The sequence below is a fragment of the Saccostrea cucullata genome, unplaced genomic scaffold, assembly GCF_032062105.1.
Source record: "Saccostrea cucullata isolate Sc308-1 unplaced genomic scaffold, CSIRO_AGI_Scuc_v1 ctg6985, whole genome shotgun sequence".
Taxonomy (NCBI): Eukaryota; Metazoa; Mollusca; class Bivalvia; order Ostreida; family Ostreidae; genus Saccostrea; species Saccostrea cuccullata.
Genome location: NW_026932765.1, coordinates 1 through 53,637, shown reverse-complemented (window position 1 = coordinate 53,637; position 53,637 = coordinate 1). Strand labels below are relative to the sequence as shown.

Sequence of the window (53,637 nt, the reverse complement as noted above, 5' to 3'; positions counted from 1 at the left end):
AAATTTCAGAAAAAATATATTTTCTTCAAAAATGAGCTTAACCTGGTTTCACAATTGATAAACTAGGCTTATCTACTGTAGACTATAGTTTACTAACCGTAAACTATAGTTAACGATTCGTTAAGTATAGTTTACATCTGTAAAACTATATTTAATGGTTGTTAACTATAGTTTTCATATGCTAATCTAAGTTTATCTGTCTGTAATAAACGTTAACAATAGATTTTGTTGATAAACATAGATTCACGTTTGTAAAATATAGTTTACAATCCCAAACTATAGTTAAGAGTTGTTAATCATTGTTTCACAAATTGTGAAACTATATTTATCAGATCGTTAACTATAGTTAACGGTTTGTAAACTATAGTTTACAAATCGGGAAACTGTATTTATCAGATAATCTATGATTTGCAATTACAAATATTTTATGGTGTTAAATATAGTTTCCGAATGCTAATCTAAGTTTATCTGTCTGTAATAAACGTTAACAATAGATTTTGTTGATAAACATAGATTCACGTTTGTAAAATATAGTTTACAATCGTAAACTATAGTTAAGAGTTGTTGATCATAGTTTCACAAATTGTGAAGCTATATTTATCAGATCGTTAACTATAGTTAACGGTTTGTAAACTATAGTTTACAAATCGGGAAACTGTATTTATCAGATAATCTATGATTTGCAATTACAAATATTTTATGGTGTTAATTATAGTTTACGGTTGTGAAACAAGGATTATCGCGTTAACTATGGTTTAAAGATGTAAAATATAGATTAACTTTGTTGACTAAAGTTTACAGTTCGTAAACTATAGTTACAACCGATAAACCTAGTTTATTGACTATGAAACTATGTTTATTAAACTCATTTTTGTGAATTTGGCGTGCCATACATATTTATGTGCAATATTGTCAAAACAAAAACAAAAAAAGTCAGAAAAAAAGAAAATTCTGTTCATTTTAGAAATCTATCTGTACTTATTTCTCTCCTTAGTATACACCTGGTGTACTAAACATTTTGTGATAAGAATTAAAGGTAGTTAAAATAATGCCCATAATACTTTGTATATAGTATTAAAAGAATTGACTTAGAATTTCAATCAAGCATTCTTTTCCAACACCAACTTAAAGCCTTCCTTTTTTTTAGAAAAACAATTGACATGTTGTAAATGTTGTAGATTATTGACAATACCTTGGTGAAACAAGAATATCAACAGTTAAGTTTAATGTCATCTTTTCGAAAGTTTTATGGTCAATACAGCGACCTTGTCAGCAAATTCAAATTATCATTAGGTCCAATGCTGACTGATGTTTTTATACTAGTTGTAAGACCATTATATTATTATACACACTGAATTGTCAACGATTTTTGTTTTCATAATTTCCTGATAATGACAAGGAGCACACGGCGAGTGTTGCAGGTCAGCAGGCAATGGCACCTGATCGTTAATTTGTTGTAGGTCCGTGTTTGTTCTGATCACATTTTGTATTATTTAATGGACTTTTGATCTTGAATACTATACAATTAGTGCTGTTTTTGAGGTCAATACGATGATTTAGTCCCATGAGGAGTACAATATTCGGCCCAAGTATATTGTACGTTTAAGTAGTTCCGGACATTGCGCATTTATTTGCAAATGTGATATAGATTTAGATAAATTTATATTAATAAGTAAAATTAATTGAATATTAATGATTGTAATTTACATAAATGTACCAGATATTCAAGGAATGAATTAGTATTAATGTAAAAAATGATTTTGGGGGCCCAAACTAATTGAATATTAATGATTGTAATTTACATAAATGTAAAAGATATTAAACTGTATAATATTTAATATAATATTTATATTATACTATAATATTGATAAGCAGGTAGACATGTCAGCAAGTCGACAGGTAAACAGGTCGACAGGTCAGCAGGTCGATAGGAAAACAAATAATCGTATATTATACTGTATAATATTAAATGTAATATTTATAGTATACTGTAATATCGATAAGCAGGTAGACATGTCAGCAGGTCGACAGGTCAGCAGGTCGACAGGTGAACAGGTCGACAGGTCAGCAGGTCGACAGGTAAACAGGTCGACATGTCAGCAGGTCGACAGGTCAGCAGGTCGACAGGTAAACAGGTCGACATGTCAGCGGGTCGACAGGTCAGCAGGTCGACAGGAAAACAGATAATTGTATATTAAACTGTATAATATTTAATATAATATTTATAGTATACTGTAATATCGATAAGCAGGTCGACATGTCAGCAGGTCGACAGGTAAACAGGTCGACAGGTCAGCAGGTCGACAGGAAATCAGCAAATGTTTGGTTCAATATTTATTATTTTCTGATTTGTATATATAAAAAAATAAAAGTTTCAATTGTTTTCATTTACAATGTCCTATGTCATTTATCAATTTTTGATAAACATCACCATTTGAATGTCCATAGCGATATCTGTATGAAAATTCATTTAACACATCGCTAATTCTTTCATGTAGAATACCCTTCATCTTTTTAATTTTATTTTTTGTTATTCCCCAAATGCCTTCAATTTCGTTTGTACAAGTTCCTTCAATTGATTTGAATTCTTTTGAATGATTCACTGTTTTATGCACAAATCCTTCGTCAACTAGAGAATTGTATGCTGACCAGCAATCGGAATGAATAGTAGATCCCTCACAGACTTGGTCTTTAATAATAGGTATTAATGTGTCCTTATTCCTCCTCTCTACAACATGAAAAATAACTTTTCTTGTCCCCTTCTCAACCATTCCAAAGACCCACGTATCTTGTCTGCCAGTTCCTCTGTTATATTTTCTTTTTTTACCATAAAGGCTCTCGTCTATTTCAATAGTACCCAAGCTTTCTCCTAAAATGATAGGATCTTTTTTCAGGAAATCCACTGTCATAGATCTTAATTTGTCAGACCATTCTATGGCTGTTTTGTGGTTGATGTCCATTAACTTTTCGACTTCATATATTTGAAAATCCATGCCAAAATAATAAATTAATTCTGTAAGTTTTTCCAGCGGCATCTTGGAATTCTGTTGAAATAATATAAAATATACACAAAAAATGTAATATGGATTTTTTTATTATTTGAATTCAATGAAATATTTTTTTTTTCATGTTTATCAGTGAAAATAATAATAATAAAATATTTACCTCAAATATAGAATTTTTCCGTATGGAGCATGTTGATAAGCAAATGATACATTTCCATTGATTCTTGTCCGATATATCTTTGCGGCATATTAAATTCATCTCTGAATCACAAATATCGCAAATCATTCGATTCATCAAAATGTTTTTAGACATCAAGTAGGAAATTAATTCATTTTTATCAGAAATAATTCTGTAAAAATCAATTGCTTTAAAAGATCTTGAAAAATTTTCGTTCATTTTTCCAGCCATTTTACCGTTTAGATGTAGTTAATGACGTCAGTCAAGTTAAAAAATAAACATTTAAATTTGGGAGGTATATTGAACAATTTTCCCTGAAACGGTTTTAAATTCATGACGTCATAAACGTTGACGGTGACAACAAACAAACATTGAAATCAATCATGGCAGGGGCAAGGAGGATAAAGTCTTGTACAAAAATTCTTATGGAATTGCCATTCCTTGGAAATTCGTATTCAGTGAAAAAGTGGACAACTGGCTAACACTATTTGAAAAAGCCACAAACTGTGCCAAAACTATGGTAACATCCAGTCTTATTTCTATGACTGCTGTGTTGTGTGGGCCTTTGACGAAAATAGAAGTACAAAGTTGCGAGTTTGCTACGGTCTTGAACCAATTCATTATCAATGTCTGTGCACCAGGAGGGGGAAAGTCGAACATTTTTATAGAATCATTGACCCGGTTTTTGAACAATTGAAAAGAAAACATGGTATGAATTTGCAATTGGAAACCTACACTACTGCTGGTTTGCAAAAACACCAGTCGGATAATTCGGGATATGGTTTGGTGACCGGAGATGAGGGACATAGATTTTTGACCTCCATAAATGTCAAACAATCTAAAGGTGAAGGCGAGAGAGCTTTACTATGCAAGATGTGGGGAGGAAAAGGTGATTCGTCCACTCTAGTGACGGGGCAGAGGGGGTTTGATAAAACATCGATTTCTTGATGTCTGTTTATTCAACCACAACCCATGATGCAGGAACTTGTGAGTCTAGGAGGGGATGACGGTTTCATTGACCGTTTCCTGTTTTTTGTGGCCAGGCCCGTATTTCATCCGTCATCGGTTACAAAGGAATTCCTTCCAAAACTTAGGGAAACAGGACTACTTGATGTGGTGGAAATTATGACTAACATATATGAGGAGCATGTGAAAGGGTGCCTATACACTTTATCAAGGGAGGCAGAGCAAACATTTGAGGCTCTTACGGATTCATACGCAGAATTTATTAATTCTAAATATGGATCTGATGAAGGTATATTCAATATTTATATAGCAAAACAGTATTAATTCAGAAAGCTTACTTATACACATATGTATGAAATGTAAAGTTAAAATTTATTATTTTTTTTTATTTAGTGAATTATTTGCTATTTGAAATGGTACATCATTATGATAACATGGACAAATATCATGGTTTTTCATGATGGTATACTAGTAGTTTCAATTTTAGTTCAATGCAATTAATGCAGTTTATTCAAATTTTTTTTTCTTCTAAATTTCGTTATATGAAATACGTCATAAAATACTGAGTTTTTGCGAAGTTTTATTATGACGTCACAATAGAAAGTTGTCATTCTCTTTAATAATTATTTAAAATTTTTATACAATTGCAAATATTTCTTTAAAATGAAAACAATAGATTTTTTATTTTAAACATTTTGTTTATATTTTATTTATTTGTTAGTATGTTATAAAAAGATAAGTTATTCAAAAATAATTGAAAAGTACACGTTGAATTTATGTGGAAAGAAGTATAAATGTAAATTCAAATGAAAAATATTTATTTTATTTATAGAAGAAGAAAAAGAAAATGAGATGGTTAGTCAAGACATAAACATGGAAAACACCTTAAAAATTTCTAGCAAAGACACAACTCACATTTTGCGTCTATCAGCAATACTGCATATTGTACAGCACAAAATTACGGGGGCACTAGAACACCGGAGGCCATCTCCAACGCCAACAAAAATACAAAGAGAAACACTGAAACAGGCCATGATGCTGTATAATGCTATTGCTCAACAGAAATCTCTATTCATGCAGGTAAATATTGAATAAAAAATAATTGAATTTGAGATTTTAAAAATGTGTACATTTAATTAAATTGACACTAGAACAAAATTAAACATTTAGGCTGTTGAATCTTGTGAAAAGGAGAATGCACAATCCAGGATTAGACCATCAATGACCTTCAGAGATCGGGTTTTTAGAGTTCTGTGTAGTGCGAAGTCGCCATGTGTTTCAGTCCGATGCTTGCAAAATCATCTCAAAGGTTCTCTGGCTCAGAATATTAAAAGTAAGTAATGATTTGAGTAATTTAGTTGAAATAATTGTTTTGATTTAAAAAAAATAGAATTAAAGTATAATTTAATTCTCAGTTAAGGTAATATAACGGTGTATTGATTTAATTTATATGCCTAATATATTTTATTTATTTTAAAAATGTTTTAATTAATTTTAGTTGAATTGAAAATAATTGTTTTAATTTATTTAAAAAAAAAAATAGAATTAAAGTATAAAGTAATTCTCAATTACAATGTAACGGTGTATTGATTTAATTTATAAGCCTTTTATCTTTTATCTATCTTAAAAATGTTTTATTTAATTTTAGTTGAATTGGAACTAATTGAAAGACAGGGGTTTGGTAAGTTGAAGACGGTTAAAACCAGACATGGAGTAAGAGATCTGTTCTACAAGCTGCACCCTTCATGCATTGATGAAGAAGTCGGGGATCACCAAAAAATGCTGAAATCGGTTTCTATTAGTTTAGAAAGCTATTCTGCCACGTTTGAGGACATGACTGGAGTCTCTGAGGACTTAAAAATGTTGATGATTCAGCATCACCCTCAAGCAGAACTTATTGAGTCTCTTTGGTGATCTAGTTTGTAACTTTTGTGATAGAGAAAAATCTATGAATTTAACAATTAACAATTAGTATACAGTTAATGTTTACGATATATAATGTATACATATATTATATATATGAATATGTTGCTTAAGAACGGGGAATGTGTTTTTGGAAATACCACGATTCTAGTAGTACTGGGTGAGGGAAAATGGAATCTTGATAACAACCCAATGACATAATTTAACTGTTTTATTGTGTGATTTAATTGGGTATTTAAATTGACATTCATGCCTATCACTGATGTGTAGACGTGCTTTTCTGTTAAATTGTCGGTCCGTTGCCCTGTTTACCTGTCGACCTGCTTAACTGTCGACCTGCTGACCATCAAATTTAGCTGACTTGTTTACTTGTCGACCTGCTAACCTGTCGACCTGTCGACCTGCCGACCTGTCGACCTGCTTACCAATATCTACTGTTAATTTTAAAACTTAATGAATATGTATATTATGTACATGTTATTAATGAATATGTAAATAAAATATAAATAATTTTATATACTTGGCCTATTTACTCATTCTGTTAAGAGTGAAAATCCGCAGGGACTACAATACCGTATATTACACTTGATCCCAATATTCATTGCGCCCGAAGGGCTTTAATTAGTACACTGCATAAGATTCTGTGTGTTAATTATTACACTGCATAAGATTCATTTTCGTTTAAACTGTCGTTTTTACATGTATATACTGGCATATGTCATACGTATTGAATCTATACTAAACAAAACAAGTGTTCATTTGACAATTTTGAAGCTATAAAGAACAAATGTTTACAAATGGAAATTAATAAAATTTTAATCCAGAGTTAATCATGCAAAATATTAGTTTAAAGGCTATGTTACTTTCATGTAAAAATCTTATCAAATTTCAAAGCATTGCACCAAAGTGCACCATGTTGTAACCTTCAAGTGAAATTTGAAAAAATAATAATCAGTATGGAGTTAGACTACCTCTCATTAAAAGTACTGCAAGACATTGTTTCCTTGTGATATATTTTTTTTTCTGAAAACAAGGCTGACATATCTGCTGCCGCAGTAGCTCTGTTGAAGGAGAGGCCTAGACAGTATTTTCTTTGGACATTTGTTAAGGAGACATATAAGTTAAAATAATTTGAAATATACAATCCATAACGAAGGAATACAACAGTAAACTATAGTAAACAATAATTTACCATAGTGCCTAGTAAGTAAAAACTTTGAAACTTTGATTACTATGGTAAAAGCTTTAAAAAATTGATTTACAATTATAAAAACTTTGGAACTTTAATTTACTATAGATAATGAAGTCTTTGAAACTTTTTTTTTACTTAATTTAAGAATCACATGACTTGATTTACTATTAATTTTGACAACTTGGAACTTTGATTTTATATAGTGAACACTTTTGAACTTTGATTAACTATAGTGAAATCTTCCAAACTTTGAATTACTATCAAAGTTTACTATAGTATTTCTAGTTAGATGTTCTTTCAAGTGATTGAAAACTTAAAACATTTACTTGAGTGAACACTTAAGTGTTTTTAAGTGATTGTTACAATATCATATTGACAATATTTATTTTCTTTAAAGGCATTTCCGCAAAAACGCTTAAGAATAGGCGGTTCTGAAATTTCAAATGTCTACAGTACAACTCCGTCTGTTTCATCAGATTTAGAAAGTGATTCCTGCATCGGTAAATTGGGTAACAATGCAATGCAGGAAGATAGTAACGACGAGGATTCATACATGGAGAAAACGGAGGACGATGAAAACCAGGAAAATAGTGATGACGAAGATGCTGGTAATTTTATCATTGCTTAAAATAAATTACATACATGTACCAACATAAATTTAGAGAAGTTTAATTCATTCATAAAATATTGAAATCAAACATAGTAATACATGTAGTTGTAAATATTTTTTCTAGAATAAATTGAATAGAAACATTCTACATCATAAACAGTATAATATTAAGTAAAGGTAAATGTTTGCTTTTTCATACTTTGTTTAGATCGTAGTCTCCTGTACTATATACTGTTATCGGAGGATGGAAGTATTGATCTAAACAGCACTGACTGGTATGAGAGACTTACAAACATCAGAAAGGCCTTTAAAATGAATCACAGATCAAGAGAGGAAGATGTTGTTGCCATTAAATCAAAGATAGGGACACGTAATATTGTAAGCAAGAGTGAAAATGTTGTGATGTGTTTAGTGGATACTTATGGATTCTATGAAAATGGCTGGGTTTATAAATGCCTGACGTGCAACAACGATTTTGACAAATTCTTGAAGGTGACACCCACAGAAGTTTTGAGAAAATGCGTTCCGTATATGACTAACATACAGGAAGCAATAATATGTAGCAGTGAGATTTCTGATATTGTTCTGAAATTTGGATTGGACTTTGTTCGCTTTAATCACACACGTTCGAAATATTCAAAAATATATGAGGATGGTTTAAAGATATGTAAGTATTTATTTTGTTTTACAGCGCATAACATTCATGTTAAAGATATACTTAATACCTATTATATCTAAGTCTTTTATTTGAATTTTAAAAACATAGTTCGCTAACTATTTCAAAATTTTCAATAGGATACAACTGTTTTCAGTGAATCTTCCTCATCATGTGGTTGATATGGTAGAGGACGATGACGACATTAATGAGTTCGGGTTCAGTGAATTCAAACAATATGTGGATGAGATCATGAAACGTGAACATAAATCCTTAGAGTCATTGAATCTGAATAGTCTGCTTGGCACATACCTTATTGGACGAGAGACAGGCAGAGAAAAAGGTGAGTTGACAAGGATATGTCTATCATTCTTTGAAGAATGAAGTTGTGCAACTGCAATGGTGAGAGCGAACTGTAAGTTATTTATTAACACATGAAACCCCATGATATATATATAATATATAAACCATAAACCCCTTTATTCCCTGTTTCTTAATTCTTACCTTTTTTCTAGGTTCTATCGAAGGGAATCGGGTAATGTACCATCACAGTAAATTTATCTTTCCCAAATTTTCCTTTTTAAATTATATTTAATCTAAAAGGTAAGCTTCTTCCCTTTGGTGACAATATTTAATTTAAACATGTATAATAGAGTGAGTATTTTTTGTAAAGACAAGTTTTTCAAATATCACGGGGTTCCACACTTTAATGCAGTACTCACTTTGTTTGCGCTCACCATTGCAGTTGTGAAAGGTCATTATTAAAGAATGAATAATCAATGCATAAATAAAGAAACTAATATTAATGATTTTATTCACCACACCTTACTAAGAATGTAAGAGAAACTGAATGATTTGTTTTACAGAGGAAATAAATACACTTTATCAAGGAATCTTAATACCTGGCTCTATAAAATCCTTTTTAAAATAAAATTTCCCACCCTAAAATCAAACTCTAGGTGACTCTTTGCTACCCAAAAGTAACATATTTCAATCGCACAAATAGAATTTATTCTTAGACTTCAATTCGTGTTTCTTTCCATCAGAATTATTATACTAATGCTAAATAAATATTTTTTTTTACTATGTGTTAATATTAATTTCATATTCTACTCGCTTTATATTTATATGATTCTGTACATAATCTTGTTGTTAAATAATGTGCCATCCTGTATGAATAAAGGATAATTCAATATTATTATTAAATAATTCCTAAAGTTGAAATTTATTCTGAAAAATCTTTGATCTTGAATAGATTAGTTTTTTATCTTGAAGTTTTTCATATATCAAATAGAGAACAATAGTTAATTGTCATTAATTCTCAAAATAATCTATTTGAAATAATTAATAATAATAATAATAATAATAATAATAATAAAACTTTATTTAAAGAAGGTAACCTGGTTAGTGCATGCACTATTCTTCCCTATACTAGGGCCCTCTATACATTGTTATGGGTCAGAATAACCCTGAATGCCAGCAAAGATCAATCACACAGTTTAAACTTAACAATAATTTATTTACAGTAATATACAAATCATTAAGTACAAACTTAGCAAAAATCTAAAAATACATACATCAGAGTGTCCGTTGCTGCACACAATGTCCCAGTGAAATTATATCCCAGTAATACCTCAATGATGCTTATACGACAATGTATCTATGAATCGAATTGACAGGGTATTTATACAGTATCATAAATCTAGAATATTCTAGAAATTGTAAATACATGATATTCCTGGAAAGTTCTGGACATGAATAAAGTTCAAGAATGTTCTAGAAAAAATGACCAAACATATTGACCACTCTGGAATGTTCAAGAAACTTTGTTACTAATAATATACAAGATGAAACAATACAAATACAACACATCTCACAACACCTCACTACTAAGTCAAAAACGTACTGACATTCCCATTTTTTACTGACAAACTTAGAAAATTACTGGCAATGTGCTGTCGTTACTGTAAAACTTAGACAATTACTGACCTTTTTACTGCCGGTGCTGATAAACTTAGAAAAGTGCTGACAATCTTAGTCGGTGCTGATAAACTTAGACAATTACTGACCCGATTACTGTCCCTGCTGAAAAACTTAGACAAGTACTGACATTTACTGATAATTACTGTCCTTATGTTCTCGCTCTCGGGGAGGCTGCAGAGGTATGAAATTGATTTTTTTTCTTTATTTCAACATAAATTATTATTTCATTTATTTGTTTTTTCATATAATTTTTAAATATGTCCAGAGGAAAAGATTGAAAAAAAAGCTCCTTTGATCGATTTATAGAAAATTTATTTGTAAAAAAAAATATTTTCAAGAGAAGGGATAAAATTTAAAAACCGTCAAAAAATAAGCAATTAAAAAAAAATAAAAATCTTCGTTTAGTAGTGAGATATGAAATTTTACAGAGGTTCTTTCCTTTTTGTAATAAAACATTGTTATTATATGACATGCAGTTTATAATATTTTCTTAATTAACATTAACTCCCTGACTTTCTTTTATATTAATTTAGAGAATTAAATTTGATTTAATTCAAAGAATAAACTGTTAGATTAAATGTGTTTTATTCAATTTTAATTTAATTTATTCAAATTAGTTTGAATAATTTTAATAAACCCATAGCGCGCGGTGAGGCTGTGTGTGCCCCCTTTTGAGGAAAACCGTTTGTTATAGATTTCATATCATGTAAAAATTTTAATATTGTGGAGGCCGCCTAAATTTGATTTTGTGCTGTCAAACTTACTCGAATCCAAGCATTTGCAAGAAGGTAAAGAATTAAAAGACAGAGCAGAGGTTTTAATTAAAAAAAAAAGACTTGTTATCTCATTTATTGGGCAGGTGGAGGGGGGGGGGGGGGGGGCTACGGGCCTACATCGATCATTGATCCTTTGACATTTTCATTGATTTAGTTACTGTCCGCATTATTCATCTGAAACAATGTTACAGTACATCTTTAAGCTGATTTTCGAATCTGGATTTTCTGGATCCCCACCCGAAAGTATTATTTTAATTCAAATGTATGTAAAACCATGACATTATATATTATCATCATTTGTCTAAGCATACTCCTGAAACAAAACGTTGATAGAATTTTCTTTTCAAATAGAGTGTCGGTAGACGTTCACATGGATCTAGTTTCTTTTCAAATTTAAATGGGGGGGGGGGGTTACGTGCGAACTAAATGTAGAACAATGAACATTTATTTATAAATTCTACTGAAGTAGAGCACACAATACTGTCGTGTTTAAGTTTGTACTCTTTTTTATCTGTTTAATTAAAAAAAAATTAATCAACGCAGCTAGGATAAGGCTGCCCGAAAAATATCAAACTGTTCAATCTGTAGTTACTTCTCTGAACTACCTAGAATGACGTCATAATAGAATATGACGTCAAGTCACTGCATACTTGAGCTGACATGACGGGGAAAGTGTTATAATTATTACACGGCATGTAGATTTATTTTGGGGACTTGTTGTTTAATTCAAGTTTAAGGATTGTTTTTAAGCTCGAGTGTGCTGTTATGATTTGAACATTTGAAATTTAAATATCCCTATTCATTTTGCTTGTCCGATATGCACATATTCAAACAATAGCAAAAATAATGTGTGATACGCTCCCCTTACACGTCCGTAGACGGAGTTAAAATTTATGAATCGTGTTTATATTGGACTGGCACAAGTGATAAACAAGGACAAATTGAAAATATTCTGTGTGAATCTAGAAGAGAAATATGTCCTCTAACTGAATTTTGCTGGGGGATTGTGTGCAGTTTAGCCATTTTTAAATAAATCGCGATAAAGAGTGGAAAATACCCCTTCTTATGTTGGTAAGTTGAATTTCTCATAAAATATTTTCTACACGAGTAAAAGTAAAACCTACCCCCAGCACTTTCTATGTACCAGAGATCACGATGAATTGATCGATGTAACAAACTTTGCACAATATTTTTGTTTTGCACTTGTGCCCAAGCGTTTGTTTTTTTAACAATAAAGAATAGCATTAATCTCCGTCACGTGATCAACACAGTCATGTGACATCACAAAAATGGGTTAAAATAAAACCTGATTAAACTATTATCTCAGGTTGACTACAATTTCAAACAAGGATTACATATTAAAATTTAAATCTAGCTCAAAGTATAATGTATATTTTCAAGGCATTTTAAGCCTTCGGACAGCCTTATCATAACTGCGAATTTAATTAACTTAATCAATCGACGTTTCATAGCTTTGCCAGTATCATGATTTTACAGTAACAGTGCGCTTTTTATTCGTCCAAAATTATTCAAGTCGTTTAGCTGGTATCCAGACGAATTACATAATCTTTCACGGAAACTCTGTGAAGCACCTGTGTGTAGAAGAAACCGCCTGAGGCGATCCGAGTGTGTACGGTAGCGGGTAAAGAAGACAATAGGTGTCACTGCAGCATTATACGGAAGACCACTCGCCGGATTTCACTAGAAGTTAGTTACGCAACATTACGGCGACAGGTAGACTCTTCAACACGGTTAGAATTTGAGAAATTCAACATCAACACATGTATACGTAATATAAAACTGCAATCTACAATCCTTCAACCTCTTCTTAGATTAAATAAATTATTTTTTTAACTATACCGATGTAAGATAAAATTAACGATTAATGAAAAAGAAGAATGATGTGAAAACCAACCGCGGAAAGGCACACACTTTTTAAAGATTTAAGCAAGGATAAATATATATAAGAAGGGGTACATTACATCTAGTTTTGTAAAAAAAAAAATTACTGGTTCCTAATATTTTTGTTAAGTCGTGTTAGTGTGGGTGTGGGACAGTGAAGTGAGGAATTTGTTTGATTATCAAATCAAATAAAAAATAGTTCATAGTATATTTTCTTAACTTTTTATCAGTAATTTAGAATAATTAAAAATAAAAAACAATTTATATGCAGCAATATGATGACAGTATAAAAATCAGCCGGAGTTTAACTATATTTTAAACTTTGCCTAGGTCGATATTGATTTTTTGGAGAGAGAGAGAGAGAGAGAGAGAGAGAGAGAGAGAGAGAGAGAGAGAGAGAGAGATGAAGGGCAACTCGACACGGAAGATTGTGGGCACCTACAGTTAGCGAATAATTTTAATCTTATGAAAAAGAAAGATGTTAATAAAACCTGAATAAAATATATCATGACGGGTATAAATTGATCAAATGGACAAAGAAATTTGCATCATTAAAAAAACTTACACATCTTTATAAATCCTTTTCAAGTATACTAGATATTTTTTTCAGGTAATGTGTGTAGGGGGGGGGGGTTATACATGTATACTAGAGGGTTCAAAATGAATATTTGTTAGCACTGGTTCGACGGGCTTATGACTTTCAATTTTCACTACTTCGTAAAATATTTTACTAGACAAGTCCGCATTCTGCCTTATTATTATGTTAACATCATAACATCCCCTACGCCTACTTACTTTAATGAGATGAAATTTAACTTCGGCACATAAAATTAAATTAATTCCAATTCACCGATAGCTACAGGGGGAAATGGTAAGTATGAAACATGAAATATTTTTGTTCAAATTGAATCATGATTAAAAAATACTTAATACTTAAAAAACTGAATCGTGATCTACACCCCCCCCCCCCCCCGGCAATGTGAATGAACAGAGTACTTTTCAAGTAATTTAAAGCGTCAGTACTGTTTGTATCTTTGAGAGAGAGAGAGAGAGAGAGAGAGAAGAAAAATATTGGAGAAAATGGTGCTACTGCTAATATTAGTCTTACCGCTGACCTAGTAAATATGAATATTTTCCGTAAGATTACTATAATTGCTACTATTACATGAATTTTTATTGCTAGTCTGATAAATATTTATTAGTCTCCGACATTGGGTACATATGAACCCTGTGTGAGCGACCAACCAACCATTCATTTAGATACCGGTAAAATGTTTTAAGTGACAAAATTAACAAGGCATAGTACAAGTTTATAAGTGGAATACTGTACTGTTCAATAGGGGAACTCCCGTATGAGCAAATGGAACCGGAAATCCGTTAACAGGGGTAAAAAAATTATTTGACTTGTACAGATGTCTGAGAACATTAGGAAACTGAATTACCTATGAGTAATTAATTATTCAATATTTAGAAGATTTCCTATTTTAACAATTTTAATAAGAGACATCTGTCCTGTTTGTGAAAAGAAAATTAATACAACTTAATACAAAGGGGCGGGGGGTCTCTAAAGTCAGATATCTGTGTGCAAAGAAATTGATAGATGAAAACTAACTTGATGAATAATTAATTTTAATTCTTTAATTGAACTGGGATAGATATATTCTACACATAAATTTAAACTTGATTTACACGTAGTTAATTTCAAATCATATTCCGAATTATTTAACAGATATCTATAATATTTTAAATTAGATTTTAAAAAAATAATAAACTATTTTTTTTCATCAAAAATTAAAATAAGACTGTTTTTAAACGCAAAGTATAACACACAGTCATTTTCACACCACTGCAGCCTCCCCGAGAGCGAGAACAATAGGGACAGTAATTATCAGTAAATGTCAGCACTTGTCTAAGTTTTTCAGCAGGGACAGTAATCGGGTCAGTAATTGTCTAAGTTTATCAGCACCGACTAAGATTGTCAGCACTTTTCTAAGTTTATCAGCACCGGAAGTAAAAAGGTCAGTAATTGTCTAAGTTTTACAGTAACGACAGCACATTGTCAGTAATTTTCTAAGTTTGTCAGTAAAAAATGGGAATGTCAGTACGTTTTTGACTTAGTAGTGCCTCCCCCCTTAAAAAGTTTGAATGTCAATGAAAACATAATATTAAAATAAAATTTATGTACATTAATACAAAATCTAATTTGTTCATGATACTCTGGACAAGGCATCTGCAATAATATTGTCTTTGCCTTTGATATGCTTAATTGTTATGTTGTATTCTTGTAACAACAAACTCCATCTAGTCAGTCTTTGATTCTTGTTTGACAATTTATGCAAAAATGTCAGGGGGTTGTGATCCGTATATACAAGAATTGGATGCAAAGTAACATTAAGATAAACATCAAAATGCTGTAAGGCTAACAACAAAGCAAGGCATTCCTTTTCAATGGTGGAATACTTTTGTTGACATTTTGTAAGTTTCTTTGAAAAATAAGAAACAACTCTATCTACCTTATCACTATGTTCTTGAAACAAAGCTGCCCCGATTCCAACATCACTAGCATCAACAGTTAGCTTATATTGCTTAGCAAAATCTGGAGTTGACAGAACTGGATTGCTCATAAGGACAGATTTGATTTTATGAAATGATTTTTCACAGTCCTTTGTCCATTCAAAGTTAACCCTCTTTTGTAAAAGATTTGTAAGTGGACTAACTACTGAGGAAAAATTTGGACAAAATTTTCTGTAAAACCCAGCCATGCCCAAAAACCTCATTAACTCTTTCTTGTTTGTAGGAATCGGGAACTTTGCAATAGCTTCCACTTTAGCCATAATGGGTGTAACATAACCTTGACCTACTTTATGACCTAAATACTCTACATAGGCATGACAAAATTCGCTCTTCTCAAGGTTCACAGTTAAGTTTGCTTTAGCTAAAATGTCAAACAAAGCACGCATGATTCGGAGATGTTCGTCCCATGTGTCGCTGTATATGACGACATCATCAATGTAGGCCTCGCATCCCTCGAGGTCTTGAAGGAGGGAGTGAATCATCCTTTGGAATGTAGCCGGTGCGTTTTTCATGCCAAAAGGCATTACTTTATACTGGTAAAGTCCATCTGGTGTAGCAAAAGCAGATATTTCTTTTGCTCTTTCTGTTAACGGCACTTGCCAGTAGCCTTTAAACAGGTCAAATTTACTGACAAAGGATGAGGTGACTTGCGGCCCCTCGTATATTGACAAAAAATAAATGTCTAAATTTTACTCAAATTTTTGTATGTAACTAATCACTGATATGTGTACCATCATAGAATACTATTTTTTTTACAAAAATAGAAACGTGATTTGAAAGATATAGATCTTAGATTGGGGTAGGGGTATCATGTTTACATTCAATTCCCATTGCATTTTAACCCCGCCCCACTCTTTGAAGCCCTTAAAATATACGAGCGCAGATAGGTACAATTTTCTCCTTTGGTTGGTCACTGTATTTCATTGAATTCTACCTATATGTGAAAGGAGAAAATTGTACCTAACTGCGCTCACATGCTATTTTTTAAAAAATTGTAAAATCTAATTGCCCTTTCCCATTATAAACAGATCGACGGAACTAGATTTTCTGACGTAAGAATGAATTCATATGCTAATCGAGGCACAGGCGATACTTTCTAACTGACCAATCAGCTAAATGAAATTCGTTACGAGTGAGTACCACAAAAATACAATGGAAACATGCTTGAAATTTTACTGCTTTCCGATATTTTTTTATGCATTTGAGTTACAGATTAGACACGGATCTACATATGTACCATTTCCGAGACCACAGTTAAATTTATATACAGTTACAAACAATTGATAGAATATACATGATATACATTAGTTTAAAGTTTTGTAGTGTGTTTGGTGAGCAATTCGCTAGGTCTACATGTATTCCCGAGTATCGGTGAATACAAGTTTCATGTGCATTTCTTGTCCTAAAAACCATAAATGCTGAAAATCCATGCGTATTATTTAAGTATAAACAGCATTGGCTGACCATTATAAAAGTTTGAAATGTAGAAAAAGGAAAACAGGTAAATTGACCTAAACCACGTGTCTGCGATAAAATGTAAACGTACTAAACAAGCATGTTTTGTTATTCTGTCATCGGATTGGACAATGACTAAGTGCGAAATAATAACAAAAGCCATAAAAGGTCTTCTCGAACACGCATATCCCTCTATTGTACTAAGACCCGCCCATTCTCTTGCCATAAAAGAAAATATTCACACAAACCTGGCCGAATTTAACTGTGATAGGGTCTAAAAAATCAAAGATAATGCAGTATTCCTTATAATTAAAATGTGTCTGAACTATTGAAACTCTTCAAATGGCATCGTATTTATTCACTCATGTTTGAAAACTACCAACATCGTTGTAGATTAAATATAATTCGTCGTGGAAAAAGGGGCCCCAGATAGCAGTTATGTCACATCATCCTTTCGCGTTTCCAATGTTGTCAATACAGTCATCGATTTTAGGTATTGGATATGAATCAGTTTTGGTAACAGAATTCACCTTTCTAAAGTCTGTACATAATCGGTAGGAACCGTCCTGTTTTGGTACAATAATACACGGTGAGCTCCAATCACTTTTACTAGGTTCAACAATGTCATTGTCCAACATGTGCTGCACTTCCCTTCTTAGGTACTGCAATTTTATTGGATTCAGACGGTACGGATGTTGTTTGATAGGCAGAGCGTCGCCAACTATAACATCATGACAAGCTGCATTAGTTTTCTTTGGAACATCCGAGAAGATTTGATGATACTCATTCATCAAGTTTTTAACTTGTTCTTTTTGGTGAATGTTCAAATGTCCAAGTTTGGCATCAAAATCGACCAAATTTTCTGAGTTTTTCAAGCGGACACTCTGATTACAATCTTTCTCATTCATCTCTACACTCGTATCACTCTCAGTACAATTTTGAACAGTCTTAGCATTGGCTAAAGTGGAAACTGGTTTTACAGAATTTCGGTCACACCTTTCAAAATACTCTTCTAACATGTTAATGTGACAAACCCGTTTCTCTTTACGTCGACCTGGTGTCTTAACTACATAGTTTACATCACTGATCTTGCTTTCAATTTCATAAGGGCCATAAAATCTGGCCTGTAAAGGATGACCAGGAATAGGTAAAAATACAAGAACCTTATCACCTGGCTTAAACACCCTATTTCTGGCATCTTTGTCATACCACATTTTCATTTTCATCTGCGAACTCTTCAAATTTTCTTGCGCTAATTTGCAAGCATTGTAAAGTTTTTCTTTGAAATCAGACACATAATCTAAAAGATTAAGATCACTAGTCTCAGTCAGCCACTTTTCCTTCAACAATTTCAAAGGACCTCTAACTGTATGACCGAACACCAATTCAAATGGACTTAACCCAAGAGACTCCTGGACTGCCTCTCGTGCAGCAAATAGTACAAGATGAACCCCTTCGTCCCAGTCTTTTTCATACTGGTAACAATAGGTCTTCAGCATCGTTTTTAAGGTCTGGTGAAAACGTTCTAGCGCCCCCTGGGACTCAGGATGATAAGCAGTTGATCTATACTGCCTAATACCCAACTCATTCATGACTGCTGGAACAACCCCGACATAAAATTTGAACCTTGATCCGACTGAATTGCCTTGGGTGCTCCTACAAAACTGAAAAACTTGGTTAGGGCCTTAACTATGCTCTTTGCCTTTATATTCCTAAGAGGTATGGCTTCAGGAAACCGAGTGGATGTACACATAATGGTAAGTAAATACTGGTTTCCAGATCTAGTCCTAGGCAAAGGTCCTACACAATCCACCAACACTCGACTAAACGGTTCTTCAAAAGCTGGAATGGGTTGGAGAGGAGCAGATGGTATCTTCTGATTTGGTTTACCTACCATCTGACAGACATGACATGACTTGCAAAACTTCGAAACATCCTTTCTTAGCTTAGGCCAATAAAAATGACTCAAAATCCTATTATAAGTCTTATTGATACCTAAATGACCAGCCATAGGTGTATCGTGAGCTAAACTCATGACATCTCGACGATAAGCAGCTGGGACCACTATCTGGTGAACAACACGCCAAACTTCATCGTTAGAGGCGTCAGGTGGTCGCCATTTTCGCATAAGGATGCCATCTTTCAGATAAAAGCATTCTCTAACTTTAATAGCCTCTTCTGGTGGAAGTGCCCTCTTACTAAGTTGAATGATATCTGGGTCTTTATGTTGTTCAGAGAGTAAACGTTCTCGGCTGAGGACGTCCTTGCCTTGGCTAACATCATCCTCACCACCAAATTTTGGTAAAAATTCTTTCTTCTCTTGCTTCTTGATATTATGTAATTCCATGCTGGTTTGAGTGCCATCAAGGTCAAATAAGAAAGTGTCATTCAAATCAATACCAACAGAGGAATTCGTCTCGTCAAAGGCTTGAGTATGGTCTGCCTCCATTTCTCGTCTTCTGGCCATCGCTCTAGTAACAGCACAGGCTGAATAAATGTCATCATCTTCATCATCGCACATGACATTGGAAGTGATTTTCTCACAAACTATAGGATCAGGTACAACCTTCCCACCAGCTAAATCGTTGCCTAACAACAAAGAAATGCCTGGAACGGGAAGAGTAGGTCAAACACCTACGATAACAGGTCCAGTAACTAAATCTGACTTCAAACTAATTCTATGCAGGGGAACATCAATGACACCTAGCTCCACACCCTGTAATAAAACTGACCCACCAGTAGAAGTCTGCTCAGACAAAGGAAGCACGCCCTCTAACAATAACGTCTGTGCAGCACCAGTATCTCTCAAAATCTGGACAGGTTTTATTTCGCTAGAGTCACTGAGTGAAACAAATCCCTGAGACATAAAGGGCTTATAATCCTCCATAGAATCAATACAACTGGACTGTGAACCCTGGACATCAGGAGTGTCAGAAAAAATCGAAACTAAGGCTTCTCTATCACTTCTAACTGCCGCACAAGCATGTGGTTGAGTTTTATCAAAGTCATTTTTTCTCTTTTGCTGGCTTATAGTCAAATTTAAGAGTTTAATTCTTCTTGAAGTTTAAAGCATTCACTGATCAGATGACCTTTTTTTACAATAACTACAAGTAGGAAGCGACCCTATTCCAGACGATCCTTCAACACGTCCTGGACCAGACTTAAAACCACCTTGTGATGTAGACTGGGAACTTGTGAAAGACTGAGACCCTGAACCACTCTTTTTATATGTGTCTGAATTGGTAGAATTACTGCTAGTCTGAGATCTTGATACAAAATTCTTTTTATGAGACAGAGCATAAGTATCAGATATGACTGCTGCCTCTTCAAGAGTTTTCACATTCTTATCTTCTAAATGTGTTTTCAAGTCTTGAGAAACACATTCCTTAAACTCTTCTACCAGGAAGACTTGGCGCAAATTAGCAAAAGTTTTATCAAGTTTCTTAGATCTAAACCAGTGATCGAATAAATCTTCTTTCTCTCGTGAAAATTCAACAAATGTTTGGTTATCAAACTTCCTATACTTTCTTAATTTTTGTCTATATGCTTCAGGTACTAATTCATATGCTTTTAATATTGCTGCTTTGACCTTCTCATAGTCTAAACTTTCAGCTACCCCTAGTGCAGAGTATACCTCAGCTGCTTTGCCAACCAGTACACTTTGTAACATTGTTGACCAAACGTGTTGTGGCCATTTAAGTTTTTCTGCGACTTTCTCGAATTGGGGAAAATATTTGTCTACAGATTTTTCTTGAAATTTTGGAACTAACCTAATATTTTTTGCTGCGTCAAATTCATTCTTGACAAATGACGGTTCTGGTTGGTTTTGTAATTTTAATTTCTCTAATTCAAAGTTCATTTCACGCTCTCTTTCTCGCTCTTCTCTTTCTGCTGCTAATTTGTCTAATTCGAATTTTCGTTCACGCTCTCGTTCTTCTCTTTCTCTATCTCTTTCTCGCTCTTCTCTTTCAAATCGCATTTTCTCTAACTCTAATTGAAACTGATAGTCTGTCATTTTATAAGAGCCTAACTCTGATCTAACTGTATATTCTGGAAGATCGTATTTTTCAAAGATGTTTTCTTCTACTAGTTTGTTTGCAACCTTAATTCTAATGTCTTGCTTTCTCTGAGAGGATTTAACATCTAACCCAAAATGCAAACCTAATGCGATCAAGTCATCCTTTTTTAACGTATCAAAAACCTGAACACTTGGCGAACTAAGAAAGTTTGTGACCGAAAATACCATGTTGATTTTTGCTGGCTTATAGTCAAATTTAACAGTTTAATTAACAAAATTCTGACAATGAACTGCAAAAGTGCAAGAAATTCTTGATCCCGGACGAGCCCCCAATTCTGTTATGGGTCAGAATAACCCTGAATGCCAGCAAAGATCAATCACACAGTTTAAACTTAACAATAATTTATTTACAGTAATATACAAATCATTAAGTACAAGCTTAGCAAAAATCTAAAAATACATACATCAGAGTGTCCGTTGCTGCACACAATGTCCCAGTGAAATTATATCCCAGTAATACCTCAATGATGCTTATACGACAATGTATCTATGCATCGAATTGACAGGGTATTTATACAGTATCATAAATCTAGAATATTCTAGAAATTGTAAATACATGATATTCCTGGAAAGTTCTGGACATGAATAAAGTTCAAGAATGTTCTAGAAAAAATGACCAAACATATTGACCACTCTGGAATGTTCAAGAAACTTAATGTTACTAATAATATACAAGATGAAACAATACAAATACAACACATCTCACAACAACATCAATTACAAAAGATACAAGATACAATTCATCATATACATGCATAATTGGGATTACAATCACAAATTATGAATACAGTGTCCATGTACAGAAATATGACAATACAGAAATATGACAATCATAAACATATGCTCAAATAATTGAGCGACAGCTGATAATGTAATTTTCTAAATTACGTTTAAATGCTTGTAAAGATTGAGAGAGTCTAATGTATTGTGGAAGTTTATTCCATAGATGTACACCTGAGTACTGAAAAGAGGTCTTGAATAAGTTTGTATGAAATTTTGGTAATTTAAGATCGTAATTAGTTTCAGATCGCAGGTTATAGGAAGTTGAAGAATGAAATTCAAATAAATTATGAAGATATGCGGGAGTCATTCTGCTGAAAATTTTGTATAATAATATGTATTTGTACAGATCAACTAGCTCAAAAATAGTTAACCATCCAAGTTTCTCAAATAGTGGTTAAGATGAAGAATCAGGACTTGCGTCAAGAATAATCCTTGCTGCCCTTTTTTGTAATTTAAATAGTCTGTCCATGTCCTTCTTAGGGGCATTACCCAAAACAGTCAAACAATAGTTAATAGATGGTAAAATATAAGCTTTGTAATATAGTTTTCTGGTATGAAGAGGGAGAAATTTTTTAATCCTACGAAGAGTAAATAACTTATAATTTAAAGTTTTGCAAACCGAATCAATATGATTCGCATACTGTAACTTATCATCAATATGTACACCAAGAATTTTTTCAGTTTCAACCATTTCAATTGTTTTGTCTGAGGCATAAAGTTGTAAATTTGGATTTTCTAGTTTTGATTTTCTTTGTTGTGTTCCCATTAACATACATTTCGTTTTATCTACATTTATTACCATTTGATTTTGAGCACACCATTTCTCAATTTCACAAAGATCTGAATTTAGTGTATTTTTTAAACATCTTGCATCATGATTATTAGAGTACAAAATAACATCATCAGCAAACATATCAATATTTGAATTGTTTACATGTAAAGGAATGTCGTTTATGTACAAAAAAAAATAAAAGTTGACCTAAAATTGACCATTGTGGTACTCCTGCTGTGACGGGTAGAGAATTGGAGACACCTGTTCAAAATTTAACAAACTGGGTACTATTGTAAAGATAAGATTTAAACCACTTTATAGCTGTTTGGTCAAATTTGTAACGGGTTAATTTCTATAGAAGAATGTCATGATTCACCAAATCAAATGCTTTACTAAAATCTATAAATGTAATTCCAACTAGTTCACCCCGATCCATTGCATTAAGCCAACTTTCTGTTAGTTTTGTAAGGGAAGTTTGACAGGAATGGAGTGCCCTAAATCCCGACTGGGATTGTGTTAGAAGATCGAATTCATTAGTGAAATTTTGTATTAGCTTAGCTACATGTTTTTCTATCAATTTAGATACAGTTGGTAGAATAGAAATAGGACGATAATTATTCGGGTCAGCTTTGTCACCTTTCTTAAAAATGGGTGCTACCTTGGCTTGTTTTAAATTTGTCGGGAAAATACCACTTACTATGCTAGCGTTAACAAGATGAGTTATAGGTTTACATATATATTTAGATGCGACTTTCAAAAGACGCGGCCCAATAAAGTCAATTCCAGCTGATTTATTGACATTTAGAGAATTTAACATGTTAAAAACTTCACTTTCCTCAATTTGATGAATAGTAAAGAAGGTTTCCTCATCAAGCTTAGACCTAACAAAATTACATAATATATTAGGATCATAATCATGTGTTGGCATTTCCAAAAGAAGCTTGTTAGAGACATCCGTGAAGTAGGTATTAAAAGTATTTGCAATATCCTGTAGATTATCAACAATTTCCCCATCAGAGAATACATGAGATGGAGTTATGTTCTTTGAATTACAAGTTAATTGATTAAGATAGTTCCACATTTCTTTGGGATTTGCACTCTGTTCAATCGCTGTTTTATAGTAAGAAGATTTTGATTTGTCTATAAGAATTCTAACTTTGTTTCGATAGAGTCGATAGTTCTCCGTATCTCCTTCTTTGTGGTAGGAGTCACGTAAATGTCTAGCATTGTTTATTTCTTGTGTCAACCATTTAGGACGAATTTTCACTCTGTACTCCTTTGGTTTTAATCTGAGCATGCTGGTCAAGTACGCTATTGAATAAATCATAGAATTCAGTTAGTATTTCATTAGGGTCATGCAACTGGAGGAGAATGCTAAAGTCTACATCTTTTAAGTCTTGTAGGAATTTATTTTCATCAAACTTTTTGAAGTCTCTATACCGAATTTCTATGTGTTTTCCTTTTTGTTGCATTCATTTTGTTTTTCTAGTGGCACATATTGGATAGTGATCAGAGATAGCTATTAAAGGTACATTTACTTTACACATGTTATCTGGTTTATTGGTGTAAAAGTGATCTATTAGGGTACTTGAGGTATTAGTTACTCTGGTTGGTGCTGTAATTAATTGTGAAAAACCAAACTCCTCTAGGGCATATGTCCAACTTTGTGGGGGTTCTTTGAATAAGTCTACATTAAAGTCACCTGTTAAGATGATTTCTGCATCGTCACAGCAGGAGGCACGGTTAATCTCTCTAGCCAGGTCCTCCGCCCAGCAGGAGGGAGCAGATGGTGGACGATATGCTGAACAGTAATAAATTGGTTTAGAATTCTTTGTATTTAATTCTAGCCAAATTGTTTCAATATTACCAATTTCAAAATCAGTTCTACGATTGTATTTTATATTTTTAGAAATGTATACCACAATTCCACCACCTGCCCTCAAAGTGCGGTCCTTCCTTTCCATTTCAAGGCCATCAATATTCAACTCAGAATCACTAATATTTTCATTCAAAAAGGTTTCACAAAGTCCTAGAATATTAAAAGATTGTTTAATTTGTTGTGAAGCATAATTTTAATTTCTTCAATTTTTGGCATTAGGTGGCAAATGTTAATGTTTCCGAATTTTAAACCTTTTTTCGTCAAACCAAATTCATTATTGCTTGTTATATTTTTACTTTCGGTTACAAACACATTAGATTCGTCTGATCGTGAAACCTTCTTGACAGTAGAACTATTGATATTTCTGTAAGCCTTAGTAAATTTATAAGAATTAGTTAAAGTGTTTGACTTAAAACTAGAATTTGGAACAAATGCACATGAATACTCATTATCACGACATGAACAATAACCCTCATTACATTCCGAGCATAACCTATTAAGAAGAGAATATATATTATTGTCATTAATTACACTGTATCTCTCGGGAATAGTTAACGGCTACACTTTCATTGCCCGTTTCCTAGTGGCTATGCGGACAGAGCTTGGTTTTGTGTCCTAGCTCTCCACAGTTCCAACAGTCCAGCTTTCTCCCATGCCTGCAGTATCGCGATATATCCCTAACAAAAAAATACTATAGTTAACTATAGTGATAACTTTGACACTTTGAAAACTTTGATTTACTATAGCTATAACTTTGACACTTTGAAAAACTTTGACGAAAACTTTTATACTTTGAAAAACTTTGGCAAAAACTTTGACACTTTGAAAAACTTTATCGAAAGCTTTGAAACTATGAAAAACTTTGGCGATAACTTTAACACTTTGAAAAACTTTGAGGAAAACTTTGACACTTTGAAAAACTTTGAGGAAAACTTTGACACTTTGAAAAACTTTGGCGAAAACTTTGGCGAAAAATTTGACACTTTGAAAAACTTTGACGAAAACTTTGACACTTTGAAAAACTTTATCGAAAACTTTGACACTTTGAAAAACTTTGGCGAAAACTTTGACACATTGAAAAACTTTGGCAAAAAATTTAACACTTTGAAAAACTTTATCGAAAACTTTGACACTTTGAAAAACTTTGACAAAAACTTTGACACTTTGAAAAACTTTGGCGAAAACTTTGACACTTTGATTTACTATAGTTAACTATAGTAAACTATAGTTAACTATAGTATTTTTTTGTTAGGGATGGCCACTTTCCCCGCAGAAATAGCAGAAGGTTGAACGGAAGGAATCATTGCCAGCCGATGTTGTATTTATTTTGACATTGTCTCGCACATTTCCTTGTTTCAGAATATTCACATATCCTTGGTAGATTTTCAGCAGTGCTGCGGTACCTCTGTCTGACAGGTGGATTCCATCTTTCCAGTAGTATCCCTGTTTGAACTTTCCATCTCAAAAGATTTTTGAAGTAGGGATCACAGTGACACCATACATTTCACACACATCTTTAATAATTTCATTAACATCACTGACATTGGTATCTCGCCTAGCCAACACTTCTGAAATAAACACGCGTACACTGGGATTCCGATGTTGGAGGTCCGCGATTATTTCCGCAAAATCATGTTCAGTGCCCTCTGCATTACGCCGCCTTGAAGCATCATTTCCACCAGCTAAAACAATAATATTTTTTATATGATGACACATCCATATTTGTAAGTTTTGTCCTTATGTTAGAGACAGTTGCTCCTCGGTTTGTGCTGACCTGTACACTAGAATGCAATCCTCTGGTACGGATCATTTGTAAAATGGAGCTCCCTATGATCAGGACAGATTTGTCCTTTGGTTTCTTTCCAGGTTGATCTGTGGGATTGGGCAAAGCAGGAACAATCTTGATCTCAGGTGGCTCGGTGGTATCCGTCATGGTGCTACTACTGGTTAGGGGCACTTTAATGTCATACTGACTATGCCTTGATACACCTGGCCCAGGAATTTTAATTCCTTCTGTTGATGTCTCTTTCTCCTTTGTCCTGTTTGGAGCTGTTTGGGTACCTTTTGTTAGAAAAGATGCGACCTTCCTCGTTGCATTTAATTGCTGTTTAAGATCACTGACTTCTTGTGACAGAAGTTGGACAGTGTCTGAGAGTTCCTTAATGATTTTTGCACTGTCAATGCAATGATGACAATTCATTTGGGGGTCTTCATCAGTTTGTAGGGACTTACTTTTAGGAGTTGATGTGCACTGCGGAGATGTTTCCTCTATGGTCTTACATCTTGTCTCTAAATTTTCATCAGAGGTCTTCAAATTCTTGAGAAATCCTTGGCACTACGAGAAATATGAGTCTCCTTGGATGTAAAGGGTATTTGTTTTCTCATAAATGGTGACTGTGACAGAATCGTCGTGAGTTTTATATATAGATCCATGTCTTCTTTTTTCACGGTTTTTAAACAGCACAAGTTCTCTCTGTAGTAGATCCAAGATGATGGGGTACTTGTCCCCAATGAAAGTTATTTTGACACTCCTCTGATTTTCCTTACTTTGGAGGAAAACTGGTGCATCTAGATCTAGTTTCACATATTCATTCTGAAGCTCATTATTTACACTAAATGATCTTGAAAATCCAGTAAATGAGTTCAAAAGTGACTTAAAAAGGTTAGAACTATCGCTCAAACTCATTATTATTCCATTGTAATTGCTAAGTATAGATAAGAAATGCAGGAGCTGTAAAAAACACGTCTGGTCACCTTGACTGCATGAATTAGGAGTGTAAGTTTAACACCTTGCAATGGTGTTGTTACATGTAAAAGGGGGGGGGCACCCAAAATATATAATACAGGAAACTATTTTTTTTTGTTGCATTTACTTTATTTTGTAAAGCTGATATAAAAAATGAATTATTTAGTTTCCTCCGCACAGAATTCTCCATATTTATTAATACCGTTTTTCTATATACTCCCTCCTATTAACAATCAAATTACTCTCCTTTCATCTCTTCTCAACTTTTTTTCACAATAAAGATGAAAATGTTTTACCTGGTTTCTCAGAAATTATAATGCACGATTATATTACAACTCACTGCTACCAAATTTGAAGAACACATTTGTATGCATATCTGATGAAAGGCACTAGTTTATGAATTTATATGTAAAATCGCAATAGATGTGTTAGCTCAAATTTTTAAATATTTATTCAAAAAAAATCATTTTCTGTATCTTAGATACTGATTTTTTACGGCTCGAAGTTTTATAAAGTGATTTGGTATCATGTTCTGACAAAATTCCAAGTAAAGCGCAGAATGCTTGTTTAACGTATTGATTTTAGATACATTTTAATACAAAGGTAGAATACGTTTTAAAACAATATTTCAAAAATAACCTCTTAAATTTCGTAACCAAAATATAGGGATTGTTGTAATAAGCTATGCATTGAAATCATGTAATCTATGTCATAAACCTGTCTGTTTTGCAATACACTGAAGTCAATAATGATATCTCGACACTAACCCTATCTCGTCATTTCACGATCGTCCCACCGATGTTGAGATAATGAAATATACTTGTACTTAAAATTGTAAACAAGGAAGATATCGAATATTATATATCAATGCGTTTTCATCATATTTTCTACTTTTGTGTACTGAATGAAAAGGTAAAATAACTAGAGCCGAGCTCGTTGCAAAGCAACGAATAGGTCTTCCGTTGGAGCTACGGATAAGAAGACGTAACCTTGAGTCTAGGTCAAGCCACATTCTAAAGTTCTACAAGTGAAAATTTAAACCTTTTAAGAGAAGCAACTTGCAATGTTTAGCTAGGAAAAAGACTGTAAAGGAATATATGTGACCTTGAACTTTCCAAGTGACCTTGAACTCTCCAAATGACCTTGATCTAAGCAATGACTAGCTCTCGTTATAAAAATATTATCCATGTGTTACCGTCTGGAAAATTTCAAACATTTTATTTAGATATTCTTTCTGTCCATGCATCCAACCAAAAACATCTTATCCTTGGGGACTTTGAACTCGAGTCAAGGTCACGTCCCACCCTGCATTATATCAGCAATGTTTCACTAGCAGAAAAATGGTAGCGAATTTACAGTTTCACTGTCACTAATCTTGACTCGTCCAAATGACTGGATATGTTCAGCCATGAGTTTTTTTCTGACTATAATCGAGGCAAAATGATTCATTGGGTTCAACACAATGTCGAGACTATAGCTCTACTTGTTTGTACTTATAACAAAGGAAGAGAAAACTAGCCATTGCCATCAGACCAAAACTGTAGAAGGAGTAGCGTTTTAAAGGAATTTCACATAAATTTCTATTTTTTGTAATCATGACAACACCGTTCATCGAAATCAAAAACGATGCACTTAATTATGTATCACATTGAAGTCTACTTGTGTGTCCAGTTATATTGAAATCAAACTAAAACTGTAGGAGGAGTCGCATTTTTAAGGAATTATATACAGAAATTTCTATTTTTAGTAACCATGGCAACACCGTTCATCGAAATCAAAAACGGATGCACGATATTTTGTATCTTAGTGAAGGCTACTTGTGTGCCAAGCAATATTGAATTCAGACAAAAACTGTTGAAGACGTCGCATCTTAAAGCATTCAAAAACCGATGCACTATACTATGTATCTTAGAGATGTGTACTTGTGTGCCAAGTTATATTGAAATCAGACCAAAACGGTAGGAAGAGTAGTATTTTGAAAAATTGTTTATAGACAGACAGACAGCTAGACAGACGAACGGACGGCAGACACTTTACTATCGCATCCCACAGACAGGTGGGACAGATATTTATATATCGAAAATAACCAAATTAAATAAAGACATCATTTTTAAAGCATTAAATCGTAGCAAAAAAGAAAATATCAATGGATGCGACACTTTTCAGACGAGGGAAGAGATATGAACCTCTCATAAATACGGTACACATGTATCAGATCATTGCACGTCGGCAATCTAAAATGACACATATTATTTTTTTTCTTTGTATAACTTAACCCCCCCCCCCTAATTTCTTGAAAAATGTTTGTACAATCAAGAAAATCGGTTACTTTTCATAAAGACTACGAGCTCAATAGAATAACGTGTAAGAAAAGAAGTTCGGAATTGTAAACACGTCAAGCAAATTTTGTTGTGCAACATTCCTAGAGCTCCTTTACTACCCAATGTCCTTTGCGCGAATAAATAAACAAATAATAACACAAGTAACAGCTTTTTAAAAAGCTTGGCTGACTATGTCATCAATATCTATAGAATCTATGAGCATGATAAACTATAAACGTTTACATTTGGGGGGGGGTTAAATTATTTCACTGGAGTAAATTATGGAGATGTTGCACAAAACATAAACCATATATAATACTGTTTGTATCTCAAATAAAAAATGAAATCATGATCATGTCCCGCTGTAGATTCGAACACGGGACGAAAATATGAACACCTCTGTCCGCAAGTCTAAAATGGTTTTAGAGAATGACGTAAATAAGGAAAAACATTTGATTAATGCTTGAAAGCATGGCTACATATAAAGGTGGCAGCTGAAAATATGATAACTACAAGAAATTGGGGATCTAACAATTATGACTGACGTGTACAATACGATTGATAGTTTCTTGGGTATGCCAAAGTATCGAAGATTGTTGGAAACGTGGGAAAAATAATTAAAGCTTTAAATGACCCAACAAACTTGACGGCGATATATGAATGCCATGGTGCGGATTCAGGGGTGTTGCTAAAACGCGGAACGAAAAACGGAACGGAAAGCGGAACGGAACGGAAAACGGAAAATATAATTTTAGATTAAACCATTTAAAATACAAAAATGTTATCAAAATTGGTAAACTTATGCATATTTAATTCCTCATCAATAAATACAAGTTGATTATAGTCATGTTAAGTCTCTTTTCCAGGAAAACCGCTGACGTATAAGTGACGTAGCATCACTTTCGAAAGGGGGGGGGGGGTCGGAGAAGAATTAAACAATCAATTTACTGGTACCTGAAAAAAACTGGACAAGCGAAAATAGAAAACAATTGTTCTATTCGGAAGGGGGGGGGGGGTTAAATTGCAACTCAAACTTCTTTCAGTACTTATTTTTACATTAACTTACTACATTTATTTAACAGAAGGTGCTTTGGGTTTCAATGAACATTTCTGTAGTGAAAATCTTATGTCTGGAAAAGGGGGAGGCAAGCATTTGATATCGAAATGAATCATGTTAATTGGTAAGAGAAATAAAAATCTAAAAAAAATATATCTTAAGATTACTGTTAGAGTACCCCTTTCCGGCAAGCTCGGTTAAACACCTCGAGTGTAAAACTTGTTAAAATTTTATACAAAATAGAGCTGCTTTCTATCTATTAAAATCCTGGATATATAGATAGAGTCATAAATCTTAACTTTGGCAAAATTTATGTATCATCTGTACAGTCAATGAAGTTAAAGTGTGTTTGGAGGTGTGGGGGGGGGGGGTATGGATGATCCCGTAAAGCATTTTGAGTTTCCTTTTTTTCGCTTATTCTGATAAGTTGTTACTAAAGAAACATTTGAACACGATGTTAAATTCCTTTGTTTATTAGAACTGTATTTTTATGTTCATATTTTTAAAATTTCTCGATATGCATTGATATCATGTCACTGGTGGATTTCGAGAGACCAAGAGGCCCAAGACTACACCCCGGCCAACCTATTTATTGGTGACCAAAAGATACATGAAATTTATTAAATCAATTTTTGTGTTGCTGAGGGCAGCTATTCTGACTCCAAACTGCCATCCCCCTTTTCAAGATTTCTGGATACGCCACTGCATGCATAATCTGAATGTCAAAACGGGTGCATGCTTTTTTGTCTTTAAAGGTTCATGTATATAAAATCATGTATGTACTATGTACATGTAGTAGTTATTTTCCCCTTTCGTCTCATTGGCGTCGGAAGGAAATTGAAAGTAGGGGGGCTAAGTGTAAAAAAAAAAAATTGAAACCTCAAAAAACCTCACAAGCAAAAAAAAAATTATAATAATAATAAAAAAAAAAGAAATATCAATTTCCCAACACGAAAATCCTATTTCGTTGGTGGGGGGGGGGGGGGGGGGAGGGGGTTAAATTCTAACTTCAGTACCAATTTTTTTTTCCAAACACCACCTTTTCCCCATTTCAAACCTATACTGCGACGTGTCTGTGGAAAGTGGGGGGGGGGGGGCTAAACCAACGAAGCAATGTTCATTGTCTATACTGAGTATATCTTTGGAAAAAAAGTGGGGGGGGGGGGGGGGGGGGGGGCTAAGTCTATACTAAGTTTATATTTGGGAAAAAAAGTGGGGGGGGGGTTAAGCCCTGAGCTGAGCTTTCTTAAAAAAAATAATTTGAACGAAACCTTCAGATGGACACTGGATTTGAGTCTAGTTAGTACAAATCTCACAGACTACATTTATTGACCCTCGCATTTTCATGTGCCAGTTCGAAGGGGTGCATTAGATTCATGAATATATCGTATTTCACAATAAATTTTCATTAGAGGTGCCTTTTACTTATGAATATTGCTTTTTATGTGTGGTTTACATCAAATCTATAGGTTATTTGCTTGACATTAATTTTCCGTTTTCCGTTCCGTTCCGCTTTCCGTTCCGTTTTCCGTTCCGCGTTTTAGCAACATCCCGGATTCAGGAAGTTTTTCCCAGAGATGAGGGATCAACATCAAATGTTTTATTACTTTAAATGATGTAACTTCTAACTCACTTCACAATGTCACCGAATTGTTTTTTTTTTTTTTCCAAAGCTCGACCAGGATTCTGACAAAAAAGAACAGACTTTACATAATTCATGCAGTTTTCATTTTCATTCAATAGAATAGTCCAGAAAAAGGGTGCAAAAACCTACACGTGACATTTTGGCGCGAAATAATAGCGTCACCCCTTACCTAGAAGACAAATGGACTAATCCAGTAGTATAGAAACGCAGAAAAAAAGGTCAAACGGACATATATCCGTATAAGAACTCGCATGAAATTAATATATGCTAGCAAAAGGCTAGAGAAAATAAATACTTCAATGTATTGTATTAGCAATAAGTTTATTTTTCTGCTAACAGAATAGATAACTGTTGTTGCTGAAATGCATGTAACAAATCCGATGATAATCAGCATGCACAAAATTTTGCTGGCTAACTGTGACCTCTTCGAACCCTATTGATCCTTAGCGTGACGTCAGGCAATAAAAGGCTTTCAGTTTGAAGAAATATTTCAAAAACTTTTCCGCAATAAATATACAGTTATTACTAGCTTACTCTAAAGTCTTATATGTACTAGCGTACTCTGTTTAGTAGGACCGGTTTTTTCAGTGGGTGGCTCAGTACAACTCTCCTGTCTGTTTTTTTTTTTTTTTCTGCAGCTATACTGTGTATGAAGTTTGATTATTTTTAAAAATATCTTGGTTAGTTTGTTTGAAACTGAGCTTTGAACTTAGCTAAAGGCAAAGTGTGACGGAAGGAGATAAGGCAGGATGGAAGACGTCCGACATGACAAACATTATATCCCAAGCCATATTCATGGCGGGGCATAGAATGATTAGTGGTTTACATAAAAAAATAGGTTGTGACTTTCTTTCGGAATTCAACACCAGCCTTAATCTACATGTATATGCGCATGTACAAAAACAAATCAACCAACTAACATTCTCGGCTCAGAAGGAAGACATTGTATATTCATTTTAAACATGTTAAAGGGGGGGGGGGGTACTTATAGTGATGAGAGGAAATTTAACCACGTGTCGGTCCATGAAACATGAAAGATTATTTTTGGAATGTTTGTATACAACAGCGTGGCTTTCTTTGAACTAAATTAGAATTTATTGAAATATTTAAAAATAATTCTTTCAGGGACGCCGTGATATATTTGGTAGTCTCTGTAATAACTGTTCGGATATAGCACAGGCCTTTAGATCGCTTAGAAAACAAAAATTGAGGTGTTGGAAAAAAAATACACACAATTTTTTTTCTAAGCAATCTAAATGCCTGTGGGATATAGTGTCTTTTGAAGGTACAACACCTTTCTTTTAATATTACCAAAGGATTTGCTGATCCTTTTTTTTCCGTATAGTCGAAATGCATGGGAGAAGGAAAAAAAACGTATGTGGATTAATCAAATACAAATTGATGCGTTGTGTTTTTAATCTAAATAGACACGTTTTTTCTTCACGTTTTCCTTTTTTGTAAAATGCCGTTTGCTTTGTTTAAAAACTTTTTCCTACGCGTTAGCAATGTGAGAAGAGAAAACAAGACGTCCCCAAACAATTTATTTCTAATGATGAAAACACCGAATGACGATGAGGATAATTAAGGTGAAATTATTTACTGAGACCCTATAGTATCTACATTTCATGTCACCAACATTAACAATGACTGACCGGGAGGACGTTTGGTAAAGAATTAAAATTGATGTTTTATCGTCGAGATACTGGTTAATGATAAATAGCATTAACGAATTTTCAATTTTTTAAAAATCGTATTCTTAAACTCTGGATGTATATATTTTGACCGTTATTCTAGGCAAAAGTGCATTCATGTATATTTATACTGACATCGACTGAACATGTACAAGCATGTCAAATCGTGCAATGTTGATTCAACGAAAAAGTATATTATTTTTGTACAATAACATTTTAAAGTTTAGTAGCGAATAACTGCATACTCAAAAGTGCTTAATTTAACGTTGGATGTTTTCACTACCATGCATGCGTACATGTAAGTTTAATATTCATAAAACAATATCCACCTCCATAAAAACAGGGGGGGGGGGGGTATTGCAAACCAAGCTAGTGTTTATTCGGCTATCAAAATACATAAAACTTACAATGAATAAATCGAGCGATTACGATTGATTTAAACAAGCTGAAATAGAGTGAAATGAAATGATATGAAAGAAACGACATATTTTAAACCCAATTTTCCATTTGTAACTATCGGAGTACACAATGGATTTTCATATATGCCCACTGTTCTCTGCAACCACGTGCTTGTAAACGAGGACCGGGCAACACAACTTTAGACACAAAGTGACAAAGCTGGATATAACCTGTTTGCTATACCGGTATTACAAATACGTGAACAATAGTATATTATAAATTACTTTTTATGTTCAATGTTTATTTAATGAAACCCCGGTAAATGGAGAAACTAAAGAGTGATCATGGTAAAAATAAAACGTACATATACAATATTACCTATCACTATCCATCCCTCATTATAATTATTTGCCGAAGCCCCTTCTCAATTACAATTGAAATAAAATACATTAACACAGAATAGAGTTTTTTTTATTTTGCGAGAACAGGCCAAAGAAAGCGAACACAGTTCAAAATGATTTTATGCACCAGTGTTTGGAATTACGATTAAATATGAAAGATGGGTAAAATAATCTTATTGAATCGCGATGTAATTAAAAACACAGTTTTCTATTAATTGTTAAGTCTTTCTACACAATGGTCTAATACAATCACAAACACTTGCTTTGTTTATTTTGCGAGAACAGGCCAAAGAAAGCGAACACAGTTCAAAATGATTTTATGCACCAGTGTTTGGAATTACGATTAAATATGAAAGATGGGTAAAATAATCTTATTGAATCGCGATGTAATTAAAAACACAGTTTTCTATTAATTGTTAGGTCTTTCTACACAATGGTCTAATACAATCACAAACACTTGCTTTGTTTATGTCCACAGGTGCCTGGTACACTCGTGACCTAGATCGACAGCGTGGGATTTGCGGCTTTGATTACATAACTGTAAAACATCTCGCTGAACAATGGGATCGTAATATGTATCAACTAATGATCGTGAATTATTCAATGTATAAAGTTTAAGATTAATTATATAGTTTGTTACAATGATAAACGTAGAAAAGTAGATTTTATATCTTCCGCTTTTAAAGACGTGTTCACTATAAAACTAATTAAATTTTATAAAGAAAAATAGAAAAAGTAGTTGTAATACATGATTTAATAGTTAATCATAAAACACGTTTAAACCTTATTTTGAAGAAAATCAACATAAAATACCGTAGGGTATATTATTTACAGCAAGTTATACACATGATGAGGTCAGATTTACTTGCCGAATGAAAACGCTACATGTTTACCTGACCTGCTTTCGACTGCATATTATGCAATAACCCCGGTATATTCGAACAAATAAACATTCCTATCAGATCAAAAGGGTGTTAAAGAACAAGTTTGCTCGTAATATTTAGATCGAAATATTTACCGTTTTTGAGTTATAAAGCAAAAACTTTCAAGCTCCAGAGATCCCTTATTTTAGGGGCCAGCCCCTTTTCTATAGTATTAAATGAAAGCCCTTGCAATTATGCACAACTTTTGTTCAATATGTCTTAACAAAATATTTTTAGTTTTCAAGATAAAAAGGAAAACATGTGTAAATTTTCGCTCTTTTAGGCGTTCTATTTTTTGACCCCTGTATTGCGCCATTTTGAATAGAGAAATCGAAAAACAAAAACCGATGTGCACAACTTCAATCCTTCTGTTATCTAAAACCAGTAAAAATTCTGCTCCAGCTCTAGTGGTCTCTGAGCCTTTGTCTGGAAATGAAAGCCTATAATTTTTCGTTTAAAGGGAAATAACTCAAAACCGGAAGTGACTTTTTGAAATTATTGACAGCATTCTGATAGAGTTTATTACCGTCTATAATGTCTGAAAATTTGAACAAAATCCATTAAAAAATGAGCGAGATACGAGGCCTCAAAGTTGGCGTCTAGGAAGAAAAAAAAAAGGAATAATAAGAATAATCTTAATCTTCACAATCAGTAGAAGGTCTTCCGTTGGAAACGGAAGACCTTAAAAAAAAAACGATCAGAAATCGATCTCGAAGGACAAAAAAAAAAAGAAACCATCTATATTGATACTTAATGAATGTTGCAGTATCTTTGTCTGCAAATGATCATTGGAATTCATAAAATAAATAAGCTACGCATACAAGAAATATTAATTTTAGAAGTTTCTGGAAAAAGTACATTTCAAATTAACATACGGTCATGTATAATGATAAACCATTTTTATTTCAGCATTGGATAATCTCGCACTTTCTCGGACAAAATGGAGCATTCTGGTTTCTATTCTCATGCCAGAGGGTTACAGTTTATCCTTAAGCTCACATTGGGAGGAATTATTAACGAAAGTTCAAAGTTTTTTCCCTTTATTAAGGTGTGGGTCAAGAATGTTGGACAGTGATATCACTGAATTAACTGATATTCATAAAGTTTTAATCAAGAAGAACAACTCAGTCAGTTTTATATCAGACGATGTTCGCCATCAGGTGATGAGTTACTTTATAAAGAATTGTCTGATAATTGATGAGGACTACGAGAATTATATCAAGTTCTCATCAGTGGACTCGCTGTTGGAGTACGTACGACCGTGGTGGTATGATGATGAATTTTACATATGCACGAAAAAACTTTTGTTCCTACCGGAGAGTTTAGAGGATTTATTAATCCAAAGACTTGGATTAGACGTCCTACAACATGACATGGTAAAGTGGAATGATCCGACTGAAGATAGAATTAAAACAGTCAGAGAGGCAGTTCAAAAAAAGTGTGAGTAACACTGCTATAATGTAATAATAAAAATAATAAATCAGTCAATATTTAGCTTAACTTTTATAAACTGTCCATTGTTGGGAGAGGACGAAATAAGTTTTGAGAACTTGTTCCCAGTCCCATTGTATATGTATATTACAATAAAATATGTTCAATTCAAACAAAAATCATTTGATATTTCGAACAAAAGAGGTTTAATAACAAGCCTCGCCGACGAGGTAATCAAAAAATCAGCGCAATATTCGACATCGATCCCGATGCCAATTACGTTTCTTCTATTACAAACACAATTACAAACCGACGAACAAATTCGATTCAAATTCCCCAAAAAAGTTCTTAATGAACCCTTTCTCTATCGGCACATTTTAAGCGTTTTTGCACACTTTTTGACACATCCTTATAAATTAATTTATAACTTTTTTATTCAAAGAGTATTCTAGGCATAATGCATACCATTTTGTAGGGAATGTTCTGAATATGATATTTCATAAATACCCACGTACATCACTACTGACCTTGCTAGTGAAAATAGAGGTCAAAAGTCAAATAAGTGCCGAATTTTATTGCATTTTTGACACATTTAAATCTTCAAGTTTAAAATTTACAGTGATCCACATTGAAATAGAAAACTCAGAATAAACCCACAAAGGGCATTATCTTATACTACATTAATCACATTTTTTTTTATCAATTCTGCAAATAATGACTTCAAAGAGGTTGCTTAGCAACGGAGTATTTTTTAATTTTCAGGCAGTATTTCTTGAACCCACACACATTTATGCATTCTATTACATTTAAGAGTCAATACATTGGGTAATGATACTGAAAAGAATATACATCAGATAATTGTCTTAAAGTTTGACCTCATTAGATTCATTTTTTGAAGGTCAAAGGTCAAATAAGTGCATAATTTTCCAAAAAAAATTTCCTACAAGTTTTCATTTTTCATGCTAAAATTTTGTAAAAATGGATACTTAAGAAGAAAATTCCGAATGCACTCAGTAGGCAGCATACTGAATTGCAATATCCACATATTTGTTTTTAATTTATGTTCAATGACCTTTAAATGGTTGCTAAGCAACAACAAAATTCCATTTTTCAGCTTTATAAGTTTCTTATTTCTTATTCCAGACGGTGTTTTATGGTATCGTATGTAAGATGTAAGGTCAAAATAATATATAAAGCATAAAAAAAATGTCCAAAGTATTGACCCTGACATTTCTGTTCTTTAGGGGTGAAGGTCATATCAGTACAGAAATCTGTCTTAACTGTAGGTACATATCAAATTTAAAATACTGCAATTATTATGAACTTATTTTTCAATAACTGACACATAAAATTGTAAATAACAAAATCAACAGAGACATCACAAAAGTGTCTGAATAGTTATGTTTTGTTTGTTTGTTTTCACATCTTGGTTGTCACTCAAAAAATATATCTCTGACTTAAGTAGACTGGAACAAAAATTTGTAACATATGTTCTCAAGTATTTCAATCTTAGTGAAACATACTATTAAACTCATATTAAGGTAAAAATGTATTGCAACCAGTATATCTTTTAATTATACAATGGAGTTCTTATTTTGTCATTTTCAAAAACTAAATCAAACACATTTTTTGGTATCTAGAATATATTGTATGAGAAAACATTTACCTTTCCTCTTTTCTTACAAGAATTATTTTACATTTTCAAGACTTGACTTGGTTACTTGTTTAAACAACTTTATTTTATAAGCATATGAAAAAACAGCAAAATGGACAAGCACAGAACTTCTGCTACAATCTTTCACTCATCCAATTTATGTGACGCACAAATACTGAATTTCAGTAGCCAAGGATTCCTTATAGCACATAATATGATCTTGAATAACCACTTGCATCATTGATAGAAATAAAGAGCATGCCTAAAAAGTCAACTATCAGGAAAAGAATAATTAACAAGCATATAGGCTTATTTGCTAGTAGGTTTGCAGGTCTTTATCTCTAACTTTAGATTCCAGATAACATTATGTGCACATCATCTTCATGTTGAATGATCTCTCTGTCATCTCTCTTAAACAACAAGGGCACTCCTTTGATTTGACCAAGGCATGATCAGCTTCTAAATGCATTCTGTCCTGTAACAAATTAAAAAAAAGTTTTGAAAAACTTTTCTTATCGAATATGTTTTTTAATCAGATAAATCAGATTATACAGAAATCTACAACTGACACATTGATATAACTTTCCTTTTATAATATTGTTAAAAAGTCTTTATAAAGCATATCATATAATATATATTATATATGTCATATTTTGTCATACTAGTTAAATGGTTTGGTAAAGTCAATGTATTATGACTAAAAAATTGCCTGCCTTGTACTTAACAAACATGGTTAATCAATTATAATTTCTAAAAAATAGTACAACTAACCATTAGTATTATCAAATACATGAAATATCCATTTTTAGTTTCTGTTGTCAGAGTTGTTAAGAAAAAGGGCATGTTGGACTGAAAACAATTACTTTAAAGAAAAATCCCTGGGACAAGGTGTTCATGTACATGGGATTGTTTGTATGTTATTAAATGTCCATCTCAAGAATTTCTCTCACATATGGAGACATCACCTCTTGTCGGTGAACAGATGCAAAGGGGGAGTTTCGATAAGGCCGCTCAGCGGCCCACATTTTTTCATAAAAATAAATTTGAATATTTTTTTCAAAATCAGTTTATAATTCAAGATAAATATGTTAACTTTTGTTATATATATTTCAAAAGTTGAGGTGTTATATATTAATGCCGCAGTTAAGCCGTATTTAGATGTATCTTCAACGCGTTAACATCAGGCCTATGGGAAAAAAACGAGAGGGGGACATTCATTAATCGATGTTTAAAGTATGAAGTGCATGAGGGACACTCACCAAATTTTGCACAATAACTACACATACAATATACAGTATTGCCTTAAAATTTGTTGATAATCGCGTGTGCACTTCATATAAAAAAATATCAAAATTGCACAAAAATGCACATTTAAATTTAGAGGCACTCGGTCACTTGATTTGATCAAGTATTAAAATAATCAGCAAAAAGAGATAGATACTGTTTTCATTGATGCAGATTTTCAAAAATATAAACGACATAAAGCTTTAACATATCTCTTCAATATTTTGATACGAAATTCATCGCTTATATATTATGATATTTACGTCTTTTTTCTAAAGTCATACAACGGTGGAAAAAATACTTTTGTTCTTATTCAAATTATCTTGGAAATAATTGTGCATTCTAAAACTTAACATTTTTGGTTCTGAATATGTTTAATATTTGTATTATTACTATTATTCGCTCAAAATCCTGACAAGCATCGTTTTAAAGACAGTCCTTATCATTTAGATATTCCTGTCTATCAAACAGGATCGTGGGATTGCAAAGTTGTTTTTTTGTTTCGCTCATAGTTTATTCATTTCTTATGTTTCATGGTTATAGCCTGAAGAAAGTTATTTAAGCCTTTCTTTAGAATGGAATTCCTCGCTCCAACCTGCTAGAGAGGCGCCCATATATACCTCCGTGTGGGTGAAACAGGGAAAATATAATGTTTTACGTCTGGATGTTGAAGTGAATATTTTACGCGGAACTTAGGATCCAACACATATCTTTGGCGTCTACACGTGCATTTTGAACCGCGGCTCTAGTTTAGCAATCTAGATGCTAGGGGGAACCTCCTTTATGGTCAGCCCAAGGGAGTTGCAGTTACCCATCTTGTCGTAGACATACTGAAACTCTCTGTATGAGGTGTGAATGGAGCTGTTGAAGCAAGATGAGTATCTATGGAGAGCTGGGAAGCGAGAGGGACTTAGTTGAGAACGCAACCCAGACCTGAATGTGGGCAAATACCTCTAACTCGAAATATGGATAATTCAAAATCTAAAACTTGTTGTCTTTGTCATAGATTTGTTCGCAAGAATAGCAGAAAGATTAAGAATATGAATAACCAAAGTCTACTCAATCACATTTCACAGAAACTTCAAGGGTCTGGTTCTTCTATGAACATAGAGTCAGATGTAATATGCAATTTCTGTCGAACTTAGTTTTATAGGGTACAAAACCCAGAGTCTAGCAGTGCATTAGATCCAATTTTAGAAGAAGATCCTAATGTACCCAGAAACGACCCATCCTTTCAAAGCCTTAAACGAATACGGTTGTCTATCCCCCGAGCCAGTTTATAACATCGGAAATGTCAGTTCTGTTCAAAGACTAAGAACCTAAGAACTATCACTGAAGAAATCAAAATGAAGGCATTCGTAGATAAGGGAGTTCTTATCCCAGAGGGTAGTAGATGTTGTGAGCGTCATATGATTGATGGTAAAATTAACCCCAATATATAAGACAATCTTTCGCCAACTTCTGACTTCACTAACTTTAACAGATCAGAAATTACAACTATGCTGCTTACCTTAAGAGAAAAATGCCTTGAACGAACAGTAGGTATAGACTTTGAAAATCCGCAGTCTCTGTCTGACGAAGATTATTACAATCTCACTGGGGTCACAAAATCGCAATTTGATGTTCTTTCTAAGTACATGTCTCCTCTTAGAATTTCATGCAACAGAGCACCGAGAACATGCCTTGCCCTGCTACTGACAAAATTACGAACGGGCAATTCTTTAAGTATTCTAAGCAGCATGTTTCAAATCGGAAACAAAAGCATTATTTCCAAAGCTATTTCTAGTGCTAGAGACGCCTTAATGGAAAATTTTGTGACTGAGTTTCTTGGATTCTCTCAAATGACCAGAGAAGAGTTTATATCCAGACACACAAGGCCCTTTGTTCAGCATCTTTTAGCAGACGGAAAGCCCATTGCTATACTTGTACTGGATGGTACATATATTTACATCCAAAAAAGTGGCAATTAAACTTTTCAGAGACAGACGTTCAGTGGTCACAAGCATAGGCCTCTTGTAAAACCAATGATGGTTGTTGGAACAGACGGGTATATCCTATTTGTTCTTGGACCATACCTAGCTGATGGCAAGGATAACGATTCTGCCATATTAAACAGTGTTATCCTAAATAATGTTGATGAAGTTCAAAGCTCGATTGAGAAAGAGGACTTATTAGTTGTCGATAGGGGATTTCGTGACTCGTTGGATTTTTTTGATAAACTGGGGATAAAACATGAAATGCCTGGTTATTTATCTCGTAGATGTAAGCAGCACACAACAGAGGAGGCTAACCACTCTAGATGTGTTACGAAGGTCAGATGGGTTGTAGAGTCGGCAAACGGCAGAATCAAAACATGGAAAGCACTGGACCAAGTAGTTCCAAACACCCAGGTAAAATGGATAGGTGATTATGTTAGAATTGTTAGTGCAATAGTCAATGCTTTTCGACCCCCTCTCATATCAAACAGTGATGATGATATTGCTCTTGCCAATGAAATGAAACAACTGTCAAGAAAGTCAAATGAACTTCGAGAAAGGGTTGAAAGAGAAAACCTTTCCAGTAAACGAGCAATCTGGGGTGAGCTTTCCCAGGATTGTATTAATAAATTTCCTCGCTTAACAGAGAATGATTTGCGAACACTTACACAAGGGTTTTATCAAAATAAACAAGCAAAATCTTATATAGTGGAACACATGTCTACAGATAGATCATACAGCATTTCTGTCCATAGGGATGACGCTGGTCTATTTATCTTTGTCCACTTTTAACTTGTATTTTCCCCTATATGGAAAAGACCTATTCTACAAGAATTTAAAAAGATTTGAACAAAGTATCGATTTAATTTGATTTTCAACCTTCTGTATTGAATACTTTACGTTAACCCCACTTTCTAAACAAAAAATATTGTTCAATAAATTAAAAAAAAAAACTCATACCATATATGAAGCATTCACACAGTCATTACAAAAAAAAATTCAGTAAGAAAATCATAAATTTGATAATTTTTTTGTCTTTAATTAAAAAAATCTAATGTTTCCTGTGATATTTTTAGTTTTAAAACTCAGTCCTCCGCTACCAAAAAGATCCATTAAAAAAATAAAGGAAAGGGGGTATACTTGAATTTTCAAGTACACATGTATCACGTGACCGGAAAATGCGTAGTAATAATTTTTTTCGTATTTTCTGAAAGATAAGAGGTTTATTTACAAAATATCAAATTTTTGTAAAATTTCTTGATGGGCCGCAGAAACTCCCCCTTTTGTTCCATACTTAGCACTAACGGCTATTGAGCTGTGAGGCATTTTTTTCATGCCAGCATCTACTGCGACAAGGGACCTTAATTGGTTTACTGTAAACGTATTACATTTAACGGTGTATTCTATTTAGCGATTTTGGCCGAAAGCAGACTTCCTCAATTCAAGACCGTCACTAAATGTCTTGTATGTTAACTTTCATACCTAGGACATTCAGACTGCGCTTAATCAAATCTACGCTTACCTGTTAAAAATTGAATCTCCGACAAATATATCATACACGTTAAATGTAATACATTGATATATATAAGTAATAGATAAGATATTTTTATAGTGTCTCATCAGAAGGACAGGTCTCAACGTCTCATAGTAAGATTTGGACCTGCTATGTAAGGATCAACTCCTTACTTCATGACTGTAGAGCAGAGGCTCTAACCATTGTGCTACTCATGTACCTGGGATGTTGACTAATAGCCATTAAGTGACAATGAGGATTTTTTGAATGCAATAAAATTGACTTACGAATAACTAAGCACATATGTCCTCCACATCATAATCTTTTATGTGCATGGTGGTCATTGGTGCAATTAGCAAGCGGGTCTTCACAAATGAAAGTTCTGAAGCCTTTTGTACAAGCACACTACGCATGCTAAAGAAATATGTGTTTGTCTTATTTTTAATTATGTCAAGTTTCATTTTTCTTTGAATGGTGCTTAGAAGTAGTCATGAAAACTTACCCACTTCAAAAACAACAAAAAAGGAAGTCGAACTTATTTGAACCCATCCTCACAAAGCAAGGTTTGGATGCTCAGGCCAACAATTTAAAAATTGATTTGTTTGATGTACAACCCGTCAAAATTGGCCCTACCCAATACTCTTTTCAGCACTTTAATTTCTATTTTCGATTTGAAATTACCTAAAATTGGTTCATTTTAAAGCAAAGATGTATAATTTCTAAAGAATGCTTTCTGTCTGAATGTTTTTATAACATTAAATTTGTGTAGCTATCAAATGTACACTGTTAAGAAATATGTGATTTTTATGACAGTTATAAATTTTTCAGCAGGATAAACCACCTCAAAATTAACAACCTACTTACCCATCATGTAAAAATGTGGGTCGGAGTTCATCGAACCACAGGAGTCGGCAGTTTTATCAATAAACCAATGTAAACATAACCTATGAGCTTCGCGAGCGTAGCGACAGGAATGCAACGCGTTTTTGGCGATTTCTGCTCTAGCAAATGCATCGACTCAATTCATGTCAATTGATGTGTACCACCTGATTTCTGCTGCAGTCCCCCTCTTAATCGCCGATATTGACCCTAAAATCTGACATAAACAACATTTCGAAAAGAATCAGCCGCCATGAGGGTTTTTCCCGTGACGTCACGATATATTCAAAATGTGTTCATTGACTTAAGTAAGTTTTACTTCATTTTAAAAATACGTTTTGGTATATTATTCCTTTAAAAATATTAAAAACACAAATAATTCAAGGATTGAACATTTTACCCAATTTTTAAGTGTTTAAATGTAGGGGAATCCAAACTCATTTCAACTGACGTCACGGGAAAACCCTCATGGCGGCTGATTCTTTTCGAAATGCTGTTTATGTTGGAAATTAGGGCAAATAACGGTGATTAAGAAGGGGAATGCAACAGAAATCAGGTGGGACACATCAACTGACATGAATTAAGTCGCATGCATTTGTTATTTTGACTAAATAAAGCGGCAAAGAAAAAATCACCAAAAACGCGTTGCATTCCTGTCGCTTCGCTCGCTACGCTCGCGAAGCTCATAGGTTATGTTTTCACTGGTTTATTGATAAAACTGCCGACTCCTGTGATCGAACAAAAATATTTTATTGATCAGTCAACACAGTATTCCATATTGAGAAAACAGTGATTATACATATATATAGATTATAGATTATATTATAGATATATAGATTATACACATTCATGCTATAATTAAAATGATACGGAGGTCCTGTTATCGTGACATTGACCAATGAGGTAGGGAAGGGGTTAAATCTCCGAATGATTCTATTGAATTGATGAAATTATTTATTCAATTTATCAAGTAAATGAAAATAACATTATTTAAAGTTTCAACATGCAATCTCACATCAATGCTTCGCACTGGGCGCCGAATAAATATCTTTTTAGAATAATCTTTATTGAGTCCCCTTCTTTAAAAAATGACTTAAATCTTAAATCAATAAAGATTTTTCGTTGATAATTAAATAATTGTGCGTAGAACTCACTGATCAGCCACAGCCGTAAAATAAGTAATATCATACAATCAATAAAAAGAATCATTTATTTCAGTTAAACTTCCATCTGTTGTGTTTCGCGTGATGAATCGGAAAATATTTGTGGAATATGTGAAGAAAGTCTCAGAAGAAAAACAAGCTTCCATACAGTCTTTGAATCTTAACAGTCTCCTCGGATCGTTTTTAATTGGAAGAAAGAAATACAGCTCTGAGGGTAAGACAGCGTTTAATCAGTTGTGTTAGTAAATTACACCTACAGTCCCTGAAACGTTCTACTTTCCCATTTTTCCGTTCGCTCATCGTTCGTTCAGCGTTCGTTCACCGTTCGTTCAGCGTGCGTTCACCGTTCGCTCTTCGTTCACAGTTTTGCGTTCACAGTTCACCGTGCGCTCGCGTTCACCGTTTGCCGTTCGCTCTTCGTTCCGTTTACCTTGCGTTCACCGTTCACTTATCGTTCAGTCTTCATTGTTATTCGGAACTCCGAAGTTAAAGGGCTTATGTTTTGGATTGTAAGGATTTACACGTTTATTAATTAAGTAATTTAGACATCGTGTTTGAAGAATAATTATTTCATTGCAAAAATTATTTATGATATTTATATTTCTATTATTATAATTCAGCTCTAACTTTATTCATGAAATTTCCCTGGAAAATAATACATTAAGTACCTACATTGTACATGTATGTAGAACGATGCTAAAATATTAAATTTAAAAAAGGGCACTGTACAAATGCATTACGCATGGCAACAATTTATTGTAATGTTAGAGACGATAAATCATTAATGGATGTATAATAATTAATCCAAGTCTTTTTCAAGACAAGAATACATAAAAAAAATTATTTCTACAGTAACACATATTTTAAATACACGTAGGCTGCAAATATTCACTTAATTAAATATCTAGAGAGTTTATTAAATTGATAACTAAAATAATTAAAAACTTCTTGGAAAAACTAAGTGACTGCCTTCGGCAATTTTGTTCGGTGAAACGTGATTTCCACACCTCCACCATGTCGAATGATATTGATTGACAGGACAAACACGTGACTTTGTGCACTTCCTGTGAACTTTACTCGGAGTCGCCTTGGCACGGAAATACATGTATAGTTGATTCAACCGCGCACAATGTAATTAATTCATTCTATAAGTAGTTGTTTTATCTTCTAAAGTCCACATTATTTTATTAGTTAAAAGAAAGAGTATATTTACAATATAAGTAGATTAATTTTATATTTAAACTACACGCGTTCGGTACATGTAACAAACACACATGTTTTACGGCAATTAAAACCCTGTTATAAAACTATCGATTTAATTCATAGGGGCATATACCGGGTATGTACAGAAAAAAATGTTTTTATTATTTATTTATTTATCTATCTACTCTGTCTTTATATTAAAGCACCTGTAATTAGAATTAAAGAATAATTTCAAAGCAAGGAAAAGATCGGACGCATTCCGAATAAATCGTTCATCTTGCGTTCACCGTTCACTTTGCGCTCACGTTCGCGCTCCGTTCGCGTTCTGCGTTCACCGTTCACACATCGTTCACCAAGTTGCGTTCAGCGTTCGCACATCGTTTAGTCACCGTTCGCTCTGCGTTCTTTACCGTTCAGGTAGGAAAGTATCTAACGTTTCAGGGACTGTAGGACGAGAGTATTTTTTCGCAAACAAATTTCCTTATTCCAAGATAAAGAGAGTGTGATAAAGGTACATGTAGAGATAGGTTCTTGTCATTTTTCCTCTAAATTTTATTCAATATTTAACATTGAGTTAATTTCCTTTTCCCAGTCCACATTGATAGAATGCAAATCTTTTCTTTCTAGCTACTTCATTGTAGTTCAAAATTATTGATTTTTAAAATGATCAAAATTCATACAATGTCACTCAGATTGAAGATATTTTTCACTCCGTGTGTAAAAAATGGTCATTTCATTGTATACAGAGAAAATCAGGGTTTGTAGTACAGAGAGACTCATGGAATATGCAGATTTGAAATGTCTTTGTTATTAACACATTAATAACATTGACAAAACTTAACAAATGTTAACAGGTTTACATGTACAATAATGCGTGGGGCGACGGTTTTGTAATTATAATGTTATCCTTCACCACTATACTCACATATAGAAAGTACATATTTTTTATTTGGCAATATGAGCCTGCGAAACATACATGCATTGCTACATCCCATAATATACATAGAACGAACTTATGTACAAGTACGGGGATGCAAGTGAAAGAATGAAAAAATAAAGACCACCAAAGTTAACATAATTTTTTCAAAAGAATTCGAGAACTTATTCCGTTTTTTTTCCATTATATCATCATATAACACATGTTATGTCAAAATTCCAAATGTGGTAATAGAATATACAATTTGATAAAAACTTGAAGAATTTGTATTAGTAAAACTTCATTTGAAAAAAAAATAAATATGACCACATCCAAAAAGACCTTCTAAAATACATAATCACGAGAAATTGTAGTTATTTATGCTTCCAAGAAGTATTACTAAAATAAATGATTAAATCTAAACCTTGATTGACTTTCTCCTTTTGTGCATGTGACAAAACTTTTTTGAGTGTTATTGTACATTATTTTTTTCGATTCTGGTTTGAAAAGTTTAAAGTTTAAGAAGGAATAAATTTCCCCATGATGAAAATTGTTGTTCATTTAAATCAATTCTTTAAATCTAAATGAAAAAAGAAGTAATTTCTTACCATTCTTTTTACCAAAAAAAAAATTATTTATGAAGTGACTCTGTTTTGCATTATTGTATTGCACTCCAAATATGTCTTTTATTTCACACTGCTTTGGCGATTACAATTTACAACAACAGCTTATATATGTATATCAATTTATTGTTGCGATATTTCTTTTAATTTATGACAAGTTTTTCATATTTTCAAGAACTTAAAAGATAATTATCTGCAAATGTAATATATATATACATTGCATTCATGCAATGATGAAAACTATTCCCTTATTTGACCGTAAAATATTTGATTTGTTGATAGCTATTGTGTTTCGAACGTTTTTTAAATTTATTTTTAGAAGGATTGTTTAGTAGCAAATATAAATTAAAAAATGAGTTGCATTCCTGACTGCAGTTGATTTATAATTAAAACCATAGAACCCCTAAGTTCATAAAGTTTTGATAAAATCAAGAGGTAACGAATTGGATTATCCCAGTACCTAAGTTCATTGGTACTACCTTTGAAATACGGATACATTTTCATTGCTTTCGTAAAATGAAAAAGTTTATTTCAAAATGATGGATTATATATCTCATGCATATCTCTAAAACTTTGATGTATTTGGGTTTGTTCTTTGGCATCCCCCCTTACAGTTCTTCTAAGTTATATTTAGAAAGCTTTCCTTATGTAATCCTCACTGTGCTTCCAACCGCCGAAAACCACTATCTGAATATTTAATAATCTAGACTACCACAAGAAAATCAGTCTCATAAGTATAGATATATCAATAGTCAAGGACAAAAGGTCCAAATTGTTGATATCCAATGAAAGGTCTTGCCACAAAAATTACATATGTGAAATATAAAAGGCAATATATCTACCTTCCAATTTTATGACGAAACAAAAAATCTTCATTTTTTGTGTAAAAAAGGATCGAATTCCAAGGTCAAGGTAAAAAGTCAAATTTGTTGATACCCAAAGAAGGCTTTGTCACAGTACAATTGTGAAACATGAAAGTCATAGCTTCACTTAATCGAGGTTATGGGCAAGGTTAAAGTTTTTTTTTGTAAGGGACGACAGACGGACTCACAGACAGACAGACGAATGAGATTTAAAGTCCCCTCCCTCGCTTTTGCGAAAGCTTTGGACAATAAGTATAAAATACATGTGCTTTGATAAGATATTTTTATTTCAGTACCTGAAATTCTCGCACTTTCTCAGACAAAAAAGAGCATTCTCGTTTCTATTCTGATATCAGAGAGTTACAGTTTATCCTTAAGTACAACATGGGAAGAAATATCAAAAAAACTTCAAAGTGCGTTCCCGTTATTAAAGTGTGATTCAAAAACATTAGACAGTGATATCACTGAATTGAAAGATATCTCTAAAGTATTGAATAAGGAAAACAACTCAGTCAGTTTTATATCAGATGATGTCCGCCATCAAGTAATGAGTTACTTTGTGAGGAATTGTCTGATAACTGATGAGGACTACAAGAATTATATCAAACTGTCATCAGTGGACTCTTTGTTGGAGTACGTACGGCCGTGGTGGTATATGGTATACATAGAACTCAAGAAATGTCTGTTCCTTCCGGAGACTTTGGAGGATTCATTCTTTCAAAGACTTGGATTAGACGTCCTACGTCACCCCATGATAAACCGTTTTGAGGAATGTGATGAAGAGACAACAAAAACATTCAGAGAAAAAGTGAAAGACAAATGTGAGTAACACTGCAACTGAGAATAAATTTTCATATTTTGTAGGGGAAACATTTTTCTTAGCCCTTTTAAGGATTATAATATATGATTAATTTAAAGTTCAGCTTACCAAAAAGAAAAACGATAACTAATTATTATCCAACTAAGCATATAAAAGTGAATCAATAACTGTAACTATTTTAATTCAAAGTTAACGTACCGGAGGAAATATTTGACTGGGAATATGACGCACGATGTAGATACATAGAATGTGCTAAAAGGGGAACAAAGACAGTACACAGAGCTCGTGCGATGATTGTTGGATGCGCAGGTGCTGGGAAAACCACCCTTCTCAAACGACTTGAAAAGCTAGGATTAGAGGAATTACTGAAGGTGCGCTCTACTGTTGGACTTGAGGTTCATGAAGATATGTTTGAACTGGATGAGGACTCTTCTTTAAGAGGTTTGTATAAAATATTTTTAAATGCTTTCTTTATTCCGTGTGTAAATGGAATTAACAATGCAAACATCTCCTGAAAAAATTAATTAATATTTCTAACTAGATATTTTTAGTCAGGTAATATTGCAACTATTACTCCGCTTCAACAAAAAATGACATTTCTTTGTTTATATTTATGTTTGTGTAAATAATCGTATAAAGTGCGTTCATGGAGGCTTGAGGAAATTTAATTCCGTAAATCTGGAAATTTTAACGTCCATTTTATTTTGCGAATTTGGGTCAAAATGCTGTTGAATAATTTTTTAGGCTTCAAAATTTTGCGATTGATCACTGCTTTGTTTTTGTTTGTTATTGGTAATTTATTTTTGGGAAAAATATTTTTGCGAATGCAATGAACTCGCAAATTTGTTAAAAAATTATCTACAGCGAAAATTTTCTGATTTACAGTAGTTATCTGAATATATTGATAAAGGATCCAAATGCTCATTTTATTTTTTACAAAGGTAACATTGTAAGACCAGTTTTAAGTATTTTACTGATTTAAACAGTATCTATCATTATAAAGGGAAAAACATTTATTTGATGTCATTTTAAGAAGATCAATTGATTGTTTAGCTGCATATTGTTTTACGTCCCTAAACATTAGTTTTACGTCCCAGAACGTTAGTTCTATTTCTTTTTTTTCAAAAAGCAGAGGTCAGAAGAGATTATGTAATAGGATGTACGCCGTCTGTCTAGCTGTCTTACGGCCTGTAAACTATTCTTTAGATCAAAATTATACGCCAACATAATTGGTGCAATGTTAATATTACTACGTTTGCATAAAATCTAATAAGATACACAAATTTGTTCATTTTTTTTTAAATTTACTGAACCGTGATACATAGTGACTAGAATTAAAAATCTTTTAAAATAAACATAGCTTATAAAAACCTTTTTTGCAGTTTTAGTCTGAAATCCAAATAACTGGCTAAAAATAAATACACTTTAAAAATATCCATAACCCTGCTTCTCTGTTAAAATCTGTTTCAAGTGTAGCTAAAAATACAAATATCAGTGAATTTTTTCTCCTTCCGTCTTATTCTGATTTCAATTTGAATTTTTTTTAAATAAGTGTTTAAAAGTACAAAATACTGAGATACGTTTTTATGCGCCCGGATCGATGGATCCCGGGCGTATATTGTTTTTGTCCTGTCTGTTTGTCTGTTGTTTATCTGTTTGTCTGTTTGTCTCTCTGTCTGTTGTCAACTTTAACCTTCACCATAACTTTTGAACCATACAAGATAGAGACTTCATATTTAGTATGCATACTCCACCAATAAAGTCCTTTCAAATGACATCAAGGTGAATGACCTTGTGACCTTGACTGTGACCTATATGCTAAAAATAGCTTTTTCCACTGTTTGTCATAACTTTTGAACCAAAGGAGATAGAGACTTCATATTAAGTATACTTACTCAACTAATAAAGTCCTTTCAAACGTTGATAAGGTCAATAATCTTGTGACCTTGACTGTGACCTATATGCTAAAAATAGCTTTTTACACTCTTTGCCATAACTTTTGAACAATAGGAGATAAGGACTTCATATTTGGTGTGCATACTCCACCCACTAAGTTCTTTCGAATGACACCAAGGCCAATGACCTTGTGACCTTGACTGTGACCAATATGCTAAAAATAGATTTTTTGAACTTTGTTGCCGCCGGGAACTTAGTGTTTCACAAACACATCTTGTTTTTTATGATGTTTTTATGAAAAGCGTTGCCATGGTTACTTTTAATGAAGGAAATGACTTCTTTTTATCAAAACATTACCTTTTAATGATAATTCTATTACAATTAGATATTTCAACAAAAGGTTCACTTCACTTAAACGCTGAATGAAATTCGTTCAAAGCATACTTGCCTTAATTGTTGCTTGGATTTCAGAGGGACTTAAGTACAGGTAATTGCCGATGCACACTAAGTTTAATATTCTTTAAATCAGTTTATGATACTGATAAACAACGTTGCAAGAGGGCTACCAAAACAGAGATTTCATACATGTAGAATTCTTTGCAAAATGCTACATATCTTACCTTTTTTCTTCGATTTAAAAAAAAACCTTTCTTACAAATGCCAGTAAACATTACCAATATACAGTCGCATCTCTTTTTAGTATAAGCACATGGTGTTGCTATGTTTACTATTTTTAGAAATTTGAAATACTCTCAAAAGGGTATTTCTACAACAACTTTTGTCTAATTGCTGTCAAATTGACGTCAAGAGACTTAGGTAAAACACAATAGATAGGCTAGATTTTCCCTTAAATTCCATTTTTCCGAAACTTTGATACTTTGTTCTAGGATACAGAATCTCTCTTTCTGTATGATATGAAAGAAATTCAACCACGCATATTTTCCCCACAAAGTCTTAACTAGATGCTGTCATGAGACAGTAATACCCGCACTAAGGTGTTTGCTTCTAAATACACAATCCTACGGGCGGCTTACCAAGGAAAAAGTCAAAATAATTCTATATAATTCAGGCACGTAGCATCGTTTTTGAAAGTGGGGGGGGGGCAACCTAGAAATTTTTTTTACTAACCTAAAACAATTAACAAGGAAAAAAAATGAAATGGGGGGGTGGGGGTGGGGGGGTGGTGGCCACTTTTTTTTTCAAGGCAAAATTACTTTCACTTCCAATTTTTCCCATATTTCCTTGGAATGTATATACTGTGGTTAAAAGTGGGGGGAGGGGGCAACCATCTTTTTAATGGACATTTTCTTATAGTACAGGTAATGTTGGGAAAAGGGGGCAGCCCCCCCAAGCCCCCCCCCCCCCCCCCCCCCCCCCCCCCCCGGTTGCTACGTGCCTGTCATTTACATATGTATTCATAAAATTGGGTATGAAATTATTCCTGTGACCTATAACTCAGAACCTCTTAACAGATTTATTTTACATGCTTAATTCATTATATA

General features: G+C 33.3%; 1 protein-coding gene across 1 annotated transcript; it reads left to right on the top strand.

Annotated features, from left to right (window-relative positions):
- Positions 1-7,784: 7,784 nt before the first annotated feature.
- On the top strand, positions 7,785-50,754 carry LOC134236061 (uncharacterized). The gene is made up of 7 exons (XM_062718240.1): positions 7,785-7,872; positions 8,083-8,541; positions 8,687-8,872; positions 36,824-37,354; positions 45,870-46,028; positions 49,713-50,240; positions 50,429-50,754. The coding sequence occupies exons 1-7, from the start codon at positions 7,785-7,787 to the stop codon at positions 50,752-50,754; spliced, it is 2,277 nt and encodes a 758-aa protein (XP_062574224.1).
- The last annotated feature ends 2,883 nt before the right edge of the window (positions 50,755-53,637 follow it).

Excerpts from the sequence above, each read along its gene's own strand:
- LOC134236061 (XM_062718240.1), top strand. The coding sequence starts at position 7,785 with ATGCAGGAAGATAGTAACGACGAGGATTCATACATGGAGAAAACGGAG. Across the intron at positions 8,542-8,686 it reads TGAGGATGGTTTAAAGATAT|TGAATCTTCCTCATCATGTG; the intron begins GTAAGTATTTAT and ends AACTGTTTTCAG. Across the intron at positions 50,241-50,428 it reads AGAAAAAGTGAAAGACAAAT|TTAACGTACCGGAGGAAATA; the intron begins GTGAGTAACACT and ends TTTAATTCAAAG.